Here is a 72,089-nt window from a genome sequence, read left to right on the forward strand (position 1 = left end):
TTGTATTTCGAAAATATAATTATATTGATTTATTGGTAGCATATATATTTACCTTCCTTTTGTTGGAAAAAAATATTACAGGAACTAAAAATGTTTTTCTAGTAAAGACGTTTTCATGGTTTATCTGTTTACGTTACTAAACAAATTGGGTGGTTTTAATACATAAAATGGCACCCGTATATATACACAGGGTGTAACTTAATTAATATAACAAATGTCGGGGGGTGATTCCTGACACCGAGATAAAACGAAAAGTATAGACCAACCCGGGTGTAAAAATGCCTCCTTTCGGTGCTTTAATTACCTGAAAATTTGTCGGAAAATGTAAAAACAACTATAACTCAAGAACAAAACGTCGGATCGAATTCGGGTAAAAGAGAATGTCCATTCATTTTAGTCGTAAATTCAATTAGTGTACAACCGGATATAGTGCAATGGGGGTGCAAGGATGATTTCCAAAAAAAACTGGAGTATTCCTTTGAGTATTTTATCAAACGTTGAATACGAGAAATGAACCTGAAATCAAGATTTCAACAATCAGAAACAATAGTACATCGTTCAAGTTAGAAGAACACTTACGATTCGAAAGAAAGAGAGATACACATGTGTCATTGACCTATTTTGTCTCAGTACAGAATAAACTCTCGGAAGAAGAATTTAAATGGAAAGAAGTCTTTAATCACAGTTATATCTCCTAGGCTAATGGTAACGGATGATCAATGAACGGCTTCCTGTCCAAGTTATGAGTGTGTGAAAATGAAAATAAATAAATAACTTTGATTCAGATTAGGCTTAAAACGACTGTGCATAGGACAATCAAGCAGCATGTAAACAAACAAAACATATAGTATCCAAAAATGCAAAGATCATATGTGACGAACGAGTGTACAATGGCTTCTCCACACGACACAAGGCTTCCCAAATATTTCCTGAATACATATTTGTCATAACTAAGCTGCATTAAAAGGTTTACTCCTCGTAATATGTAATTCCGTAGTATATATGATTTCTGTGCACGGAAGTAACAAAAATAGACAAAAAACGAAATGTTGTGCACGTTGCATAATTATACAAAGAAACGCGCTCGAACAATATACTTGATTTACCCGTTAGGTGAATCTTGTTCCAGAGATACTTTCGAGGGGCTTTTCCCCTCCCTTGGAGTTGGCAAACCACCCCTAAACCCTGAGCTACCAAAAACTACATTGCTATTGTGAATATGCCAAAATCACGTCCTAGTGTAGCTCACATTTTGATTTTGTCACTGCAGGAGAAGATTTCTAGAAGAAAGGTCGTTGGAATTACATCAAAAAAATGTAGGAAAATCTATTTTCGACATTCTAAGGTACCTTCGAGCGTGGCACTTTTACGTACACGTAGGAGTACATACGTAGCTTATAGTACTTTCACTAAAGGCATAATACTTCGGTCGCACACTACGGAACTATCATCCCTTGTGTGTCAATTGGCTCGCATAAGGATTTCTTGCAGTTTTGTTGTGGAATGACGTCAATTAGTGTGGCTGTGTTGTAATAGGCATCTACCAAACTTGTGACTGATATACATAGTCCGATGCTCTGCTGTTACGTATGGAATTGCTGTATTGCAGAGCAGGAAGTGTTATGTTCAACCTTAGAGGATTGTATCTAGGTATTCACGGTCGTGTAAAAGTGTAAACGTTGGTATTGAAGTAAAATTGATTGTGTTAATCTATACATGCCTGCCCAATGGCAGATTACCCTATCCACGAGCTGGCAGATATGCACCTCATTTTTGGAGCGGCAAGGGGAAGTAGCCCAGAAGCGGGGCATTTATATCGTGAGCGTCGCTCTCAAAGGAGACTAATTTTCCCTGTATTTTCGCCACGCCTCAATGTTCGCTCTTCAATTTTCCCTACGTGCAATCGGAGGAAACCGCACGATGTGGGCGGTAGAATTTGAAGACAGCGAACTTGGAATGATTAGAGACCATCCTGAAACTAGCAGTAGTGTAGGGCGGAAAAATCCATATGCAATTCTAGTGAACGATCAGCAGCAGAGATTTAATGTGAGGTAGGATCCAGGTCCGTATCCAGGGGTTGTCTACGGGACCGGGCCGCCCTAAATATTTACTGCCAACCCTAAAGTTTTCATAGTAAGCTTGCAAATGAACTATAATATGGGAGTGAAATATAATATGGTTGGATAGGGCCCCACTAACTTCTACCGCCCCCCCCCCGCTACATTTTTAGGCTGGCTACCAGTGTGTTAGGACCTTATTTATTACCGACCCGCATGTGTGGGAGCACGTATATTTTATTTTTACGTAAAGTTCTCGCGAAATTGTTAGAACATATACCGTTGAACATAAAACAGCAGATATGATCCCAGCATGACAGACCACCTGCACATTCTTACAGAAATATGCAGAACAACCTAAATGAAACATTCCCATGTCTTTGGATTAGGGAGAAGGGCCTGTGTTATGACCACCATATTCACGCTACCTCACGCGCCTGGATTTCTTTTTTAAGGAGGGGTGTATCTTTTGTATGTAACACCTGCCACGACTGCCACGTTTAGTTAACAGATGTAACCTTAAGATTATGAAAAAAAAATATTCCAGCAATTGAATTCTTTTATTTGCTTACGAAGCATCCTCTCTGAAAAGAAAAATTGGGACACGTGGAAATTCGTGGGAACAAACCATGGTTCGAACTAGCAGAGAAGAGAAAACAGATAAAATTACGTTGGCTACAAAATCCGAATGAAATAACTACACAAAATTTCGTAGACATGAGGCTGGAAACTTCTAAAACTTTTAGAACAATGAAACGCGATTTTTTGAAAGCTAAAATTTAGGAACTTGAAGATAATAGTAAAAATAAAAACATCCGGAACATGTAAAAAGGGATCAACGAATTTAAGAAAGGTTATCAACCTAGTGCTTATATTAAAGAAAGCTCATTTAACAGTTATCACTGATACAGATAGCATTTTAAATAGATGGAAAGATTTCTTTGACGATTTGCTTAACACGCAGCCAAAAACTAATTTGTGGGGTGAAAGGGAGATACGTACCGCAGAACAGTATATTCCAAAACCCAACCAAATAGAAATAGAAATCGATATAAAGAAATTAAAGAAACACAAATCTCCGGGTGTAAACGAAATTCCGGCTGAGTTAATTTTACTTGGAGGCGAAAAATTGTGGAACAAGATACACAAACTCATCCTCCTTATCTACAACAAGGAAGAATTGCCACAAGTGTAGAAAGAATCAATCATTGTTCCAATCCACAAGAAAGGCGACACAACTGATTGCAATAATTACCGAGGCATCTCTCTTGTGTTAACATCCTATAAAATCCTTTCAAACATTCTGTTAGCAAGATTGACCCCATACGCAGATGAAATTATTGGAGATTATCAGTGCGGGTTGAGACAAAATCGATCAACTATCGACCAAATATTTACCATTCGACAAATACTCGAAAAGAAGTGGGAATACAGTAGCCCGGTATATCAACTATTTATTGATTTTAAAAAGGCTTACGACTCAGTTAGGAGAGAAATATTGTACAACGTTCTTACAGAATTTGGAATATCGAAAAAGTTAATTAGATTAATTAAGGCATGTTTATGTGAATCTCAAAGTAAAGTCCGGTTAGGAAAATGTTTGGCCACGAGCTTTCACGTCGAGAATAGCCTGAAACAAGGAGATGCGTTGTCGCCATTATTATTCAACTTTGCCCTGGAATACGCTATAAGGAAAATCAAAGATAGCAAACAGGGCCTAGAGTTGAGCGGAGTTCACCAGGTTATGCGTACGCTGATGATGTAAATTTAATAGGGGATGATATGAGAACAATAGAAAGAAATGCGGAGAAAACTAAATACATGGAAGTGCGTCGGGACCTTAACACGGCAAATTATGAATGCGTTAAAATATTAAATAATACTTTTGAAAAAGTGGATACTTTCAAAAATCTAGTATCAATATTAACAGACGAAAATCATATTCACGAAGAAATTAAATATCGACTAAAAACAGGGAATTCGTGTTATTATTCAGTTCCAAATCTCTTGTCGTCGCGAATTCTGTCGAGGAATTTGAAGCATAAAATATACAAAACGATAATCATGCCTGTTGTTCTGTATGGTTTCGAAACATGGTAGCTTACTCTGAGGGAAGAACATAGACTGAAAGTATTTGAGAACAAAATCCTCAGACGAATATTCGGATCCAAGAGGAACGGGAATGGGGAATGGCGAAAACTTCATAACGAGGAACTACATAAATTATACGGCTTACCAAACATTGTTAGGGTCATCAAGTCTAGGAGGCTTAGGTGGGCAGGACATATAGCCAGGATGGAAGAAAGTATGAACACTTTCAAAGTGTCAGCGGTAAGACCAATCGGAAAACGACTATTAGGAAGACGTAGGCGCAGATGGGAAGACAATATTAAGATGCATCTCGCAAAAATAGGAATGCAAAGTAGAAACTTTTTCACCTTCTTTCTTAATATCTTGGGTCTGTTCTAGTCTACTGATTATATCTTCTGGGTGTTTGGATCCAGGCATATATTGTACATCAAAATCATAATTAGCTAAAAATAGCTTATATCTTGTGTACTTCCCGACTTTGTCCGGCTGGGTGTTCATCGTCGCGATACATTTTGTGTCTACATACAGGTTAAATTTTCTATTTAGTAAAAAGTAGCGAAATTTGCGCAATGTGTATATGAAAGCGTACAACTGTTTTTGCCGTTTGCTAGCTTTCTCTTCACTCTTCGTTAGCCTCCGGGAACAATAAGCAACAACCTTGTCAGTGTTAGTTTTGGGGTCATAACAGGCCAATATTCTGGCTACCTGCATAGAACTACTATCGCTATAGACGCGGATTTCTAGCGAATCGTCAAAGTGAGCAAGTGATGGAGCGTTTAGTATATCTTCCTTTAATTGTTCAAATAAAACATCGTGATTTTCCGCCCACTTAAATTTAGATTTGGGTGTTACTAATTGCTGAAAAGGCTCAATTTTTAACGTAAAGTCTTTAATGTGGGCCCTAAGATATGAACATAGATCGATAAAGCTTTTGAGAATCCGCTTTGTAGTCGGTCTCTTAAAATTGCGTACCTTCTTAACTATTTTTGAGATATTGTAATGGATTCCCCTCTAACAAGGTGTCGTAAGACGTTAAGTTCCTGATAGCCAATGTGTGTCTTCTTGGGTGATGCCCGAAAATCGTGTTTCCTAAGCTTCTGGAATAATAATTCTAAATCCTGCAAGTGCTGTGGAAAATTATATGAACTAGTAACCAGATCGTCGGCAAAATTTGTAATTCTATCTGGTAGTTCCTCCAAAATCATTCTCGTGGCCACATTGAGACTTTGGGAACTTCGTCTGGCCCCCATTGTGCATCTCAAAAATTCGTATGATTTCTATTATGATTGAGCTCGAAAGTCATATACTTACGGCTCTTAGGATGCAACAAGATTTGGAAGTACAAATTCGAAAGATCGACAGTTGTTATGACAGTTTTCCCCTTTATAGAGTTTAGACCGTCCTCTGTTGCTTGAAATGGCACCGACAAATATTTGGTATAACTGTTACATTTCTGCAAATTGAGAACTATTCGAAATTCCTTCGTATTAGGCTTCTTGAGCACAAGAAGTGGAGAAGAGAATTCATTATTGTCAGTAGGCCTGATTATGTTTGCCTTGATAAGGTCTTGAATCTGCTATCTACTTGATTCCTAATATTCAATGGGATAGGTGGGGAGCGGTTGTGGAATACGGCAGACTTAGAAATTCTGATTTTATGAACGTATCTCCTGAAATATCCGATATCTTCAGGTGCATATGTAAAAACGTCTCTATGTTTTAAAAATAAGTCATAAACTGCTTGCTTTTTTTTCTGCCCAGGTCGAAATTAACGTCAAAGAGCTCTTTATTGAAAAGTGTTTTTGTGTACTTTAAACGTTCTTCCGTTTCCTCTTTTGTCTTAAATTGATATGTTTTTTCAAAAAAATCTGGTTCTTCTAGGGAGTTAAAAGAGATTTCATGCCATTCCTCAAGAGCCGCCACTGGCGTGTTCTTCTTTATAGTTACACTTTTGCCATTTGGATTAGAAATTAAAATTATCATTTTGCTTTTTTCTATCTTTTGATCGGGGGCATATAACCTATATTTCTCACGTAATCCAGGAAGCAGTGATACATATACACATTCTCTGTCAGCTATTTTTTTCCTGCTACTTGCACATGTATATGCGATTTTGGAGGCAAATGTTTTTGCTTAGTAACGTATAAAAAATTGTGGTCCGTCTGAGATACTATCTGAGTAGTTAACGTTGAAAATGTATTCTCTGTGCTTTGAACTGGTAATTGCGGTTTCCTCGGTCGTTTAAAAAATGAGATTATATTCTTGTTTAAATCTATGGTGGAATGCGAACATTGGAGAAAGTCGATTCCTATAATTATTGGCATTGTCTTGTCAATTACTCTAAAGTAATGAGTGAATGTTGTCTGACCTTTTTTAAATTTTATTAATGCTATTTAGTTGAAATGAATGTTATTGCCTGAAATTCCTTTTATTATTGTCTGAAATGGAATTAGACTTGTCCCAGAGGGAACGGTCTGGGCTGGTCAGAGGGAAACCGTACTTCCTGTATCAATTATCGCATTCTGAGGGCCTAAATTAGTTTTAGTTATTAAATGCGACATGTTATTTTCGTTCTCTAATGCAATATTTTCCCGTCTTTCTGCCAATTGTCCTAATTGTTCGTTTATTACAGGAAATTCGCAGTTTCTTTGCCAGCTTCTCTTAAGTTTCCTCGTTCCGTATGATGGTAACTGTCGGCCGCCTTGTCAAGGGGCTGCCTTATGCGTTTTCTGACGCTTGTAGCAAATAGATGCCCCATGCCCTCGCTTCCGGCATATTGCGCACACCAAAATTTGGTCTTCCGTAGCCTGTTGATTGTTCTTCCTGTCGTTGTTGTTTTTTCTCCTCCTGTTTTCCTGTTTCCTATTTCTCGTCTGGCTTTTGTAATTAGTCTGGGTTATCACCAGCGACAATTCTGCCATTTTATAGGCCAAGGTGGACAGTTCACTTTGTAGAGGATTTTGCTCTTGGTGGGGAACGGTCTTAGGTTCCTGACTTGAGGTTGGAAATTCTTGAAGGTTGGGTTGAGGAATTGCCATGGAAGGATAACTTTGTTGTTGATATACAATTATATCACTTACTGTAACCTGGGTTTTGGGGGTATTTTTTACTTTCAGTCAAGCAGCTACTGCATCGTCACTATTTATTCTAGGACCATGATTCATACCTCATTCTCTTCAGAATGAAACCGGCTTTCAAATGGTACCACTTGTATGCTCATACCATATACCAGGAGAGGGAAAAATGTCAAAGGGAAAATTTCGGAGGGATTTTTTTCACACTTTGGACCCCTCTGGAACGGCCCTCTGTGAACGTAGAGATCTAAAAAAGTCTGATAAATAGTACTTGGTATACTGAATGTGTGTGCCAAATTTCAAGTTTCTATCTTGAATACCAAGGGCGGGAGAAAATTTATCAAGAATCCCCACAATGCCCCAAATTACCACAAAACACCATAATCTCAGGTAAAAAATCCTGAGACATCTCTATTTACCTTAAGACTATAATCCGCCAATCATTCTCTTCAGAATAGAACTGCCTTTCAGGCAGTACCATTCACGTGTCTCTATCGTGTATCTAAGGCGTGAAAATCCCGAAAAAGTTATTTTTTGGTTCTAAATATCCCTTTGTTCAACTTTTAGCCCCCCTGGATCCCCCTGTTTCAACGCAGAGATCTGAAAAAATCTGATAAATACTACTAGGTGGGCTGAATGTTTATGCATAATTCCAATTTTCCAGGTGCAAAAGTAAGCCCGCCAAAAAAATATATACCGACAATGTCCCATATTCCCTATACAGAGGGATAGTTTGTAAACATTCCCTGAGACATCCCTAATTACCCTACGATCATGGTTTGCACATCACTCTCTTCAGAATAGAACTGCCTTTCAGTCGTTACCACTCACATGTCTCCATCATGTATCTAAGGCGGGAAAATCCCGTGAAAGTGATTTTTTGGTAAAATTATCCGTTTTTTCAACTTTTAGCCCTTCTGTACCAGCCTGTTTTAACACTGAAACATGAAAAAAATCTGTTAAATACTACTCGGTGGACTAAATCGTTGTGCAGAATTTCAATCTTCTAGGTGCAAAAGTAAGCCCGCAAAAAAAAAAAAAAAAACAAAAGTGTTCAAAATTCCCCTATACAGAAGTATATTTTGATAAAAATTCCCTGACACTTCCCTAATTACCCTAGGGTCATGTTTCGCCCATCATTCTCTTCAGAATAGAACTGCCTTTCAGGCGGTACCATTCAAATGTCTCCATCATGTATCTAAGGCGGGAAAATTCCGAAGAAAGGGATTTTTTGGTACAAATATCCCTTTTTCAACTTTGTGCTCCTCTGGATTCCCCCTGTGGACTGAATGTTTGTGCAAAATTTCAGTCTTCTACGTGCAAAAATAAGCCCACCAAAAAATAATGAACTTAGGCGAAAAAGAAAACATATAAAAGAAAATATATATTTAAAATTATAACGTCATCACCTCCTATGTCTGGACGCAGGAAGGTGTGAAACCATACGTAACATGTTCTACAATGTCTCTGGACTTGAAAAACAAACAAAAAAACCCGGACGAAAAAGCTCAAATAGGTGAGTTATAACGCAATGTACCACGAAACACCCGCATGGTCAAATTGTACCATGGGATCCCCAAAGGGATATAAGTGCTCATTGGTAGTGTAACAGGTTGCATCTGCACGGGATAGGTATGATTATATAACTGTTGTTTAGGATATATTCCCTTTGGCTCGGTTGGTAAGCCATAGGATATATTCTGCGGGTTAGGTATATTATTCTGGCCGTATAACATGTGATTTTTGTGATAGCTCTGCCTGTTCTCTTTTTCTTACAAGGTCATTAGCGGCTTCCAGTGTGTTTAATTTTATACTGTAGCGCTTGTACTGTTGCAAGCCTTTCTAATGCTATCTTATTAAGGAAATCCCTCTGCAACCCTAAAGATAAATGGTGTATCTTTTGTTCTTCAGTCGAGTCCGGTAACAACTGTCTTATTGCTCGAAGTTTACGTAAAAAGTATTAGTCTATTTTCTCGTCCATTCCCTGTTGTACCTCTAACAATTCCTGTTCTGCTTCATACGATTGGACCTTTGGCCTACATAAAGCTACTAACTTAGATTTTAGATTGTCATAAGTCATTGTATCAAATTGATTTTGATTATTAAGCTGTAATACGAGATATAGTGCCGTGTCTTGTAAACATATTGGTAGAATTTCCTTTTTCTTAGTCGGTGACCATGCCTGCATTGCTGCCATATGGTCGAAAAGCATAAAAAACCTGTCCGGGTCCTTGTGCACGTGTCCCGCATAGTTCGTTAAATGTGGCATATTAAAGGATAAACTCGACGCACCCTATGTCATATTCATATTATTCTCTCCTGATCTGTACGTCCGTTTACCTGACCTAGTTTCCGCATAAATCGCACTCAGGAAATATATGAAGAGGGAGGGAGGGATGGAGGGATATTATCAAATTTAGATGAATTATGATACTATCTCCGTCAGTGTTTAGATAAAAAGTTAAGAAAAAGAACACCTCGTACAAAACTCAGGTGTCTACACCATGTAATGGTTTGATAGAGTCAAATGATAGACCGGGTGTTTTTCCCCTTCACCAAGTTTTATTACAAAATATAATAAATACAAGTGTCTTTAATTCAATGTCTCTTCCTCAATGACTAAGTGAAGGAATACTAAATGTTTTGCTGGGTGCCCCTTCCACTCATGGCAGTTTCCAGAACACTTTGGCATGTTGTTAGTTAGACTTGGATTATAAGTTTAAGATGGATCCCTAGCCCAGTGCGACGTAGGGGAAGGAAGAGATGCTCCTAGTCCGCAGGGACATAGGAAGGTAAAAATTAGGCGATCAGTTGGTCGACTGATGCTGGGTCCCTCGATGGTCCTCCTTTTATTTGTCCTCCTCGGGTCCTTCCGTGAGGTCCGTCTGCTTTCGGTGTTCCTCGGTGTCTTCCGTGTCTTTCTGTTGTCTGCTAGATTGTTTGTAATCATTAGCACGTGATGAGCTTACACTGCGTCTGTTGTGATATGGAGATCCTTGCAATATATATCCCCCTCCCCACGATCTTGATCAAATTTTCAACATAGATGAGGTTTAGGTCTGCAATCGTTTTTATAAATAAAGTTTTACGGAGCAACATGGGAATGAAGAAGGAGGGGGAGATATAAAAATATCAATTTATATAAGATTGAAAATGACTATTTTTGTAAGTTAATAACTCTTGAACTATCAGACCGATCAATAAAATTTTCAAGATATATCAGGTTTGGATCTGGAAACATTTTTGTAATTTCACTTTAACGGTACATCCTAGGAGGGGGGAGGGGAGGGGGACGTATAAATAAAACTAATAAAACCTAATAACTTTTCAACCACCAAACCAATCACGATCAAATTTCCAACATATATGAGGGTCGGGTCTTGGGTGTTCTTTATTGTTTCACTTTGACGAGCCAACGTAGTGGAGAGGGAATTGGAAGATACATGTAAAAAAAAAAAATAAATAAATAAAATAAAAATGACCGCCTTTGTGACTTCATCACTCTTGAACCACCCGACCAATCTAAATCAATTTTTCAACATTCCATGAGTTTACGGGCATGGATTGCTTTAGGCTATTCATTTTGACGATGCAACGGAGGGGAGGGGGAGAAAAAAAATTAAAATGATCAAAAATGACCGATATTAGTTTTGAATCCATAGTTTTCGGGGTCGATGAGAGAAACAGTGATGCTGATGCTTCTGATGCTGTTTGAATCCAAGTTCAGCCCTGATAGTTAGGGATGGAGAGGGCACAACGTTGAGGAGAGGATAAACATTTAAAAATGATCGAAAATGACTAATATTAGTGTCGAATCCTTAGATTTAGGAGTAGCTGAGATTAACAGTGACAATTCTGATGGTTTGTGCAGCAGCAAGGAAGAGGGGGAGCTATATATACCGAAGGGGATGGGGAGAGGAGAGAAATTTTAAAATGGTCAAAAATGACCGATATTAGTGTTGAGTCCATAATTTTCGGGGTCGATGAGAGAAACAGTGACACTTCTGATGCTGTTTCAATCCTAGCTCAGCTGATATTTGTAAGGGGGAGGGTACAACGTAGGGGAGGGGGATAAACATTTAAAAATGATATAAAATGACCAATTTTAGTGTCGAATCCATAGTTTTAGCAGCAGCTGAGATTAACAGTGGCAATTCTGATGCCGTGTGCCGCAGCACGGTGGAAGGGAATATTAGTGTCTAATCCATAGTTTTCGGGATCATTCATGTGAACAGTGACATTTCCGATCCGGTTTAAATCGAAAATCAGCCCCTCCACTTGGGGGAGGGGAAAAAGGGATATATAAAAGTGATCGAAAATGGCCACTATCAGTGTCGAATTTATAGTTTCCTGGGTCGCTTAGATGAACAGTGATACTTTTGATCCCGTTTAAATTCAAATTCAACCCTGCAACTTGGAGGAGGGGGAGGAAAAAGATATTTAAAAATGATCGAAAATGACCTATAATAGTTTTGAATCCACATTTTTTGGGGTCGCTGAGATGAACGGTGACACTTCCGATGCCATGGCCCGCAACATGTGCGAAGGATATATATAAATGATCGAAAATACCCAATATTAGTGTCGAATACATGGTTTTTGGGGTCGCCGAGATGATCAATGATCTTTCCGATACTGCTTAAATCGATGCCATTTAAAACGAAAACAGCATATTTCACGAGTACTATACACATGAGACAGAGTTGTGCATTTGAATTTTCATTTCAACTCAGCGAAGCGGGTAATATATGCTAGTTATAAGTAAAGCAAACCGTACACGTTGCAATTATTACTACATAAACAATACCTTATGCCTCAAAATATGCCTTATACTTGAATCAGCACAGACATTGTACATATTAGAAATGTTATGGAAATAAAGCTTACAAGAAATCGTAGGTTCATAACAATATATATATCCTAGGATAAGTGGATAAATGAGGATTATGCGAGCACAAAGTAGTCAGATTCAGTATAAACGGAATGGTCTGTACTGATATTCATTAAAAATATCAATATTGCAATTTTGGATTGGCCAAATGCTAGTGTCACTTCAAAAGTCTTATGTTATAGGACTTCATATCATTAATAAAACTAATATATTGTGATTAGATGGTAGCAATCTCTCATCGTTAAAACTAAAATAAGTCTATATCAAGGTATTTTATCTTTATTGCAGGTAAGAAGAAAAACTCTGCAACATCCGTACTGAAGTAAAATAAGTTGTGTAGGAAACCAGGACTAGACTTTTCCATATAAGGAAGAAAACTGAATGGACATTCTGGTATCTTTAGCTACTTATATTCAGATGGTAAGTTGTTTTACAAACCTCACCTTACACTTCAGTAGGAAAATACATGGAAAAATATCTATTGAAGCTTTCCTGGTGACGTATTGTGAACAAGTCTTCTCGGGCTAGCAGCCACGTAAATACTGTTATATTTTGCGACGTTTCGAGGGCTGACATCGTCCTCATCTTCAGGCGAATATAATGGGGCAGTAGATTATATGGAATATATATGCTTCAAGAAATGGTAGACGTCCTTCTTGCTCAACTTCCATCGTGAATTTAATATTCGGATGCTAGTTATTGAGATGCTGTAGGAATTCCTGTAAAGAGTTCGTCCATGTGGCCAGATAGTGAAGGTGTCATCAACATATCTATAGAAATGTGTGGGTGCAAGTGGTGGTTTCTTCAGTGCTTCCTGTTCAAAGTGCTCCATATAAAAATAAGCTACTACAGGTTAGAGTGGAGAACCCATAGCGACGCCGTCTGTTTGTTCATAGTACTGAGCACGGTATAGGAAGAAGGTTGAAATAAGAACATGTTGAAAGAGATTTAATATCTCAGGCCGGAAGTGTTTCCCAAGAAGCAGTATTGAGTCCTTGATCGGAACTCTGGACACCAGCAGCATAAGATTTTATTCACAGATACCAAAATAACAGCAAAATGCTCAAGAGTTTGATACAGGAGGATGAACGAAGATGTTGCAATCACAGAAAAAAAACTTTAACAGAGACACAGAATTCCAACTGAGTAAAACATGGACACCAATCATATTCCGCTATTTGAAGCACCAATCAGAAGCCACCATTTCAAGCACCAATCAGAAGCCTCCATTTCAACCACCACACAGAAGAGTCCAATCACACATACATGAAGTATATATATTCCATACAATCTATTGCCCCATCATATTCGCCTGAAGATGAGGACAATGTCAGCCCTCGAAACGTCGCAAAATATAACAGCATTTAACTGGCTGCTAGCTCGAGAAGACTTGTTCACATGGAAAGATTTTTGTCGTATATTGGTTCATTGTCCTTGTTCTAGAAACTGACAATTTTCTCAAAATCATTCAAATTAGTCTCCAACATGTTTCGAACAATAGATAAAGCTATTTTTACAGTATGTAACTTATCGAATCCGAATTGACCATTACTACGACAAGGAAAAAACAACGTACGGCAACGTATAGCATGCTGTACACAATTCTAATAACATTACCTCAGGATACGTTGTTGTTATCCCTAGGAAAACATGTAAATAAAACATGTAGTAGGTAAATTAAATCCTAGCGATATTTTTGCTTCACCTGGTTTAAGTGAACCAAGTTCTTTTTACACATTTCAGCGAGTTATTCTCCAGCTGCCATATGGATTGTTCCATTTACATCTGACAGGGGCGTTAGCGTCTCATTAACGGCATTAACGACTATGTCACACTTAACCGTAGGAATGTTACAATGAAAAATACTGACTTTACTATTAATATCACCATTAAAGTTATATAGCAGCTTCCGAGCTCCATGCTTGGTGGTCAAAGCAGAAACTAAAAGTAAATCCATCACGTCAATCACTTCCATGAGTTGAACAGGCTCATTTAATGGTGTCGTTAGTGTTAAATGTTGAAAGTCGAAGTATTGGTTTTCCTCTACACAAGGATCTTGTTGGTGAATATACGATACGTCTTCTTGTTGTAGATCATCATCGGGAGGTAACTCATGCAAAAGATATGGTTTTATTCTAGTGACAACAATAGATTCAATCTTCTCTCCCCCACTTTTGGAGTTTTATGCTTCACAAAATAAGCAATCACATTATCCTGTCGAACAATTATGCGAGGTTCAAAATTTTGTTCTAGAAAGACTTTCGCATGTCCACATCTAAAAGTATAAAAAATTCACAAACGTTTTCCAACATTGTATGTGACTGCGGTATGATGTTTGTATGATTTTTGAGATGTACGAAAACGGTCATACAATATGCCCTGAACTTTCTCTCGTGCACTGCTGCCAAGCGATCTTCATTAGAGACATGTACACATGAGCTATTGACAATAGACTGATGTTCCAAATACGGATCGAACCCTTTGTGCAACTGGAATGGCGAGTAAGTTAAGCCAAAAATTAACAGTAACGTTATGAGTAAACGTAATAGCAGTAACATGGTCCACCAAACTTCCATGATCAGAGGAGTCAAATTTCTGTTTCAAAAGAGCTTGTAGGTGCCTTACACTACAGCCTATTGGCTGAATACTTATGAACAAAACATAAGATTAACAAACTTTATGTTCACTCCTGAAAGCTCACACAGTTCTTGAAATGACGATCCAATGAAAGTCATCAAAGCTATCAGTCAAAATTTCCTTGCACAGAGCAAATAGTAAGAATATATGGTGATGAAAGTCAAAAGCGTAGCTGCTGTCTGGCCTGCAAAAATAGCCCTCACAATATACTTGGTATTATCAACTGGTATGGCTGAATACTTATGCCGAAAAATATTCATATCCGAATACATCCTAAAACTATCATGCAAAGAACGTTGGTACCGAGGGCATAGTTTGAAAAAATCTTGGTGGTTTTCCTGACACCTTAAAACGTTGACAAACTACCGTGCCGAACAGTACCGTGGGCAACGATTCGAAATAATCTACTTCATGAACTGAGAATAAACAAACCTCAAAACTATCTGATATGTCTTGCCATACCCAGAATACGATTTCCAAAACATAGATTCATGGGCAGAAAGAAATACTTCGTCTCGTAGCGATACTGCAATGACAGATAGAAGTTGCACACCAGATGGAAGTCGATGTTTACTGTGCAAAATGCCGTCCTTAATCTCGAAAAACAGCACTTGCCTTGCAATCTCGTAGTCCTGATCAGTGTTCCCTTGAAGAAAGGGAATGATATGATTAAAGTAAGAATTCTTCTCTTGTTATTCCTTTAATGTGTCGTTAGGCTGCACAAAAGACACTCGTGAATCCTGAAGATTCTTTTCTACATCCACAATGGTTTTTTTTTTTACAATTCACATTATATCTACAAGGGAGTTCATCTTGCAAGGAACGTGCGTAATAGTATACTGATATTGTTTCAACTCCGCAATAACACGAACAAACTTAGCTACGTTCTTAGTCTAAGGTAGACGAGAGAGCGATAATCTGTTTTCAGATAAAAATGGCGACCCATTAAAATACATAAACCGCCTAAGGGTAAAAATAAGGGCGGATAAAATAGATGATAGCGTCTCTCATGGGGCACAACTGCTCTGCTCCAAAAAGTGATGGGAACCAATGCTGCAACCTTCTCATCTGATTGAGGTTGCAGGATTGCTCCGCTCAAGCTGTGCAAGCTGGCATCACAGAAGACGTAGAGGGTGGAATCGCATCAAAGTCGGAGTGGACACAACGGCATCTTTCGTACTGTTGAATGCTTACTGTTGGGCGGCAGACCACATGTTAGGTACATCCTTAAGCAGTTTCTGTAAATGATCGGCGATTGTCGAGTACTCCTTTTGTAGGAACAAGCAAAGGAACCAAAAACCAGAGACGTTTTTCAACTGTTTCTGAGTCTTCGGCCTTCTATAGTTGCGGATAGAATCTGTAATGCGATCAGAAATCGAAATCCCGTGTTGAGATACGGTGTTTCCCAACAATTTCAAAGATAGTGTTCTAACTTGATCTCCAGTGACAGTTTGAGAGCGCGGTCTCTCAACCTCTCAAACAACTTGCGAGTAGTCTCTAGAACTTCCTCCAAGGTGTCTCCTCAAACGCATTATAAAATATCATATACATGAAGAACAAACAAAATTATTAGAGCCATTTTCGACAAAATGACAGTTTTATTAATCCTCAGTAAAGTACCTCTATTGGAAGAAAATTCGAGAAAAAAGTTGGTGAACCTTATAAAAATCTTGAAGTTAAAATTTAGTATAGATTCTTTTAATAGTATGTCCTCTAGGCTCCAGTATAACCGGATAACAGGACAAACAGACAAAAAGTTAGTTTTTCAGTATGTAGAAACAATGAAACGGGTAAATCCATTGATATCAACATTCGATTTTTTTTAATGAACACGTTAATTTCTTCTCTCTTACCGCCACTTGGGAGTATAAATGCAGGAGAATAATAAAAAAAAGTACTCATTGTTTGTAATTAAATAATTTCCAAACGAAAAGATTTGCGCTTACTAATCTAATGCATTGAGTTGATTTTCAGGTTAAGGTCCCGTTCAGCAGCGAGTCTATATGAGACATGGACCAACTAATTAACGTGGAATTCGAACCACTTGAGCTCCCGCCAGGAATCGGACCTGGGTTTCCCGCGTATTAATCTAATGCGTAATATAGTGTGAGGTAGGCGGAGCTGGCTCACATATACGGTTGGTTAGTGGTGGAATGAACCAGTCATATTAGTCAGTATAGCAGAAAGGATAAGTAGCAAAAGTGGGTGAGGTTCGCTCGTCGTTTGTTGAAAGTAAGGCTGTACTAAAATGGATCTGGAAGTGTGAGAACATTCATGAAGAGATTCTGTTGAGAACTTACCTCGGTTTTCTGATCTGAAACTTTTGGACTTCAGGGGAATCGTCAAGAATGACGTATATCGACAAGAATCAACAACAATTGACGGGTGATGTGAAAAAACGTAGTCATGTACTGATATGACGCCAGATGCACTAACAGATATAGTTCGCTACAATGAGCGTTGTATAGAAGCTGCTGGTGGTAATTCCAAACAACTACCATAACCCTCTCTCAGTGTCAAAAATTTTACGTCAAGTCAAATTTGTCACGAGATATGGACTAGCAAACAGAGAGTACAGATTCTGGACCTTTCTGGCTGAATAATGAACAATTGCGATATATAATGTAACTTAGTCATTAGAAATAGTGTATTTACTAGCATTTCTGTCTGCTGCAACATACCCTCTTTCTCATGGTATATGATATTTGGCATATTATAGGATTCTTAATGAAACACTTATTTGTGAAATTTGAATAAGATCGTCTGATTTGTTTCTAAGAAAATTGTTCGAAAAAGCTATCCTTCAAAAGTCAGTTACCCCTTGTTCTTTTTTTAAATGAAAAATTCCTTACGGAATAATATAAATTTGTTAAGTAAACCCTTAAATCTGAAATACTAGCACAAGTGTCTCTTCTTCGCACGGTAGAAGTAACATGTAACAAATAAAAAAATGAATATTTAAATACTGTAGATATTTCCTCCGTTTCTTACTTCAACAACGAAATTTTCGAAAACTTTGCAGCACACATTTCATTATTTTTAATGAAGAGATTATCTACCACGTATATTGGAATAACTAACTAACTAACTCTATGGCCTATGGAACCCGGAGGTTCAGTGCCGCGTTCACAAAAGCTCTCCACTGACTCCTATCCTTAGCTAATTGCATCCAGTTCCTACTTTGTATTCCTATCTCTGCGAGATCAATCTTAATATTATCCTCCCATCTGCGCCTAGGTCTTCCTAATGGTCGTTTTCCTATGGGTCTTCCAGTCAAGACTTTGAAAGCGTTTCTAATTTCTTCCATTCTAGCTACATGACCTGCCCACCTAAGCCTCCTAGACTTGACGACCCTAACAATGTTGGGTAAACCGTATAAACTATGTAGTTCCTCGTTATGGAGTTTCCGCCATTCCCCATTCTCGTTCCTCTTGGGTCCGAATATTCGTCTCAGGATCCTATTTTCAAATACTTTCAGTCTATGTTCTTCCCTTAGAGTAAGAGACCATGTTTCGCAACCATACAGAACAACAGGCATGATTATCGTTTTATATATTTTAAGCTTCAAATTCTTCGACAGGATTCGCGACGACAAGAGATTTTGAATTGAATAGTAACACGAATTCCCTGCTTTTAGTCGACATTTAATTTCTTCGTGAATACGATTTTCGTCTGTTAATATTGATCCTAAATATTTGAAAGTATCCACTTTATCAAAAGTATTATTTAATATTTTAACGCCTCCACGATTTGCCGTATTACGGTCCCGACGCACTTCCAAGTATTTAGTTTTCTCTGCATTTACTTCCAAACCCATGTCCCTGCAAGCGTTTAATAAGATCTCTGCATTTATTTCTACTGTTCTCCTATCATCCCCTATTAAATTTACATCATCAGCATATGCCATAACCTGGTGAATTCCGTTCAACTCTAGGCCCTGGTTGCTATCTTTGATTTTCCTTATGGCATATTCCAGCACAAAGTTAAATAATAATGGCGACAACGCATCTCCTTGTTTCAGACCATTTTGGACGTGAAAGCTCGTGGACAAAAATTTTCCTACCCGGACTTTACTTTGGGATTCACTTAAATATATCTTAATTAATCTAATTAGCTTTCTCGGTATTCCAAGTTCTGTAAGAACGTTGTATAATGTTTCTCTCCTAACCGAGTCGTAAGCCTTTCTAAAATCAATAAATAGTTGATGTACCGGGGTATTGTATTCCCACTTCTTTTCGAGTATTTGGCGAATGGTAAATATTTGGTCGATAGTTGATCGATTTCGTCTAAATCCGCACTGATAATCTCCAATAATTTCATCTGCGTATGGGGTCAATCTTGCTAATAGAATATTTGAAAGGATTTTATAAGATGTTGACAGAAGAGAAATGCTCGATAATTATTACAGTCAGTTTTGTCGCCTTTCTTGTGAATTGGAACAATGATTGATTCTTTCCACTCTTGTGGCAATTCTTCCTTGTTCCAGATAAGAAGAATGAGTTTGTGTATCTTGTTCCACAATTTTTCGCCTCCAGCTAAAATTAACTCAGCCGGAATTTCATCTACACCCGGAGATTTGTGTTTCTTTAATTTCTTTATAGCGGCTTCTACTTCTATTCGATTGGGTTCTGGAATATACGGTTCTGCGGTGTGTATCTCCTGTTCTCCACGCACATTAGTTTTTGGCTGCGTGTTCAGCAAATCGTCAAAGAAGAATATTGGAATAAGGAAAGAGAAATTCAAATATTAAAAAATGTCCCTCAATTTGTCCCTTACGACATGAATTTTCGAAAATGTTCAAAAAGGGTATATTCCTATTTTTTTTAATTGACAGTGTACATATACACCGAATTTCACACCTCCAATTGAAGCAAAATCATATATTCGAATGTACGAAGGGACATTTGAGTCATATAGAAAACTCCTCAAGCTGCCCATTAAGATCAGGATTTATGAAAACGCCGAACACGTATTTCCTTATAGTTCATGAAGAGTTTGTATGTTATATTTAATTTTTTTAATTCCAGAAATTCGTGAGATACTAAATTTTGGCCAAAATTTCAATCCTTATTTAACACTTTAGCATATATCTTTCAGGAAATTCTTCCTTATCTTTTGATATCATAACAAAATACATATTATACTCAAATTAAAATTTGTACCTGGGCGAGATGGTATGCTAGTCACTTCTAGTCTTTTAAGTAATAGTAGATGAATAAAATTGCTTTTGTCACTTCTAATAAAATCGTCCGTAGAAAATTCACTACCAAAAGTAAATTACCCTTTCAAAACTTTTTTCCTAAGAACGACATACTATATAATTGCTATTGAAAGAATAATTTATTGGTGAACATAAACAAAATCGATGGAGGTTTCCGAAAACATAACTTTGTTTTTTTTTTTATTTTCAGCTTCCAATAAATTCCTGTTTATTTGGTGGATAGGAAATCGAAATCATTAACTTGGAGAGTATTATAAAGTACTTAAAGTTCAGATGCGTTGAATGATCTGGCTTCTAGGCGACTGTACATGAAATCTGGACGAATGGACAGGCAGCTATCAAGAAATCACTTTGTCGGTACGTAGGAGCCATTAGATGATTACTGATATAAATTTCTTGAAATCTTGAATACGGCTTTTCTTACATTTACCGTCCTTTCTTTTTCATATCGTCGCTCGGAACTAAAAATGCATATTTATTTTGAATAATGGCATGCTAGCTTAACTAAACCTTTCGTTTCCTTAATGGCTATTTGTGATCTTGTGACTATTGATTTAAGTTAAATGTTAAACGGTAATTTGTATTTCGTTTCAAATGTACTGTATTTTTATTGGAGTATTTATTTATTTGTTTATTTATTGCACAAATCCCAGATACAGCATAATTTTGACATTTTACACAGGGAAATTTTAACAAACAGAAAAAATAACAACAATAAACACTGTCAGCAAATAGTGTAAAAGTAATATCGTTTCGCCAAAACTCGTTTAATTGCTCTTTCAAGCACCGGGTAGCTCGAAAAAATGTCCATATCAATGTTTAGATTATTATAAGAGTTCGATAGTTTCTAAAAAAATAAAAATAAAAACCTCTGTATCATTGCCATCCTAGGGCGGGCAAGATGGAATAGGTGGGTATTCCGGGTTACGCGGGGAGGGACACGCAAGGATAGTTCCTGAAGTAATGTTTCCGATCTTAAGTTTCCATTAACTACTGTATTTTATGAAGAAATTTCAGGTCAGAGTTATTTCTGGGTACTCCCGGAGTCTCGATATTAAGATATCGCAAGACTTTCTGATTATGTAATATTCGAAGTAAGAGAACACGAAAGCGTACTATTGCAATAAAGAAATTAATAATAGAATGAAGTCTAGAGACATGTGTAGGTGCGGCCATGTTCCATATGGGAAAGCAGTATTCGATCTTGAGCGCTATTAGAGTTTTATAAAAAGTTGTTAATGATGAAACAATGCGTAGTAAATCGATAAAGAAGCCCCAACAAGTACATTGGAATTCTTAAGTATTGAGGAGATGTGGTCAGAGAATGTGTTTCGAATCAAAGATGACACCAAGATAACTATGATTAGCAGAATGTGCAGCATTGGAATCGTTCAGATATGGTATGTGTAGGGAACAGGAGACCTTTTTCACTGTAATGGTAACATTGTCACATTTCTTGCTGTTAAGTTTCAAGTGCCACATTTTACACCAGCCCATAAGATAATTTATGTCTTCCTGAAGGGCAATCGTGTCTTGGAGACACGATATTTCTCGATATAACTTACAATCGTCAGCAAATAGTAGAAGGCCACTAGGATGAGCAGATAAGTGAGAGTAGAGGTCATCCATATACAGGACAAATAGCAGGGGCTCACGTACACTCCCCTGTGGCACTTCCAAGATCACAGGTTGGGGTTAGAAGACACCCCTGAAAGAACAACTTTCTGTTTAGGACCCTTCATATAGCTGGTGATTAAAGAGAGAAATTTGTCATGTATATTAAACCTATTGGAAAGCCTGTGGAGAAGATGAATGTGAATGACAGAATCAAAAGCCTTGGAGAGATCAAAGGGCATATAGCATCTAATTGAGTATTGTTATTCATTCATTTAACAGCACAGGAAATAGACTACATAAATTCGTGACTTAAACTTTTTTCGCCGAACTCAGAAGCGTGAATGTAAGGTGAGGTGAATTTAAGTAGCCTGTTTTACACCAGTCTGTGGTACGCTCTGACGATAGATTATGCCATATGGGTAACCATGGCAACTAATATTTTCTGTTGCGGGCATACAATTACATAATATGTCTACTGTTTATTTAGGCCAATAATAATACAATTACCGTATGTTATGTGAAATTGCACATTAGCAATATTACCGGAGAGCATATTCAGAATTCGAAAGGGGACAGAAGGTATGCTAATAATAATAATTCTAAATGAACTCATAAATAAACGTGGAATAAACATCGTTGACGGGGCTACAAACTAAGCAATAGAAACTAAACATGGAAACAATGTAGGTACGTATTCGAATTTTTCTAACGTAGAAGCTAGGAAAAAATATAAGCAGCAGATACTGCTAACATTTTCCTCTTCATCGTTCGATTGATTTTTAGAAGTATAATTAAGAATAAACATGGATCGAAATTAAATTTTCGGTGCACTGCCATGTGCAGTTTGGCTACAAGTTTGGACAATTTACGAACATTCTCTCTCTAATAGCATATTCAATTAATGTCAGTGTTAACCGTCGCTATCTAGCCCCTCATTTTCTATCCACTTTATGTTTCCCTCTCTCCATTCACAAGTTTGGCTCCTAATTCAAAATTTCAGTGTAGAGATCTCAAGCAAACACTGGGCAAAGAAGTAAACATTATGGTATTGCCAACCAGTATCATGGTACAGATGAATTGAGTTTCGACACGGTTTCTAAATTTTAGCATATTGACATGCCAAGATTAGAATTTAGTTTAAATTTCTTCTAATAATAATGCATGTCTATATATGTGAATGAGTTCATGTTTGTGGTTGGTGTGTATAGGGATTTTCTTGTTTTATTAATAATTTTGTACATTCTCATGCCCATCAATGTATTTCACTATCACACACATTATCCTAATGCTTGTTCAATTTGTGTGTATGTGTGGTCTTATGCAAGTTCCCTTCAGAAACTAGCGCCCACTGTCTAAACTGAGAATCAGTGCACATTTTGATAAATTAATATGCTAGATAGTTTGAGACATGAAAGTCTAGAAAAATAAGCATATTGGCAAGATGGTGCATTCCAGTTTATATGCATAGCTCTTAGAGAGAAATTAGGGAGTCCATAAATTGCATAATGGTGAAATGAAAAGTAACCATCTATTTTTCTCTATAAATAGTTGTAAATTAAACTCCCGGAAGCACTTATTACTGTTCTTCTTACGTCAAATGTTTATAAGTTGCATGTGTATGTATAAGTTGCATGTGTATATAATTCATTAATTTAGAGTTTGAGTCAGCTGATTTAAAATGACCAATGGAATTAATTTTGTACTGTGAAGCTGTGCTAAATATTTAATTTAAATGTTATTGACCTAAATTATACAAATCTGTGCCAATCCAAGGTACAGGAAAGTCTCGAGAAAATATTGAAAGACTAGGTGACAGCTTTTTACCTTTCCGTGGACATACGATATCCTATGTAGACGTATGCTAATTGATTCTACGATAATCTTCGACCATTAAAAGCAATCCTATTTTGAAACCAATGTTATTATTATCATTTAATACATTCTAGACTCATTTAGACTGTAATGTTGAAATACAGTAGAATCTATAATCATGCGCTTCGGTGCTACAGTGAATTCATATAAATGGATTGAAGTCTCCGTGGGATGAGATAAGGTTGTCCTTGGCAAGAACCTGGAAGCATGTCCTGAAATCTATTCCAGGATTTTTGGTCTATAATAATAATTCCGGTGCGGGATGTTTTCTTCGTAGTTGGTCATGTTGAGTTGTAGAGTTGTTCAGTGTTGTTCACAGTACACGTTAATTAATCTTTTCCTGTCTCCCCCGTCTGAAGCTGAAGAAAATGAAACGAAATCTTTAAGTTTTACGTCCCAGGCATATGCCGGTTAGGCTACAGAAGACGGAAAGTGGGAGGAAACAGGAGAATCCCGAGAAAACCCACGAGCACTGTGTTTGTCTACCACAATGTCCACACGGCGCGAGTTGGGATCGAACCAGGGACCCCAAGCACCGAAGGTGAACGCTCTATCGCTGAGCCACAGCGCCCCCATAATGGAAAGGTGATACATGGTTTGGCATCTATGTATCTCTCAGCCATGAGTAGGGTTCGACTATACATCTACTCATACTAGATTCTGAATTATTCTAAATGTTAAATATTTTTGTATAAACCAATTTTTGGTAGTAATTAGTTATTTCGAGAATTCGAATAACAACAGTCAATAATAGGGTCTATCTATCTGAAGTGCCCGAAAAATGGCGAAAATTGTTGCTCGATCATCTCCGAAAATTATAGAAATTGGAGTGTGATGATCCTTGTGTATGAGAAGGTCAATAAGATCATTCACGATGTCGTATGTATATACAAATGTTCCTGAATGGCTGTCATCTTTTTTATCAATGGAGTGCCAATTTTTGCCTTTGCAAAAGTTTACGAAAACTATAGTTGCTGAGGACGTACGAATCAGACGAACACCAAACGAAAACGAATGTTTAGAAGAGAAACTGAGGTACACGGAGAACATATACTCTTGCTTCTAAATAAATATGCAGGGTTGCATACCAATACATGAAATCACTAGAAAAAAGTATAGAAAGTTACACTTTTGAAGGGGCTCTAATTTGGAATGGCATAAAGTAGGGGTTCATAAGTTTTGTGCTGAATACTATTGCATATAAAGAGTCTGCAAAAATATCTGCAGCTATGATACTACTCTCACCGTAGATTTATGGGGGTCCGAAAGAAGAAGTTTGTGATTTTGATGCCATGTTTTGGGGCGTAATATCTCATGAAGACAAAGTGCTAAAAATTGCTGCTTAGGCCACAAAGTATGTGAATAAACTATTCAAAAAAATCATGACTGTTGTTACATGGAGAAAAAAGTAAGAACATGGTAAAATGGAGAAGAAAAAGGTGCGTGACGATGGTCATAGGCCGGAAAAATATAAATGTTTCGATATGATTCATGTTAAATCTCAAAATCTATGCAAGGTTCAGCAATTAGGCCCGCTTTTGTTTGTGTTCAATTGGGCAAAATCTTGCGAGTGGTCTTTGTTCTGTCTTTTTAGCTCCATAATCATTGTCGCCTATATATGGTAAGGGGGTTAGCTAATCCTTGCACCTATGACACCTATCATCGGACTGGACCGTGGTATTAACGCACTTAATGTATCAGCAAAGTATCATTGAAATCCATTCCCAGTGACGGAAGTTAATGTGTTCACAAGGTTGTGTTACACCTATTTGTTCTATCCTGCTGAAAATGCCTGTTTGTGGAAAATATTTAAAATGATTTTGTTTCCCGTCCCTTCTATAACATTATAGCAATAGCTTTTAGTAGCAGTAATTACAAGTTCTCGCAATTATACGATTTAAGCAGTGTTACAAATTTCAGCAATATTCATCATATCTACGAACGGTTTGAGATATCGAAATGAAAATGAAATGAAATCTTTCAGTTTTACATCCCACAGTTATGCCGGTTAGACTAAATGAGACGGTGATGATGAGAAATGAATGAACAGTTAAACAAGTATTAGAGGAACTAGTACACTGTCTAAATAACCATGTTTGAGAGTTGGGTTGAACCGGCGTATATGATTTTAGAGAGAGAGAAGAGGAAGAGCGGAACTTATACGGCAGCTTCCTCTATAAAATCCGTTGCGCCGACACCTCCCAGCTCTCAAGCATGGTTGTTTAGATAGACAGTGTGCTAGTTCCTCTAATACTTGTTTAACCACCTTTGATATGTCTCATAGTTTCGAGCTAGACAGCCTCAAAGTTACAATTTTCTCGATTTCGGCATCCCGTAACTTGGAAGCAACGTGTCTTTCGCCCTATGTTCATATGGACATTTATATATATATATATATATATATATATATATATATATATATATATATATATATATATATATATATATATATATATATATATATATATATATATATAGGGTGTTAGTGAACTATACCGACAAACTGTAAGAGGTGATTCCTCACATCAAAATGATAGAAAATGTTCGTATGGACCTTTGGCGAAAAGTGCGTAGTTTCAGAGCTAGGGCTATCCAAAATCGCGAAAAAGCCAAACTTCAACAGGCCCTATTTCGAGTTCCAGAAATTGTGAATGCTGATCCTTATTAGCAGGGCCCGGATCTTGTTGACCTAAAATTTTCTAGAAAGTGACCTATAAAATGACACTAAAATTCCTGTAAAATGGCCCTAAAATTTACAAAAATTGACCTTAAAACTTGCGTTTTTTAAACGTTTATTTCGTTAAACACATTGACATTTTTAAAATATGCATTGTATTTTAATTAACGTTTCTCACTCATATTCAAAAAGTTTTGTTTCAGTTAGTTGCAGTCCATTGATCAGTCCATTGTACGGCCTTGTACGTATTCTACTGAAAGCATCAATTCACTCCCGAGTTGACACTAGGAAGCACTCTTAGACAATAAAAGTTCGCAACTTTAGACTGCACGAGAATAATAGATAAAAACCCTGTTTAAAATCTTTGTACGTCTTCTAATCCATTTTTATTTATTCACGTGATCATATCCTTTGTAGTCAACAACCCAAAAATATCTGTTAAGCCAGCTACCAACCTCCACCTTTCGTCAACCAACTACAGCTTAGTTTTCATTAGTTTGTTAAGAATGCAATTTTTCCATCCCAATAGTCAGAAAGCATGAAGAGAGATTATTTAACTTCGTCTTTTTCACATCCGTAAACAGTGTTCATTTTAAGATTTCCTTATGTAGAAGAAAAAGAAAAGAAAGAAAGATCATAAGTGACCTAAAAGTTACCTCAAAATATTAAAAAATGACCTGAAACTTCAAAACGACAAAAAGTGACCAAAAGTTGACCTTACAAAATGTATTTTTAGAACCTAGAGTTCATGGATAACGTTTTTATTTGAACATGCCTTGTCCTGTGCGTAACAGAAAAAAGTTGACTTGTCAACAAGATCCGGGCCCTGCTTATTAGCGTAAAGGAAGCTACGCATACACAATTCAAAAGTGCATATTACGTTAATTTTCAATAGGTGTACAAGGCATTCATTCAGGGTCAAATGTAGGAAGAAGGTAAACCTTGACAACAATGGACATTCAATGCTTCGGAGGGAAAGTCGGAAGTGTTAGAAACCGGCAGCTCCATGATTTTTGTGTTTGGAATAACGTAAGATGCAATGTATTTCATCACAGTATATTTCACATTTTCTTCATTTATAAGCATAAAAGAAAACATTGCATATATATATCTTACATTCTTTATTTATATATATTTAACTCTTTCCTTTATGGTTATTTTCTTAGTTATTCTTTTATTTTTTATTATTCTTACTAATAATATTATTACAACTGTCATTCATTTCGGAAATAAAGAAAAATCCGACTTGTTTACTTATTGCACAAAATGAAGCTTGGTGACCGAATTAACAAACCATTGATAAATTTTAAAATTTTTACGTGACCACAAGAGAATACTAAGAATATGGTTTGTGTTCGTCTGACTAACATTTCTCACTGGGTATCTTGTCAGCAGAAAACTTGAGTGAATAAAATGTATAATAGCAAAAGAATAAACATTATCTTCAGCTCCTAATTTTCGCGTTTTATATAAATGTTCAATATGATCAATGAAAATAGGTTAATTTTGAGGTTCCTTGTTACTAAGGTTCATTAGCTGTAGTCTTGCGAAACAAATTCAAAACATTTAGAGAATAATAATAATTTAAATAAAGGAAAATAGTACGAGTTCTTAACATTATGTTATATTTTTCATTACTCGTTCCAGACAACTCTTTAAACTAGATTTGGAGAAAATGGAAGATATAAACTGTAGAAGAAGGTTACTCAAGAATATAGGATTCAATACTACATCGTGAAGTGGTAGGCCGTTAATTAACTCTCAAGGGACCACTCATCAACATGGTGTGAAGAACCATAGTATTTTTATATCTGAAGCTGTTGATAAATTAGATAGAATGTAACTTAATAACACCATCTTTAAAAAAATTCAGAAATATTGTACCATGTGATTGTACCTATCTATATTATTAATGTGATAACTTTTTTCTTCGTGCAGTGTTGATAAATTTTTGTAGTGGAAGGTAGTAATTAAATCCTTTAATGTCTGTTTGAGTAAACAGCTGACGTATATTCCAATACTAACCAATGTTTTTATAAATAGAATTGATACACATAATATTATAAATTAGCAATTTTTGTTTGCAGAGGAATGTTCGTTGTATTAACGAAACAGTACTTAGACCAAGAGTTAGTGGAAATACAGCCCTACTTCTTACATTCGAATTCCTGTTTGTTTCAAATTGGCTTCTCTCAAGTTTGTACATATGTTAAACATTTACGTCACTGAATTTTTAAGACTTTTGATCTTTTTAAGACTTCATATATTTGTCATTTATGAATTGTTATGAGCTAAATATTTCATACATTTAAACAGTTTAGAGTTCTCTGTGAACTCATAAAATTAGAGTTGATTTCAATTTCTAACAATTTATGAAGAAAGCTATAATTCGTACTTGAAATTCTACAAAACTGACCAGAAGTTGATTTCTGCTTTGTAAAATAGAAATAGCTTTATTGAAATATCTTTGAAATGAGCAATTTACAAAGCAGAAGCGGATCTGATAGCGACGAAGAGCGATCAAAAAATAGGGAGTTATTTACTGCAATAAGAAACGGTGAAATTGGTAAAGTTAGAGCTCTTCTACAAGATGGAGTAAAGACTGATATTATCGACAGAAACAATAAAGACAATTCTCCTTTACATTACGCTGTTGAAAGAGAGAAGAAATATATAGTTGAAGAGTTACTGCTTCCAAAGTGGAAGACAAACGTCAACTTTAAAAATAATCAGGGTAATACGCCTTTACACATTGCAGTCACTAAATGTTTTGCAGATTTCGTAGAATTGCTTTTAAATAAAGGAGCAGAGGTTAATATAAAAAACTGCAAGAGTGAGACTCCATTAAATATAGCTAAACGACTGGATTGTAAACACATTGTGCATATTTTCGAATTATTTAACCAATTAAGTGTGGAGAACAATGCAGAACAACCTAAAATTGATCCAATCCTCCCTCAAAATTCTCAAACCACAAGTGAAGCAAACCTAGAAGATAATATCGACGCCTGTCAGCAGAAGAAACAAATTTCTTCGAAACTTGATCAGAATAAAAATCAAAAACCGACAAGAGGAGCACTGCAAGGCCTTCATGGGGAAATATACCAAATGAAGTTATTAATGTTGTTTCTTGTGCGTGGTGTGCATAATGGGTATTCTTTTCGCTTAAGCTCAGAAAAGAAGGAAGCAAAGAAGTTCGATGATTTATTTTTTGAAATTACAAATCCAGATGGTACAAAGGAATATCGTCTTATGCAAGCTAAGCATAAGGATGATGAAACAAAGAAGATTACATTAGATCATCTGTTAACTGAAAGTGATGCTGATTACAGCTTAGTGAAATATTTCTTTTCGTATCAAGACTGTAAAAAGGAAGAAATATTCAAGGATGGGGTTATCAAAGATGTCACGATTTGCACCAATATAGACTTGGATTTGCATAACAAGACAGAGGGTGAAAGCATTAAAGATGTAGTGGAGAAAATAGAAGAAAAAGACAATATTCTACATATAGATAGAAAATTTCACAAGAGGGAACCCCTCCGTTATCGTTTTGGAGAGAAAATAATTAAGTTATTAAAACCACAACTCGAAGACTATAACCTAACCAGACTGGCAAGAAAAGTAACTGAGTGTTTATTAAAATGTAAAAAAATGAGTGCGATAGACGAGGTTTTCAGCTTCTACCACATTGTATTAGCACAGGAAGTAATTGATGTTGAAAATGGGAAGTTTTTCAATGAATTTGTTAACGGAACTGCTGTAACGGAAGAAACTGAAAAATTCAGAGAAAAACTGAATAAAGAAATAGAGAGACAATCGAAAGGAGATTTAAATTTAGAAGTTATTAACTCCATGATTATTGGTAGGAATATAGCCTTCTCCTTAAGCAGAGGATTTGGTGGAAGAAAACGAAGTACTGAGCAGCATTGGCCGGAAGATGTTTCTCACTTAGCTAAGTGCTTCGCCCACGACATCTTAAATGGTAAATGTGTTGATCATAATAGTAATGATTACAATGATTGTCATACTTTACTAGCAGAGGAAATAATTGATGTAAGAAAGAGGAAATTTCGTGATAATTTTATAAGTGCTGAGAATATATCTGAAAAAGCTATGTGCTTTCGAAAAACTTTAGAAGAAGAATGTTCAAGAATTGGAATAAGTTTAGGAAATATAAATAAAATAGCTGATTACAATAGAAACAAAAAGAATATCACTTTCATATTGTCAGAAGAATTTGGAAAAGGCGACAATTCTGGTTGGCATATCTGTGATGAAGATGTGAAAGATTTTCTTGACCATTTAGTGTTTGCAGTAAACCAGCCGAATGAAGAAGAATTGGGTCAGGCTATTGAGGACGAAATAGGTAGGGAATTCAATTTTCCTATCAGTGATTATGTATATAATGAACTCTACGTGAAACTGATAAATTGGTTAACTGGGAAAGGGGAAGAATTCATCTCATATGACGATGGAAGAAGTTTCTTTGAAAGTGCAAAGCAAAGATTAAGTGAATTAGAATTAACAGGTCTTATTTTAGATTACAGGTCTAAAGTTGAAGAATTTTGCCTCGAATTTGACGATGACTGTTATAAGGAAATAAAAGATAAATTTTTCACTTCCGAAAACTCAAAGCAGGTTCTCCACGTTATTGCTAATCATTCGCCACTAAGTGTTATTAAACTTAACCAGATAGTACAGTGCATGCCAGAATACAGAGACAAATGTATTTTAATGCACTTAGAAACCGTTCTGCGTCTCCATAATCGAGTAATAAAGGCATTCGAAGGTAACAAAGATTTGTTAATAATTGAATGTGGAGAAATAAACGAAAATATAACACAATTGTTTAACGAACTGGATAAAATAATACATCGTAAAAGTCAAAAGAAAATAATCCTTATCGGCAGACAAAACCAAAATCTAGATAAGAAATTCGAATTTTCTACAAAAGATAAGTGTGTAGATATAGTTGATAACAAACTTACTCTGACCAATTTAACCCCAACATCACAGAGTAAAGTACTAGAAACAGGGAAAGTTGTATTTCAAGGAGTTGAAATAAATTTAGGTACACTAATAGACGACAAATTAAAATATCTAATAGATTCAGAAGTGCTGTGTAAACTTGTTACTAATGAGAAGATACAAATAGGAAAACCACTTTCAAATGCAAAATATGAGGACGTAAAAACCTATTACGTCAATAGAAATGTAAACCGTTGCATAAAACTAAAAGATACAATTAGAAAAAAGGGAAGAAACGGAAATTTGATTGTTACTTACGACGGTAAAATTAATGAATCATATCCAGATCAAGATATTGTGTTAATTTCCAATAGAGACGAAACTTTTAAAGACCTTTGTAACAAATATCAAGAACGTAATATTCATTGGTTCAGAGGGGATAAGGATAAAGTAGCAGTTTGGCAAGAATCCCAAGGAAATTTAGAAAAAATACAAGAATATGTAAATAAGCCTGACGAACATATTTGTTCGTTGCAACCAGACACATTTCATGATATTTCCGAGGATAGAGTAATTATCACAGCGGATCCAGGAATGGGAAAGTCAACCTTTCTGACTCACTTATCAATAGAGAATAAGAAGCGTTTCCCCTGTTTTTGGATTGTAAGATGTAACTTGTTAGATTATTCAAGTGAATTAAAGGAACTAAAACAAAGAAAGAAACTTAGCGAATTAGATTTCGTTAAATTCCTCTATAAAATGGCACACTTTCACGTATTTCTAAAACAACAACAAGAATCAGTAGGAGAAAGGAAAAAGAATGCTTGCGAGGTTAATATAATTCTGGATAGCATAAGAATAAAGGATAAAGAAATACATTTCGATTATTGCGGAGGAAACATTAAAGGCACAGATTTGCTGGAAATTGAAGTCTTCAATAAGTGCTATAACGAGGGTAACATAGTTTTTCTGTTTGATGGATTTGATGAGGTTAGTCCCTATTATAAGAAGGAAGTAATTGGGTTACTGGTATTTCTAAAAAGAGCTAACAAAGGAAGGATATGGGTAACTTCACGCCCTTATAATTTTATAAATGAACTAGAAAATAATTTATGTACATTTGCATATTCACTGGAACCATTTTCGCGAGACAATCAAATCAGAATTTTAGAATCAATTTGGGAAAGGTCCTTATGGCTTAAAGAAAGAGATAAGGAACGACTTACGGAGTTTAGGGAAACACTGTTAAACATCATTTCTCGATCATTATTAGCTAATCGTGCTAAGGAAATAATGAGCATTCCTTTGCATTTGCACATGATTGCTAAAGTTTTCCAGAATACATTGAAAGAGTTTTGTGATTCTGGAAATTATGAACTGTCTCGAAAATGTATAGAGAACTTAAGTAAGGACTTTAATTTAGGTAAACTTTATGAGGAATTTATTAATATCAAATTTTATGAAATTCGCTTTGGAGAAAAGAAACCTGGTATGCAGAATGATGACCCGGAAGTGAATGAAATGATTGAAAACAAGCGCAAACTGTTTCTAGAAAATCATAAAATGTTGGCTGCGTATACAATATTTAAAGAAGATGATCTTCAAAGGTTGTTAGGTGAACATTTTACAGATGATTTGAATAAACTATTAAAAATGGTAAAGAAAGGAGAGGAAAAGACAGGCATTGTTGTACAGATTGTTGATCACAAACCTAAATTCGTTCATCTTACTTTTGCTGAATATTTTGCTTGTGAGCTTTTGACGGATAAGTTAAAATCTTCGTCTTCTACAGATGATATATGGGATTTTTTAGTCAATGGAGTACTTGTTGAAAACTACGAAAACGTGGCATTCTTTTTTAATTGCAAATTGTCAACAGATTGTGCTTTAGCGAAGTTAAGTTCTCATGACTGTTATAAGGAGCGTTTATTTATTTTGCTGTTGAACCAACAGTTTAGATCCGCGGTGCTCGCTGTACACGAAGATTTTGTAGAAACATCAAAATTTTTACTGAAAAGTGTAGAAGGTAATCTAAATAAAACTAATTTGAATGAAATTGTTATGATAATACGCAGTACTTGTTGCTATGGTGTATTATACAGAGATGAGCATAGAGAGAGTGCTAAGATTATATTACACTGTATAAAACTTTTGGATCAAGAACAATTACTTGATTTAATCTGTAATTCGGTTTATGTAGTAAGGGTTTTCTATCGCAGGCAGACTTACAAGAGGTGTACTCGCGACAGTAAAGTTAACAGTCCAATATATGATGCTCTTGTTGAAGATAAGAAGGAAATATTTGATTTTTTGATGAAAACAATTGCAGGAGACAACAATCAAATTGTACGGGTTATGTTATTTCCTTGTAATGAATTTGATGAAACATTAGTTCATGCTGCAGCTGGAAGTGATAAACTGCATCTTTTGTTACCATATATAGAAACATTAGATATGAAACAACGTATGGACATATTTAGAGTAAGAGACGTTTATGATAGAATACCAGCACATCACGCAGGCATTAAAAAAGTACCCAACTTTTTTATTTATTTACGCTCGAGTTTTGAAAAGTTCTATAATGACATTTGCACTACTCGTGATTACAAAGGGATGACACCAAAAGATTATTTACGTGATCGCAGAAATTTGCTAACTGATATAGGTAATCTCTCGAAAGTAAAACACAAGTATTACCAAAAACCTCGCCCTACAAATGCAAAATTTGACAATTGTAATGCAAAATTTTGCAATTTTAAGCCAAGAAGGTAATAGCAAACCAATATCTTTGTAACAAACAAATATACCTGTTTCAGTATCAAGTGTTATCCATCCAATGATTTTCAAAGGAAGGTTCGACTATCTCTACTTATTTTTAAATTTACTTAAGAACTAAGCATAAAGTTTAATACTATCGATTTTATTATATACTTATAATTGTGGTTTAAGTCATATATTCAAACTTAACATATTGCACTAAGGATGAACGCAACTTAATTTTTTTTTCTGAAGGAAGCGAAGGGCCAAACGTATTTTTCAGAGCAATTTCTTTCCTTGTTTCTTATTTTAACCGAAAATGCGCAAATTATATTATTTATCTTTCAATCATCATGACTTGGAGGCCAGGCTTCAGCACCAGGAGGCCAGGTGCTAACCCTAAGTCACCCTCTGGCGTCGTCAATGAACGCATCTGCGTACCTTAACTCGATATGTATACTCCGAAAGTATTTACATCTTTTAATCATGCTTCTACGTATTACAACAAGGAAAGACTAATTTTGTTACACTCCGAGGCAAAGTAACTAACACGTCTAGTCCTGGATTCAATACTTGGTAAAGATAATTAAAACGGTTACGAACATGATTAGTAAGTTGCGAATTCAATACTCAACCTTGAGATAGTACATTCGTAATTACAAGTTGAAATAAAGGAATATGATCAAAGATAGGACCTGTTATTCGGACACTGAATCTATCAAAGAGCCTTTACTCGCTACAGTAGTTCTTACTGTTTTGGCTGTATGAAGCTTTATAGTGAAACCAGAGGTGATAAATTTGTCTATCACACCCAATTGCAATAATGGAATAAAATCAGAGATGAAACAAATTCTAGCGGCACTGAATCTAAGTTAAAAATCTGCTTATTGCAATATATATATATTTACGTTTTATCCATTGTTCGATTAGGGTCAAAATCAAAAATCGTACAATTTTCACCACTTCCGGTTTTATCAGATAAATAAAAGTCGAGACAAAATTCATTCTTGTGACGTTGAATCGGTTCAAGAACCACTTTCCGAAATTTCTTTCCGTTTTCACTCTAAGGGAATAAGTATTAAAACCGGAAATACTCGTTAATTTCAGCCACCTCTGGTATTGGTATAAAGTTGCGGGTGGTGAATGTACGTTCAGTTTTGACCCTGTGAATAGATTGTTAAAAATCACTCGTCGCTATCTATTACCGTTTCTTTTCAATGGTAATGAACATTGAAACTGGAAATGGTTAATTATATCACATCTAGTTTGAATAAAGAGTAAAGGAAGGAAATGGATCCTATTATTAGAACGTTTCTGGAGAATTATGTGTTCTTAACCGATTCTTTGCGTTTATAGAGAATGATGGACTTCATAAACATAATCAAAAATTGGATGAATACTTTCTCTATAAGTGTTAGTGTTTGTCTAGTAATAGTAGTTTGTTTGAGTTGCAGTATTGTGTAGTAGAATTAGTTGCGCTTGCTTTTGCATTTGTGTGGAAAATAGAAAGAGGTTTGCATGTATTTCCAATAATTACTTAAAAAACCAAAATAAAACGAGAAATTAGTGAAAATGTCAAAGTAAAACGTGGGAAAAGCATAGCAAATAAAAGTGAAAAGAGTGTAAATGATAAAAATGAATAAAAGAAAATTATAATAACTATTATAAAACGTGAAACCTAAGTGTAAAATATAGTGATTAATGTTTAACTGAAAAACCAATAGTGCAAATATGTTTTAAAAGCAGTGTAGCTAAGGAGAAACAGGTGAAAACCGAAAAGGAACTGAGGTTTAAAGAATGTGTATGGAAATGCCCATATATAAAGAAAGAAAGCACAGTGAAAAATCATGAAGAGAAACCACTAGGAGAAATATCTGAAAGGTGAGAACCAAAGCGAGAAACAAAAAGGATGATAAGGTAAAACCACAAACGTTACTAGAAAAGGGCAAAACTGAGAAATATCGCTGAAAACAAAAGACTAAAAACAAGGAAACACTTTTATTAAATTTATTTATTTATTGTTTTTGTTTCGCTTGGTTTGTTTTCATATATGTGTTCCTGATTTGGACGGTGGAAAAAATTATATATTATAAATAAAATAAAATAAAAACATAAAAATTCAAATAAAACACAGTTCTGACCAGAGCAGAATGAAATATACTGTATTAAAAACTATACTTACAATGTGTTACAGTTTCAAGGACCTAACGTCCTCTTCATCAGACACAAACACTCTCAGAGTGTTTGTGTCTGATGAAGAGGACGTTAGGTCCTTGAAACTGTAACACATTGTAAGTATAGTTTTTAATACAGTATATTTCATTCTGCTCTGGTCAGAACTGTGTTTTATTTGTTACTCTACTTATCCAGAGCCATGGAGTTTGTTCATTATAAAAATTCAGTAACTAAAAAAGAAATAATTGCGAGTAAAATATTTAAAGTTCATAAAAATAATTGAAACCATAAAAATAATTAATGGGTACGTTTAAATATTTCGAGTGTTCTAAAAAATGGTACCCACTACAAAGCACTATTATGCAAGTCAAAATAAAGCAAAATATATATATATTTGTATGCCTTTTGACCTCTCGTTTGGACACTCGAATTGCACTATGTGGCAACGTCGCAGATAAAGAACCATAGAGTAGATCGGCTAATCCATCAAATAGTCATATCTATTCTTTCCAAATGGTAGTGAAAGTCGGTAGATGTTGACACCAGCACCATCTACTAGCATAAACATCGATGTAGCTGTTTGATGGATTCAGAGACTGCTACTGGTTCCAAGTTAATCTACAACGTTGCCAAATCATGAAAATTTTAAGTCGCCATTGCGACTGAAGAAGCTCCCTGAGGGTATAGCTTTATGTAACATTTTCGCTTTACTTTGACTTGTAGAATAGCGTTGTATAAGGATCAACGTTGAAGCAGGAAATCCGTGATTTCTATCAGTTTCGGTTTGGATAGTGGGTTAGCGAAGGGGACGGAATCTATTCTTGGGACGCTGAATATATTTCAAAAGACGCTTCTCGGTAGGTTTTTCTGTTTTAACTCTTTAAGAATCAACGTCAAGACCGAGAAGCGTTGATATCTACCACTTCTGTTTTGAATAGAGGGTGAAAACTGAGTGAAAAAATGAAATGAAGTGAAATGAAAAAACTGAGTGAAACAAAATGTTCTCTTTAATCACTGAGACGGTTGCAGAAAGAAGCTTGATAGCATATATTAATTACCGTTTCCTTGTAGTGATATATACTCTGACACCGAAAATGTGTAATTTAAACCACTTCCTGTTTGAATAGACCATAAACGGAAAGGATGGATGCTTTTCTTGATGCACTGCATCTATTCCAAGAAAAGGGAATACACTTCTTGATAGCTTTTACGGCTTTGTTCTGATACCTGTAAACAAACGGGCGGACGGACAGAGGCCGGACATAGCCGTTCTATATTTATGTATAGCAGAGTTTGGATTGTAAAAGAGGATCCGGTACTTCAACATAATGACTGTGTTAACCTTTGACTCACGTCTTTTGTATTTCAAGTCTATCCCATTTTGGAGTAAATCGTTGAAATATAAGATATTAAATCAGTTGCGTGATAAAGTTATTTTGTTAGCCCCAAGTTCACACGTAATATCGTATGTAAATTACATGACTTATTTTGTTTTCTCTACAAGCAGTTACTGTATTCTCTGTTGATATCGAGCTCATAAGAAAATGTAAAAAATAAGACACCTGCTGTCAATTGTACAAAACTATTACCTAGTTGGCGAGTGTGGTCAGATACTTACTTTATGTAGTTGCGAGATATAGGAAATATAATTAACTTTGATATTCTGGCCAGGCAATAATCCGGTGATAAAATTTTATGATCTGCAAATAGCATTATTGCAGGTGGTCTCAATAGCTGGCTCCTAAGACCCACTACCCTCTTTTCTAAACTACTAATGAACTATTTCTTATATCACAATGACAAATTGTCGAAGTCATTGTAACTAATAGAACTAAAAATAAGAACCGACACATAATATTTTGTTGGTTTGTTTCAAACCAAAACTACATTGTGGGTTCGAGAAGTCTCGATTAGAGTTCCTAAGGTTAACACAATTCCTTTTGTTATGTACGTTACGTACCCATCAGCGATCGACAGAGAAGTAAAAATCCAACAGATATTAGCTTTCTTTTTCAATGCATTCAATTTCTAATATTTCAATATACCGTTTTGGCTGTTCTTTCTTTTTAAGCAAAAGAAAAAAGTTTGGTAGTTGGAATTCAATTTTCGTAATTACTAATGTCATTTCGTCGTTGTTCTATACTTACAAACATTTGCCGTTTATAAGTAAAAATTTCAAACCATGAACACTAGTCAGTACATATAGATTAATATTATTAAGATTTAAGATTATCATTTTATAAACATATACTAAGGATGTCCAGAACCGGTTCCTCTTGAAACCGGTTTTCGGATCAGAACGGATGCTGTTCTATAAGATCCGGTTCCGGAACCGGGTTTTTCGGAACCAGGTCTGGAACCGGTTTTGAAAACTGGATCTCCAAGAACCGGCTCTTCGCGGAACAGGAGTTTTGGGCCATTCCTAGCATATGTTATATTAATTTAATCTTGAGTGGAAACAAATGAAAGAAACTCAGAAGAGGAAGAGGCGTGAAGAATATCCTAAGAACATTGCAACTAGAATAAATTGTAGTATGCAGTTATGAAACCTATTATGTGTTAAATTGCGCAATGATAATGTCTTAATCCTGTTGAATATTCTGCCCTGGAGCAAAATATGGGCCAAGTGAAATGTTACTGTTATCAATTTCATACATCTTGTCAACAATGTATTTCGTTACAACTCTTAAAAAGTACAAGAGTTATTTTTATGCACGTACATTTAGAGGTGGTAAAAATTTAATTCTGATTGTGAGTTTGAAACTACCTAAGGTTATTGTGGAGATACCTTAAGAATATGTGGAAATAATACATACTATAAATTGATAACTAGTTGGAACTTAATTGGTAACTATTAATACCAAGTTTAAACAGCACCTGTGGTTATGAGTTCTACAGGATCAAGAGAATTTGAGGTAAGATCAGAAAGTGGAATATAGAATTTGAGATTCGCAATACACCCATAAATGACTATTAAAATTTTAAATAAATTCCACTGTAACTAAACCTATACAATGTGAGATACGTAATATACCAATGTATTGATATTAAGATTGTAAATAAAGTGTATTGTAAATAAAATGTGAGATACGCACTATATCAATGTATTGATATTAAGATTGTAAATAAAGTGTATTGTAAATAAACCTATAAAATCTGAGATAGGTAATATACCAATGCATTGATATTAAGATTGTAAATAAAGTGTATTGTAAATAAAATGTGAGACACGTAATATACCAATGTATTGATATTAAGATTGTAAATAAAGTGTACTGTAAATAAACCTATAAAATTTGAGATAGGTAATATACCAATGTATTGATATTAAGATTGTAAATAAAGTGTATTGTAAATAAAATGTGAGATACGTACTATATCAATGTATTGATATTAAGATTGTAAATAAAGTGTATTGTAACTAAAAATATAAAATGTGAGATACGTACTATACCAATATATTGTTATTAAAATTGTAAATAAAGCACGTTTAAATTGAACTTAGTGCAAAGAAATCTATTATGATTATTCCTTTTGCAGATCTTTCCAAACACTTCTTCGAAACTAAGTCGTTTAAAAGAAGTAAAATTTTCAATTCGTTGTAGGTTTGTTTCTACTTGTTTGAAATACGTCATATGATGACCGTAGTATTCGATATTGTGAGACTTTTACAGTGCATGACCACGTCCGTCTCACTTGCGTTATTACTGTTGAAGAACACTGCAAAATTTGGTTCTTCCTTAAATTTTCTGATTGCGTTGTGTACTTCGTTTGCAACACTGAATAACAGTATGATATTTAAAATTTAGTTTTACATGTAGATTTGAAACATGTAATAATGTGATGAAGAGTCATTTGAAAAAAAAATATAACCTTGTGTTGGATTGATAACACTGTTAACCTCGTGGTATTACAGGATATGTCAAACAATATCTCCCTCTGAGTATTTGCAAGGACCCAAGCAAATATATACAGTGTTTAAAATGTTTCGCATTTTACATTTAAATGTTACACTTTTTAACAAATCATAACTGTTAAAAGCGATATTTCCAGCAGTATGGAGCACCTCTCCGCTATTATTGCGAGAGCCTACGTTGATGAACATCTACCGAATAGATGGATTGAAAGAAGAGGCAGTATCGAAAAATGAAATAAAAATTTTGAGTTTTACGTCCCACTTTTATGCCGGCTAGGCTAAAGGAGACGGTGTTGATGAGAAATAAATGAAATGATGAAATGAAGAAAGTGGGAGGAAAGGAGAGAATCCCGAGGAAACCCACGCACATTCTGTGTTCCACCGCAAAGTTCACTTGGCGGGAGCAGGGTTTGAATCCGGGACCCTGTGCGCCAGAGGTGAACGCTGTACTATTGAGCCACCGCGGCCCCAAGAGGCAGTATCAAGTACCCTTCACGCTCATCGGATTTGACCTGTATGGATTTTTTCCTGTGGTGGTACATGAAAAGCACAATGTTGATAGCAGAACACCAGTTACGATAATGAGCTGAAAACCACCATTGAAAACGAGTGTGTATAAATACCAATTGCAACGGTTATGAATATTTTGGATTTTATCCGTCAGCGGTTTGTAACTTTAATTTCTCTTCGTTACCATCCCTGATTCAAATATTCTTTTAACATTTGTAGTCCACGAGAATACAAATGAATCGTACCACAGTTATGCACTTTTAGATTATATATATTTTTCAACATAAACCTTATTTATCATATTAAAATAACATACATCCAATTATAACAATATGGTTCTTCGTTCAATATTATTCTACATTACCATGTCAACCAAATAAATAAGTTGTCATAGCAGCGACAACAAGAAAGATCTCAATATAATACAAAATATTTAAATGATTTTTTTGCAATGTCTTCTTCTTCTTAATAGCTTGTGACTTTTAAATAGCTTCTTTTGCCCGTAAATAAAAATGATACTTAAAAGTACATAAGAAATATACATTATCGTTGTATAATGGCTCCCGAACTCCAGGACATCTTTAAATTGATCAGAAGTAAAGAAAGGATCATGGACCGTTAAACATTTCACATAACATTTGCTTTACTTTTTTAATAGCCTTTCTATGTACAAGAATACAATTCATAAAATAATAAATATTATTTTCATTTTATCTCAATGTCATTCTTACATTTCTTCAATAATAATTTTATTTTAATTCAATAAGAGTATCGACAAGGACTTATTCAAAAAATGTGGAAAATTTATTGGTTATTTTAGGTCCTAAATAGACTCTTTAACTCAATGCCATTTATACATATTAGCAATAAAAATTGGCATAAGCTGAAATACTACATAATCTATTTCATTTATTCCGGCATGGTTAGCATAAATTTGATATAATATTTGTATTGATGCATAGATGTAATTCCATAGAATATGAACAAAGAAAAATTACAATGAAATTATAACAATATTCAAAGTGAAACGAAACAAAAAGTAATTAATATCACTGAAAATTCACACAATAAAGAATTGATTACACTAAGGAGTATTCTAAAACTTCGACATTATCTATATTAATCTTATATAGAACTTCTGTAGTAACTAACGTTTCAACTAATTTCATCCATTTACTTTTGGTATGCTTTGACGGACGCCATAACTTTAGTTCGTCAATATTTTGTAAACCCAAAAATTAACCGTCTTGACATCTTTTAATTCGAAAATCTTAGGGTTAACTTGTATAATACATAAATAAGGTCCAGCATATAAATTGCTGAACTTATAAATTTTATTCAATGACGCATCACTTTGTAGGTGCAACCTCACAAAAACCAGATCATTGATTTGAATTTTGGATCTACCAGTCTTGATGTTCGATCTTTTGGTTTCTCAGGAGAAAGTTTCATGTTCTACAAAGACGTTCCATACTGACAAGGTATGAATAATCCAATTCAATATTCTCATTAAGTTTGACATTAAGATGCTGTTCTATGGTTTTTATTGAATCAGTTCCATTATGAACATTCGCCGGAACCACTCCCAAAGTATCTGAAACTGAATAATTTATAAAGTAGGTAAATTCTTTGACGTACCTAATTCAATCGGCTTGTGACAGACAATCACAGGACAAGTGTTTCTATGTTTAAGAAATTTGGGGAAGGAAGTTTGCGAACAGGGGTCGTACATCCTTGTGATCCAGATCAAAAACTGTACCTGAGTTTTGATTATTGTCACCTCATAAAAAATTTGAGATCACAGTTTTTGGAGGATGATATGGCAGATAAAGAAGGGGTTATTAGCTCAAAATATGTGAAGGAGATCTATCGGCTACAGAAGGATTTGGCTATCAAACCGGTTCGTCATTTAAGCAAAAAACACCTTGATCCAAATTCCTTCTAGAAAATGAATGTACTGCATGCCGTACAACTTTTTTCTTCTTCTGTCACTTCCACAATACAGTACATCATGGATAATAACCTGCTCTTCAACACACAAATCAATTTTTCCGAAGCAGCTTCCACAGTCAAATTCATGAAGAACGTATGTATGTTTTTCACCGTGCATGATGTCAGTGACACAAAGAAACATGTAAGACACAACCATGAAAACGCTATGGAGTTTTATTCAGTTGCCGATCACCGCCTCAAATGGCTAAATGAAGAATTTTGTGCGTATTTAAAGGAAATTCAAGACGAATCTAAGAGAAACAATCTCAAGGGACTAACAAAAGAAACCTTTGAAGCTTTAATCTTCACTACGCAATCCACTGTGTCATGCATCGCTCATCTCTTAGACAACTGCTTTTACGACGTGTTGACGAGAAGGTTTTCTAGTGATCCCATAAAAGCGTTGTTTAGTGCTGTATGAATGGGGGGTGGAAGCAATGACATGACTGATGCCAGAACAGCAAAAAATGCCATAAAAAGAATTGTAAGATCTGGACTTATGCTGGCATCAAAAGATGCAAATATTGCTTCCAAAAAAGACTGTGATTCTACCTCAGAATCCATCAATCTGAATTCGAATAATATAATGTCGCCAATACCTGAATTACCATGTTCGGTTCTGGTAATATTAGAAGAAATTCAGGAGCCAAGAAAGCCCCTTTATGTAAATCTAGAAACTGCAGCGCAGGCGTTGGTTTCAGGATATTTGGTGCGCGTAGTTGAAGAAAAAGTAGGCTGCGGCCTTTCGAGTAAACTGGTAATGAAGATTCAATATACCTGGGCAATTAGACCGCATCGCACATACCAAATAGTCTTCCCCTGCCACCTGCAGGTAAATTTACGAAATGAAACTACCTACATTCTTCTGTGTAAGTCTTGACACAAATTCAATTCTACTGATAACTCAATTTTACTGGACCTGGCGCTAAAACAATATTCGCCGGAGCATTTTAATGAAGCAAAGAGAATAACCGTATCACGTTTTACATTACCTCAAAATCCTGGGAAATTTTCAACCAGGAATCAGGATATAGCCTATGCAGAGGGTGTTAATAATTGGCGCGGTCACCTTCGGCATTAGGACATTCATGGTCACCTTCGTATCAGGGTTGGTAGGTTTCTTTAAGAAAATTTTCCTCGAATGACATAAAATTTTCCTTTTTACTATTAAATTTTTCCCAGTTTGGTGAGTGTTCAATTCTTATGATAGAAGTTGTGTAATAAGATTGATTTAGCTACATTAAATGAACTACCAACCACATTTGTTTTATTCATTTGCTTTTTTCTTCTATTTCTTGGTTTACTTTTCATTCACTTTCTTTCTTTAGAAAAGTATACACACAAATACACCCAGCCAATAAAATGAAACGAAACGAAATCTTTCAGTTTAACGTCCCATGTTTATGCTCTTGAGGCTAAAGGAGACGGTGATTAAAGCAAGCAAATAATGATGGAAGAATAAGAAAGTGGGAAGAAACGGGAGAACCTCGAGAAAATCCACAGAACGATGTTATTTACCACAACCTTACTTAGTTGGGGATGAAACCAACGTCTCCACGCACCAGAGTTAAGCGCTCTACCACTAAGTCACCGTGCCCCCTTCCAGCGAACAATGGGTGCAAGTATTTCTCCTTTCAGTACCCACAACCTATTGCTATTGTGTTGGTTTATTTCTGAAGAGCAAAGAGAAAGTTAAGCATTGGTTTTGATCAGTAGACTTCGGATCGATATACACTTAAAAAACCGGCAAAATATGGATGCAAATATGCGCTAAAATCACGAAAATATGCAAATATGCACTAAAAATTGTAAATATGCAGGAATTCAAAGCTAAATGAGGAATTTTATCTTTAGAGGAAAAAACTGTATTACTTGAATTACATATATTTGTGTATAACTATGATGCATTCATGCTACAATATACAACTATGTAGTTTTCGGTGTTTTCTGATGAAAATTTGCATTTATCAATTAAAACATTACTGTACATCAAAATTGTTCCTCCGTTGCACAGGTCGTTAAGGGACAGTATTTCAAAGAAGCAATGTTATTTGCTGTTAAATCGAAGTTCGTGCGTCGTTGTTCCCAGGAATACTTTATTCACATTAGACAATAATTTTATGCCAGAATTTTTCGCGTCTATTGAATGTGATTGGTCTTGAAGGAGTCTGCTTCGTTAATGAATCAAACAGCTCAAATACGCTGCAAAGTTCCAATCATCGCTCTTCTAATCTCGTTATGAACTGAAATGAATATGATAACGCAAGGTCGCTTTTAATGTTTTTAGCTCCGCAAGCGTCCAAGGCTTCTTAAATAAATTTGGTTTCTTTGGGATCAAACAGCTCACAGTTGGTATGTGAAATTAAAATGCATATACTTATATACACAGACGGGACCCCCTTGACGCTCAGGTATAAACTGGATAAAATGTATCTCAATCCTGCTTTACATTGGATAAAGGTGCAAACTATGGTTTAGCCCCTCCCTTGATCATATCCTGGATCCGCCATTGTTTTACAAATAATGGGCCAAGTATCTGTGAACAAAGAATAAATATACTCAGAGAAGTAAATAAACATTTCTGGCATAAGCACATAATAAAACCTTTTTAGCGAAATTGAACAGGACTCGCAAATATTTCCGTTAAAGTTTTCAAAGTTAACCAAGATAGCTCTAAGCTTAGCAAAATAAATAAAGTACATACATATAGGCTAATGGACATACTGAGATAAAATAGAATAGGCCTAACGTATTCTGTTATATTATGTATTTATGCTACGAATTAATACACATAAAACTTACATTAAACAAAAAAATGGCCTACATACAGTTTCAAAGGCCAAGACAAAAAGTAGATGCTATGCCCTTTTTAGCGTTCCTCCCTCTACGTTTGGCTCCCTTTTGATCGATTGTGTATATTATGCCCCTTGTTCCTGTTTCTAGAGCATTATTCGTATTTGGAGATAACTATGTAAATTGCACTTCGTTCAAAAACTCGCACGGTATCTAGGACCTTACATGGTGGTGGGCTAAAGAGTAAATTTGTAGGGTAACAAGTAAACGAAGCCCTTTATAGACAACGTAGTTCATATACCTAACCTCTCACAGAATGTCTAAAACATTTTTAAACACTGCATTACGGAACTTCAAAATTTCCGCTAAAAAGTGTATCTTAACATTCTAACATCCGCTGTTCGCAACACAAGTTCCGCCTAATCAAGAGAATTTAACACATTTTATTTTACCTTTAAATTCATGGGATCGTGAAATATTTCCGTGTAATAAGGTGCCTGTTGAAGGCACTTTACTGTATTAAAAGCATATATTAAAAACCCTTATGTTCTTGTTTAAAAGAAAATAAATCCACTTGAAATTACTTTTTGTATCCAATTTTCTTCTACCGTAACATTGTCAGTCTCAAACAGCAATAATTTACAATGTATAATATTGATACTTTAAATGGAATAAAGTGATTTGAGCAAGGAATAAATGGGAAGAAGGTAAAGTTATCGAAAACATAACAGAAAACTTAGTAGGGAATTTACGTTTCGAGAGACAGAGGTGTGTATGAAAGCAACACAAGCTTATATTTAAATACTCTCATATTTAGAGCTCATTTCTAAAAAAAAAAGGTTGTTCATTTCTTCTCGAAATACAATTTTCAACGGTTTCTCTGGGATGAACTCTGTCAAGTATGCAAAAAGAAAGCTACATATAGGCTGTTTCATAGTTGCATAAACTTCTTACCAGACTTGAAACTGTTATGAAAATATAAGAAGGCCAAAAAAAAAGTGTTGCTGAAGCTTGATCTTTTGCTGTCGAACAAAATAGAAATACCTTTTCTGAAAACAAGCTTCCTTACTTTGAAAGTATTACTTGTTTAGCATATACTTTCCAAAATATATTTTGATCTTGAATTGTTAACGTCTCTCAACATCAATCCATTGCTTCAGAAGATAATTTCTAGAAGATTTTTCGGGCCCATTTAGTTGTAGTGCGGCACCGTTATCCAATTTTTTTCAATTTTTGTCCACCCAAGAAAAAAATATACCATTCAAATTATTAGAGGAGGGACATTTACAAATTTCGACACTATTTCACTTCTACTGCGATATAATCAAATTTGAATTTTAACTAGCTCAGGAATCTTGTCCACCCAAGAAAATAAATTGTACCATTTAAATTAACAAAGTAAAGTCATTTAAAAGTTTCGACCTCTTCGATCACCTGCAGTGAGATATCTTCAAAATGAATTTTAACTAGCTAACAACGAACATAGGGGATAAGAAATGAGTGTACCAAGTTTTGAATTGATAGATAGGATAGGCATGAGGGAGAAGTGTGTATCGTTGTACCTGTATACTTCGATCACATGTAGTGCGACATTTTCAAATTTAAATTTTAACTAGCTTAGAATTTTGTCCATTTTTGTCCATCCAAGGAAAACATTGTACTATTCAAATAAACGAGGGAGAGCCACTTAAATTTTCGGCCACTTCGATCACCTGTAGTGCGACATCTTCAAATTTGAATTTTAACTAGCTCATAATTTTTTCTATGTTGGTCCACCCAAGAAAAGAAATGGTACCATTCGAACAAACGAGGGAGGGCCATTTCAAAATTTCAGCCACTTCGATCACCTGTAGTGCGACATTTTCAAATTTGAATTTTAACAAGCTCAGAATTTTGCCCAATTTCCTTACATTTTTGTACCATAAAAAATTGTACCATTGACATTAACAAAAGAGGGCCACTTCAAAACTTTGGCCACTTCTATCACCAGCAGTGTGACATCTTAAATTCGAATTCTACCTAATTTAGAACTTTCTTTTTTTTGTAGATTTTTGTACCATCAAGATAGCTGAAATTCGAATTTGAATATGTCTCACTACAGGTAATTTCAGTGGCCAAATTTTAAATGATTGGCCCTGGTTTGTTTCAATGGTACAGAATTTATTCTTGGTGGTACGAAAATGTGTAAAAATTCGACTCAATTCTGAGCTAATTAAAATTCGAATTTTAAGATGTCATTCTACAGGTGATTGAACTGGCCGGAATTTTGAAATGGTCCTCCCCCGTTTATTTCAATGGTACATTTTTTTTCTTGGGTGGACAAAAAAGGACAAAAAATTCGATACAATTCTGAAGTAGTTAAAATTCAAGTTTTAAGATGCCGCACTACAGGCGATCGATGAGGAAAAATTTTGGAATGGCCCTTCCTCGTTTATTTGGATAGTACAAATTTCTTTCTTGGTTGGACAAAAATTGGAGAAAATTCTGAGCTTGTTAAAATTCAAATTTGAACATGTCGCACTACAACTAAATGGACCCAGATTTTTCTTTTGGCATTGTTATACTGCCACAAGACCACACAATTTCAAATCCACATACACACACACACACACACACACATACAACAGTAGCAACTTTAACTTCTGAGATGGATGACGTGGAAATTTTGTTGTAGGTGATTTGACACAGTTATTTATATCTTCTTCCAAAAAGATGACAGTCACGCATCATTGCCGAGAGGTTGAATCACTCACCCTTTTGTTATTCTCCTTTCACATGACCTTGGAAGATATTGTAAACCGATAACAATCAACTATTTTAAGTTCTTGAGTCTAATTTAGATTAGAAATTTGAAATTCCATGTATGAGGAAAGTTGTTGGACGTTAAAAATTATCAACTTAATCGTTCCTTTACATATGCATTTATATGCAGTAACGACATAAACATGCACTAACCTCCGAAATATGCAAATAAATGTATTATAAAACTCTGCTATTTTACCCCAAAAGACCTGAAACGGATTTCTGCTTAAAGAGCATATCAATGTCACATCAGGCAAAAACAAGCAAACATGCAAAAATCCGGAGTCTATTGATCAGTTCGCTAGAAAATTTTTCTGGATTTTTCACGTTTTATCGAAAAATTCCCTTTTTGCTAAATTTACCTACTTCCCTCCCTAGATTAGGGAAATTTCCCTCAAACTACGAACACTGCTTCGTACTAATGCTGTTGCGGTCTCCTGTGTTGTAGATCACTCTGCTACCTGTTGAGCATTTTGTGAAGCTCAAAGGAATTGCCAAATACCAATTCCATCACATAACCTTTCAGCATTTTATAGCATTTTTAAGGTTTTCATTAGAATCATACTCGTATTTAAGGAAACTAAGTAAAAGGAAGATTATTCATAAATTGTTTTTCGCCTAAATGGTTACCTCTCGCCTTATGATCCTGAGCCCAAACTAACAAATTTATGATAAAGTTCTTCTCGGGCAATCAGCCAGGTGAAAACTGGTGGATAGGCCAACGTTTCGAGAACTGTCATCGTTCTCATCATCAGGGCAATTATGTAGAGATCAGCGGATGTAAGTAATATATACTCTGGACTGGCGAAAATGCTGGTTCCTGATTGGCTGAAAATGCTGTTTCCTGATTGGCTGATTCAATCCGTTCGACTGCAGGTGTAGGGTCCCTCTTAAGGCGTCTGTAGGCCGTGTCATTGAGTAGCTCCAACATCTTGTTCTTGTAGACTTCTGTAGGCATAAGTACAGTTGCATTGCCTTTGTCTGCTGGTAATATGGTGGTGTTGGTGTCTTGGCGAAGATTTTTGAGAGTTGTTCTTTATTCTTTGGAAAGTAGCTGCTCTTTTGAAGAAAGCCAGTTTACCAGATGAAACCCGCAAGGAAATCACGCCACACGGTAGTCAGCCACCCCGACTTTATGGCCTGCCAAAAATACATAAGCCTGACATCCCGATGAGACCCATCGTCAGTGCCATTGGGGGTCCAACTTACCGCCTAGCCAAGTATCTCACCTCTCTGCTTCAGCCATTAGTAGGACAGTGTGAGCATCATGTGAAAAATTCATCCGACTTCGTGAATATACTAAAAACAATACGCACAGCTCCAGGAGACCTTCTAGTCAGCTTCGATGTGGTTTCATTGTTCACCAAGGTTCCACTTCAAGATACGTTACTTCTACTTAGCGAACACTTCACACCGGAAATTGTGGAATTATTCAGAATCACCCTAACTTCAACATACTTTCTATGTGATGGACAGTACTATGAACAGACGGATGGAGTCGCTATGGGATCACCACTTTCACCAGCAGTTGCGAATTTCTTTATGGAAGATTTTTAACAAAAGGCATTAGAACTGACACCTTTCAAGCCGTCATGTTTTTATAGATTCGTAGATGATACGTTTGCCATCTGGCCTTACGGGGAGAAGACACTGCATTTGTTCCTAGAATGTCTTAATAAACAACATAGTAACATCAAGTTCACAATGGAGATTGAAAAGGACGGATGCTTGCCATTCCTGGACATTCTCATCCGCCGGAAGCCCAATGCTAGTCTCGGCCATAGCGTCTACAGGAAACCTACTCACACTGACCTCTATCTCAATGGCAACAGTTTTCATCATAAGTCTCAGCGAAACACCGTCATTAGCACACTAGCACATAGAGCGAAAGACATCTCAGACGAAGAATCCCTCCCTCGGGAACTGGATCATCTCAAGAAGACGCTACTCCAGAATAATTACAAGAAGCATGACATCAGTTTGGCCCTGAAAAAGGACCTTTTCTGAACAGAGGAAATCCAAAGAAGAAACTGAAGAACCATTGAGTATAGCAGTTTTACCATACACTGGACAAGATCTCCCGGATTTTGAGAAAACACAACATTAAGACCATACACAACCCGCCACCAAAAATCAGATACTTACTTCGCCCGATCAAAGATGACTTGGGCTTGAAGACAACAGGCGTGTATCGTATACCCTGTGAATGCGGAAAGGCTTATATAGGACAAACAGGACGCACCATTGAACAACGTTGCAGAGAACATGAAAATTACATTAGATTATTCCATCCAGAAAAATCAGGTTTAGCTGAACACAGTTTAACAGAAGGCCATAAAGTTTTATTTAAGGACACATCCATCATTACCAAGAGCACCAATTACTGGACCAGGATAGTAGCTGAATCTCTTGCCATAGTTCATGAACCGAACAACGTTAATAGAGACACTGGATTTCAACTCAGCCCCCTGTGGAACCCGGTCATCAGTACCACAGCAAAGAAAACGACACACAAACATTCAGATAACCCTAAGCCATTCAGTACCACGGACTAGGGAACTTAGCCAGCCAATCACAGCTCAAGTTTTTCAGATTGAATCAGCCAATCAGGAAACAGCATTTTCAGCCAATCAGGAACCAGCATTTTCGCCAGTCCAGAGTATATATTACTTACATCCGCTTATCTCTACATAATTGCCCTGATGATGAGAACGATGACAGTTCTCGAAACGTTGGCCTATCCACCAGTTTTCACCTGGCTGATTGCCCGAGAAGAACTTTATCATATACGCCGCCAGGAAAGCTTCAAATCTTACTTCTAACAAATTTATGTCCTTCTACTGAAGATATAAGTCACTCTGAAGTTGCATTTCCGAAATTCAATGTCACATTTCATTACTTGAATAATTATTTAACCCTTTATTTGGCACTGTTGCTCCCAAACAACATCGTATTCTGTTGCATTATCTGCACGAATTATAACTTCAGTGATCATTTAATTGGCATTATTGCATTCATGCAATATTCATATACATGATTTGTGTATCGTTTGTTAAGATATTTCTAATTTTCGTCAACAGAAGACAGTCAAATTTAGTATTCTAGAAGCTATATCTTCTAAGTTCCGCGAAAGTTCTTTTATTCTTTCTATTTGTTGTTTCTTACTCTGTAGGAAAAATATTTCAACGAAACTGCTGCTAATTACTGCCAGTATTCTTATGATATTTGACCATAATAGGGCAATGCTGCTCAGTAGCTACACATAAAACCTATTTTATGACAATTTTGCTTTGATATAAACATCCTATATATTGTAACTAAAGCACAAAAGTACTTTAAAAATTACGAAATTACGATCAGGAAGGAATGGTTCAATCATAAAAGCAAACTAAATATTTTAATGGTAATGCTATCAGTGTTTGCTCATTAAAGGGTTAAATACGTAAAAATACATTCTGACGAAAGCAACCACTTATATTAAAAATTTTGATTTAGTTTTTACTTACAAATATGTACCTTTACTGAGGAAAGATACCAGTCAACCTATACGTAATGCTTCTAGCAGTTCGAAATAGTGGGGTAGAACACTTGGGGAAAGCGAAAAAAATATTTCAGGAGTGGCTACCAATATTCTATTTGGCATGCAGTTAGTATATGAATGTTTGAATCTAAAACTTTCGGGACACAAACTTTTCCCGCCCTCTATCATCAAGAGATAACGTCATCAAAATTACATAACAAAACTGTAAATAATAAATAAAGTGGTAACTAAAGACGCGAAAATCAACATCTTTGTTTTGAAATAAGCAAATAATAAAGTATAAATAAAGTGTAAAGATAAAGCTTACTCTTAGGATTCAGGAATGAGGCGCGGGAGGCGCCCTCAAGGAAAAATATTTTATTCTTTTACAATATTATTTACCTCAGCTGAAATTTCGATTTGTTTCCTTACAAATTTAATTTATCTCCAATTGTCGAAGTTTTATGTTAAAGGTTTCATATTCCATAGTAAAATTTCGCAATGAGTGATAAATATGATAAATTGGTTCTCAAAATGATATCTGCATTTAGTGAGGAAATATAAAAACAAATTCGTAATCTTTTTCTCAGACCTATATCTCTCATAGAAATCTTGGATTCGCCCCTTCTCAAAAATCTTTCTTCACATCAATGTGCCGCATTAATATTGAAATTGAATGGATATATATATACAGTATATATATATATATACTATGAAATCAATGGAACCTGGAAAAAATATGATTAGGTGACCATGTTGTATCAAAAATTTGCTACTACTGCACATGAGACTTTAATCAACCGAAGTATACACAATAATATATTATAACTACAAATTTAAAAAGTAAATTTTAAATTTCTTCTGAAGTACTGAAATATTGTCAGTTAGCTTCAGTTTTATAAAGCATAATCCTCAATTCTATTATCTAACATGTAAGTATTTATAACATTTAAATATATATTGAAATTAAAATAATATATATCAGGAACATGAATAATTTACATTTTTGACACCTGTGTTAAAGTTTTCATACATAAATTATGGAAATGGCGGGCTAGTAAATGTAAGAGATATTTGAAAAGTGACAGTTCGTCTGATTGTTTTTCCAAGCACTTCAAAGTAGAAATTTATATTTATAACAATGTTCCCATATATTTAAAAAAAGGAAGAAATAGAAACGAACTTTCCACACGGAGGCTCGAACCGTCTCCCTTCGTTTCAGAAATTTCAATCAGCCTTACTAACCCGCTTGGCTACGGAAGCACTTAGAAGGAAATGCGTTATAATATTGATAATTGTATCGCTCCAAGCGCAGGTTGACACTTGAAGTTTTAAATAGTCATTTTCGGTCTTTTTCAGTAATTTCTACTTAAGATACTGATTGTGTTTGCATATTGGAACTGTGCATGAAGTGTGCAATCAATATTAATCTCAGAAATAAGTAGTTTGATTTTATTTTTACATTTTCACATCGCTTGGATGACAGTACGGTTTGCACCCAATGTCTATATAAAGAACGGAGGGAAAATGCAATTCCCTGTGTATAGATCTGCGGGAATTTTGGCGGATCTAGGGTCACTTTTTCGGACTTAGTTTCTGAACGAGTTTCAAGCTTTTTGTGAACAGGTGTGTGCATATGATGGAAATGGATGTGTCGTGAAATAGGGAGTCTATTGTTGAACTAGAAACATTAAAAGTGGAACAATTTCTGATGGTGATGAACGAGCGTTATGAGGTCTGCTTAAGACAGAAGTTAGAAAAAAATGTATGTGGCTAGACGGCAGATACTGCTGACATTTTCCTCTTCAGTGTTCGATAGATTTTTAGAAGTGTAATTAAGAATAAATATAGCTCGTAATTAAATTTTCAGTGCCCTAGCATGTACAGTTTGAATACTAGTTTGGGCAATTTACGTAGTTTCTCTCTCTAATATGATATTCAATTAATGTCAGTGTTAATCGCCATGATCTAGTCTCTCATTTTCTATTCAGTTTATAAGCCTCAATGTCTCCACTCACAAATTTGGCGGCTAATTCAAAATTACAATATAGAGATTTCAAATAAACACTCGGCAAACAAGTCAATATTATGCTACAAATTTCTTTAGTTTCGGCACATACAGTTTTAGCATATTGGCATGCCAAGATTAGAATTTAGTTTAAATTTCTTCAGATAGCAATGCATGCTTGTACATGTGAGTGAGTATATGTTTGTGGTTGGTGCGTATAGGGAGTTCTTTGTGTTTTATTAATAATTTTGTACATTCTCATGCCAATCAGGGTATTTTACTCTTATATACATTATCCTAATGCTTGTTCAATTTGTATGTACGTGTGGCCTTCAGGAACTACCGCCCACTGTCTAAAAGGTGAATCAGTGCACATTTTGATAAATTAAGTAATATGCTAGATAGTTTGAGACATGAATGTCTACAAAAATAAACATATTGGCAAGATGATGCATTCCAGCTTATATGCATAGCTCTTAGAGAGACTTTAGGGAGTACATGAACTACATAATGGTGAATTACAAGTAACCATCTATTTTTCTCTATAAGTAGTTGTAAGTGAAACTCGCCACAAGTACTAATTACTGTTCATCTTACGTCAAGTTGCACGTGTATGTATTACTTGCATGGGTATACAATTCTGTAACTTAGATTTTTGGTCAGATTATTTAAAATGACCAAAGGAATTAATTTTGTAGTGAGAAGCTCTGCGTAATATTTAATTCAAATTGTTATTGATCTGAATTATATAAAGCTGTACCAATATAAAGTACAGGAAAATCTTGAGAAGACATTGAAAGACTAGGCGACAGTTTGTTTCTTTCCGTGTACATACGATATCATACGTACACACATGTTAATTGATTGTACGATAATCTTCGACCTTTAAAAGCAATCTAATTTTGAAACCAGTATGACTGTTATCATTTAATACATTCTTGACTAATTTAGACTGCAATGTTGAAATACAGTGGAATCTATATGTATGCGCTTCGATGCTACAGTGAGTTCATATAAATGGATTCAAGTCTCTGTGGGATGGGGGAAGGTTCTCTTTGACAAGAACCTGGAAGCATTTCTAAAATTTATTCCAGGATTTTTGGTCTATAATAATAATTCCGTTGCGCAATGTTTCCTTTCTATTTGGTCATGTTGAGGGGTAGAGTGTTTAGTGTTTTTCACAGTGCTCGTTAATTATTCTTTTCCTGTCACCCGCAGTCTTATGGACTACTACGCCTGTTCGTTGTGTGGCAGATATGCAGATATGACCTACATATAGAGTCAACATAACGGATAGCTGATACATGGTTGTCATCCATGTGTGTCTCTCAGCCATGGGTAGGGTTCAATCCTAGATTCGGAATTATTCTAAATATTAAATAATTCGGTATAAACCAATGTTCGGTAGTAATTAGTTATTTCGAGAATACCCGCGACAAGAATCAATAATAGTAATAATATAATTGTAAAGTAAGAACCCAAAGTCACGACTTGTTTGCATGGTGATGGGGAATAGAGTTATCTCTCATTAGAATTTTAAATATATAAGCGAAGGGGCAAACATGTATATTTGAGATCAACTTTTTTCTGATTCTTACTTTAACCGAAAATGCTCAATTTATATTATTTGACTTTCCTTACACTCATCATGACCTGGGAGCCAGATTTCAACACTGTCAGGCGTTTACCCCAAGTCATCCTCTGGCGTCGTCACTGAACGCATCTGCGTAACTTAACTCGACATGTTTACTCCGAAAGTATTTCCATCTTTTAACCTTACTTATACTTATAACAAAAAGGAAATATTAGTTTCGTTACTCCTCGTGCAAAGTAACTAACACGCCTAGTCCTGGACTCAATACTTGGTAAGGATTCTTGTGTCGGGTACGAACATGAGTAGTAAGTACATAGTAAGACAAATGAGTTTCGTTTCAGAGTTTGAAACTAAGGTAGATTTCCAAGCTATCCGAATTCAATACTGGAACTAGTACATTCATAGCTACAGGTTACAATACAGGAATATGATCAAAGACAGGACCTGTTCCTTGGGCGCTGGATCTATCAAAGAGCCTTTACTCGCTAGCTGTTACTGTTTTGGCTGTATGAAGCTTTATGTTAAAATCAGAGATGATAATTGATGTCTATCACATCCGGGTGCAATAAAGGAATAAAATCAGAAATGAAACATATTCTAGCGGTACTGGATCTAAATAAAAAATTCGTAGAGCTTTCACCACTTCTGGTTTTATGAGATAAATAAAAGTCGAGACGAGATTCATTCATTTGACGCTGAATGGATTCAAGAATCATTTTTTTCGAAATTTCATTTCCGTTTTCTCTCTAAGGAAACAAGTATCGTAACTGGAAATACTAGTAAATTTCAACCACTTCTGGTATTGATAGACAGTTATGGGTAGTGATTTTATGTTCCCTTGAGACGATGAATCAATTTTTAAAAATCCCTTGTCGCTATGTATTATTGTTCAATTTTAATGGTAATCAACATTGAAATCCAAAATGTTTAATTTTATCACATGCGGTTTGAATAAAACGTAAACGATGGAAATGAAACCTGTTCTTGGAACGTTTATTATACCCCTATGCACATTGATGCGTACCTATGCGATGTAATGTAAGTTCATGAAGAATGATGGAGTCGTTACTCCATAAACAAAATAATCAAGAACTGGATGAATACTTTCGCTATAAGGCTTAGAGTTTATCTACTAATTGTACTTTGTTTGAGTTACAGTACTATATAGTACAACCGATAGTGTTTGGTTTTGCGATTATGAGTGGAAAATAGAAAACAAAATAAGAAATTAGTGAAAATGTGTAATTAAAACGTGGAAAAATTATAGCAAATAAAAGTGAGATCCGTGTAAATGGTGAAAATGAATAAATAAAATAATAATGATGTAACAGATGAAAATCTAAGTATAGAATATAGTGATTAATCTTTAAGTGCAGAGACGTACGCAGGGGATAGGTCCTGGGGGTCCGGACACCCCCAAAATTTCGAATTTGTGTAAATTTAGCCTAAGTTTAGGGGCAATTTTAGGAATTTTAATATAAAATATCCTCACATTGAGTTTGAACCTCTCCCGAAATAAATCCCTGTATACGCTACTGTTTAAGTGAACAATTAATATAATATAGTGATTAATCTTTAAGTGAACACTGACAAAAAGTGTATAAAACAGACATATCTGCCGCCAATAGTACAAAACTATTACCTGGTTGGCCAGCGTGGAGAGATAGATACCTTATTTAGTTCGGAAACATGGAAATTATAATTACCTTTGATATTCTGGCCAGATAATGTCTGATACTAAAATAAAATCGCTTATGATCTTCAAATAAAATTCTTGAAGGTAGTTCCTCGAGACGACTCCTCGGACTAAGTGCCCTATTTCTAACTAACCTACTAATGAACTAATTTTTTAATGTCATTATGGCAAATTGTCTAAATAGCGATAACTAGCATATAACTAAAAACAAGAACTGACGTATAACATTTTATTGGATTTTTTCAAACAAACTCTCTATTTTTGGGTCGAGGAACAACCATTTGAATTTCTAAGGTTAACCTAATTCCTTTTCCTTTTGTAGCTTCCGTACCTATCAGCGATCAAAACAGAAGTAAAAATCCAACAGATATTAGCTTTCTTTTTCAAATGCGTACAATTTCTAAAATATCAATATATCGTTTTTGGCTGTTGCTTTTTAAGGAAAAGAAATACAGTTTGGTAGTTGAAATTCAATTATCATAATTACTCATGTTATTTCAACGTTGTTCTATGCTTACAAACATTTGCTGTTTATGAATAAAAATTTCAAACCATGATCACTAGTCAGTACATATTGATTAAATGTATTAAGATATAGAAATTCATTTAATATATAACACATTAATTTAATATTGGTTGGAAACAAATGAAAGAAGCTCAGAAAAGAAAGAGGCGAGTGCGATATTCCTAAGAACTCTGTAACATGAATAAATTGTAATGTGCAATTATAGAAACTGTTGTGTGTGAAATTAATAATGATCATGTTTTAACCCTGAATAATATTCTGCCCTGTTGGAAGGTATAGGCCCCGTGTAGTGTTAATGTTATTAATTTTATACAGTACATCTTGTCAAACAATGTAGTTCGTTATAACTCTTCCAGAATACTATTGTAAATTTAATACATATACTTTTAGAAGTGGTGAAAATTGAGTTCTGACTGCAGTTTGAAACTAAACTTATTGTGGATCTACCTTTAGAAGATGAAATAATACATATTATATATTGTAACCTAATTGGTAAGTAGTTGGTAACCTAATTGGTAACTATTAATACCAAGTTTAAACAGCACATGTGATTATGAGTACCTCACGATCAAGAGAATTTGAGGTAAGATCAGAAAGTGGAATATACAATTTGATTCGTAACATACCAAAAAATGGCTATTAAGATTGTAAATAAATTCCATTGTAACTAAACCTATACACTGAGATACGTTCTATGTCAATGTATTGATATGAAGATTGTAAATGAAGTTAATTTTAAGTAAACTTATACAATGTGAGATACGTACTATACCAATGTAATGATAGTGAGATTGTAAATAAAGTTTACTGGAACTAAACCTATAAAATGTGAAATATATTCTATACCAATGTATTGATATGAAGATTGTAAGTAAATTCCATTGTAAACTGAACCTCTACACTGTGAGATGCGTTCTACCAAGGTTTTGACATGAATATTGTAAATAAATTCCTTTGTAACTAAACCTATACAGTGTGAGATACGTTTTATATCAATGTATTGATATGAAGATTGTAAATAAATTTCATTTTAAGTAAACCTATACAATGTGAGATACGTACTATATCAATGTAATGATAGTGAGATTGTAAATAAAGTTTATTATAACTAAACCTTTAAAATGTGAGATACGTTCCATACCAATGTATTGATATGAAAATTGTAAATAAATTTCATTATAACTAAACCTATACAGTGTGAGAGACGTTTTATATCAATGTATGGATATGAAGATTGTAAATAAATTTCATTTTAAGTAAACCTATACAATGTGAGATACGTACTATATCAATGTGATGATAGTGAGATTGTAAATAAAGTTTATTATAACTAAACCTTTAAAATGTGAGATACGTTCCATACCAATGTATTGATATGAAAATTGTAAATAAATTTCATTATAACTAAACCTATACAGTGTGAGAGACGTTTTATATCAATGTATGGATATGAAGATTGTAAATAAAGTTCATTTTAAATAAACCTATACAATATGAGATACGTACTATACCAATGTAATAATAGTAAGATTGCAAATAAAATGTATTGTAGTTAAATGTATAAAATGTGTGATACGTTTTATACCAACGTATTAACATGAAGGTTGTAAATAAATTCCATTGTAACTAAAGCTATACCGTGTGAGATACGTTCTATATCAATGTATTGATATGAAGATTGTAAATAAGCATGTTGAAATTAAACTTAATTCAAAGAAATATATTAAGATTATTCCTTTTCTACATGTTTCCACATACTTCTTCGAAATAAAGTCGTTTGAGAAAGTCAAATCTTCAATTTCTTGTAGCTTTGTTTCTACTTGATAGGAACATGTTATTTGATGACCGTAGTATCTGACATTAAGGTGCCTTGGGTGTGCATTACAGAACATTGCAAAATATGGTTCTTGTATGTTTTCTGTATTTTAGCGTCCTTCGTTTGCAACACTCAATGACAAGTGTAGTATTAAATTTTAGTTTTACATGTAGATTTGAAATATGTAATAAGATGATGTAGAGTCATTTTGCAAGAACATAACTTTACGTTGGGTTGGTAACAATACATCAATCTCAGTACATGCACATGGTGGTATGAAGATAAATATGAGCGCTGTATATATATAAGCGTTTCGAGGGAAGACAATGGTATGTCATAATTTCCAACTTTCGAGTATGGAATTGAACATTCATTATTCCTGGGATATTCAGTGCAGTGACCCATACTAAATAAGCTTTCCCTCCCATCTGCAGGTAAATTTGCGAAAATAAACTACATACACTCTTCTGTATAACTCTCGACACCAACTCATTTCAACTAATAACTCTTTACTAGAACTGGCGCTTGAATTATGCTCGCGTGAGCATTTAAATGGAGCAAGGAGACAATTGTATCCCATTTCACATTACATAGAAGGAGTTTATGAACTATACACACAAACTGTGAAGGATAATTTTTTACATCAAAATAAGAGAAAATGTTCATATGGACCTGTGGGGAGAAGTGAATAGTTTCAGAGCTAGGGATCTGCAAGAGTATTAAAAAGTTAAATGTTAACATGTGCTATTTTGAGTTCAACAAACAGTGCAGTAACAGTCTGTATCAGCGTAGAGGAAGCCACCAATACTTAATCCAAAACTATTTATTTTTTGTGTATTTTTGCTTAAGGCCATTTGCAGCACTATAATAATAATAATAATAATAATAATAATAATAATAATAATAATAATAATAATAATAATAATAACAATGGTGATGATAATTTGAGAATTCATTGGTGCACATTCAAATCACATAATAAGTCAGACTAAAAATATGTCTGACCAAAGAGCGGAAAAAATAATGTGTGAAATATTCAAAGTTTATGAACAATACGTCACTTTAAAGAAGGTTGGAAACCATTTCTCTATGGCAAATCAATGATAATGGAATATGTGAAGCGAGAATTAGCATTAGTAACTATTACATGATAACATAATTTAACATGAGTTCAGTAACAACAATAGGCATTCAGTTTATAGTTAAATAAGCTAAGAAAAAGGAAGATTATTCTAAATATTTTTCTTCACTTAAATAGTTACCTATGGCTTTATGATCCTGAGCCAACATTTAAATATGTGCCTTTACTGAGTATACAAACTGAATCATCTACTCAGAAGTTGCATTTCCGAAATTCTTTGTCACATTTTCTTTCTTGAATAATTACTTAAATAATTACCTTATATTTAATTACACATAAAGATAAAATATTAAATATTACCTTATACTTAATTATCTTATATTTAATTACACATAACAAGATACTTTTAGGAATGATCCCCAAAAAATAGATCAAAAGATTGCAATCTTGACCAAAAATTTTAGGAATGATCAAAAAATGCGTGAAGAGATTGCGATCGTGGCCACAATCGCGGATCGTGGATCAGGGACCACGGAATTTTTGAACGGTCCCTGTATAGAGTTTTTGAATTTTCTACGGAATAAGTACATCAATCTGAGTTAAGTGATAGTTTGGGTTTGGTTACACTGTATGTAATTCTTCAGATATAAGGCATACAACAAAATTTTTGATTGAAATATATTGGATCTTTGTTCAGGGGCCACAAAATTTTTGAACAGCCTTTAAATCGAGTTTTCGTAAACACAAACAAACTCTTTGCTGAGCAAAACAATATATTCTTACACATAAAAAACTACATACGTGTTACAGTTTCGCCAACTAACATTTTGGCTTCATCAGACACTATGATATACATGAGAAACGTGCAGTCTTATATACAAACAAGAGCTGAGACATCTTGCTTCGAGTTTTCGTATTTTCTACGGAATAAGCATATTATACTGAGTTAACTGATAGGTGGGTTTGGTTACACTATATGCAGTTCTTACTTAATCACTGTTCACATGATGTATAGCCATTTATAATTTTTTGCAAAAATATTAGATCTGAAAATTTGTTTCTCGCTAGGGGAGGTTTGATATTGAGGGATTTTAGAACGTCATTTTCTGGAAGTTTTAAGAGGTAGGAGAACAGTACTCAATAGTGGGAGTAGCGTATGACTTATAGAAAAAACTTAAGGAATTAGGATTTTTTATGTCAGTGATGCGATAAAAGAGTTCCAGTTTTTTCACAGCAGTAGAAGATATTGTGTTTATATGATCCGCAAAAGTAAGCTTACTGTCAATGAAAGAACCAAGATCTCTGAAAGAGGAGACAGGATTTATGTTCTAATAACCAATTTTGTAAATGTGGTTTATATGTTCCTTTTTTAGAGAAATCGTAAGAGAAGCACATTTTTTTATGTTTAAGCTAAGTTTCTAAGTGGTATACCAGTTGAGAAGAATTGAAGCATCATGTTGAAGAGCAAGACATCCTACTCGGATTGAACTTGTCTGTTTGTGTTTGCAATCATCAGCGAATAGAAGAATGTTCTAGAGCTGTTTGTGAACAAAGAAGGCAGACCGTCCATGTATAATATGAATAGAAGTGGACCCAGAACACTACCTTAAGAAATTCTCGAATCTGCGGGAATAAAATCAGAAAAATAATTTGATACTGAAACTCATTGTGTCCTATTGCTAAGGTAGGTATCCAGACGACTAAGTAATTTGTCATGTATATGGAATCTAGCACTGAGTTTGTATATAAGAAGATGGTGTGGAAGAGAATCGAAAGCCTTAGCTTCGAGGGATGTGGAAGTAGGTCCAAATACAAAATGTCGAATTGAGAATTTTCTGAGATGCTGTCCACAGCATAGGACAGAAGAACAGATAAATTTGTAAAACAAGATTTTCCCGGCTAAAAGCCATGTTGTGAGGAGCTTATAAATGGAGGAACAAATTTAAAGATTCTGTTTTCGATTATCTTTACACAAACAAGTGAGAGAGGTGATAATAAAGAAAAAGGTCGACAGGAGAACGTACATTGTTATTTTTACCAGACTTATGAATTTGAATGATATTAACTCTCTTCCAACCGGTGGGAAAGGCACCTTCTGCAAAACAGCGATTTAAGAAATCCGAAAGGGGTTGAAAATCGAACTGGCAACACTGCGTAGGAAGCATGTGTAGATATTATCTCGCACTAAGGCGCGCTGCTGGGGCTATGTCAAGTCTAGGGAAAGTACTTCGGTCGGTGTGGTACTGATAGAAGACACAGACTCAGAACAAACAGGTTGAAGATTGTAGGGGAAGGAAGGGAGGTGTGGGTTGAAGCAAAGCTACTAGCAAAATATTCATTAAACACCTTTGCCCTGTCTTTTTCATTTACACAATAATTTTTATAGATCAGTTCTGTCAGAATACGAGAACTATTTCTTCGATTGTTTATTAGGAGCACGAGGAACTGACGCGTTATACTGCAGACAGAATTCGATCGCCTGAAGAGAGGATATCCTACCATTCCCTTCTCCATGTGTGACGTTTGCAACACCATTGTATTCACAGATACCTATTCTGTTCAGCAATTGACACCGTGCAAATATGACCCATACTGCCAGACGACGTAAAACCGTTCATGGGGACACCAGGTACTGTGTAGCAAGCTTCATCCCTTCCGGCAGTGTGAGGGATGTGGATATCGTATCTGCCAATTCCATGAACGGAGGCCGGGATCTCTCGGAACACGTGGTATAGCGAAGTTGTTAGATTCCAGCGAATCATTGTGTAATACTTTGGTGGAGCAATCGAGCCCATATGCGCTGCAATGTGGCCACATTCTGTCCAATAAGGGTACTAATGTCGCAAAAGTATTAGCTATACTCATTTATACATCTCTATTTGTTTGTAATCAAAGGCCGAAAGCTCGTGGAGTACTTTTTAGGTTTGATGACAAGAAATTGTTTGACCATATGAACACATTTACCCTATAACAATCTTTGTCTAACACTGAACTGTAACTCTCTTGCCGAACTAAGCTTGCTGTCACTAGATGATGTACCTATCGCCTATGCTGATTCACAGTGGTGTCGTGCTAATCAATTAGTGTCTTACATATTCTACAAATTTCGAATTCTTACGCACTCCTTGATGGTGTTGCAATTTTTAATGGCGAGCTATGTATTAAAAGTTGCCCATGAAATATAAAAACTACAAGTACTCGGTGAAATATAAAAACTAACAGCACTGAAGCAAAATGTTGAAATAAATAGTCTATTTCTCATAAACATGTTTTCGTTAATATTGGAACTTCAAATTAATGGAAAAGTAACGTTCATTACTTTGCTTTCCATTTTTATTGATATTTATGTTCCATGGTTTTAAAGTATAACTAATGTAATTTGTGACTATTATTGACATAAAATTGTTTTCCACATAACGAGTAAATTGTGTAGAAAGTCATATATCTTGTTTCGTGGCCTATCAAAACAAGGGAATAAAAAGAAAAAATAAACAAATACAAAATGATTGATATTAGTATATGTGAAATGATGAAATAACAATTGACGTGAAGTTACCTAGGAAACCTGTCAAATTGCACGTGCTTGTCAGCCTTAGATAATATACTTTTCAATATATGAAAATATAGTAGAAGAAGTTTACCTTTTTGAAGTAAGGAAGTTTCTTCGCTCAAACTAGGTAAGATGGCAATATACATTGCGATCATTATCTTTTGCAGCCTTCATTGTTGCTACAGTGCGTGCCTTTCATGCACTGGTTCATGGATCAATTCATCGTCGAAGAAACTTAACGCATTACAGTAGTTCGGATTCCACCTTCAATTGTAGGTCCATGTATCAGGTACGAGTAACTACTGTACTCAAAACGACGTCAACTAACTAAGAAACTAAATTTCAGCCAACCAACGTCTTCTTTCCACACCTACCTGTAAGTACGGCATCCCTGCATTGACCGGTATGTAGAATATCAGATAAGTTAAATCTGTAGCTTGGTGGGAAAAGGAAATAAAAAAGTCTTCTAAAGCACAGTCAAGAGAGAGTCAAGTTGTAAATATAAATTATATATAATGGAGATAAGTCTCAACAACATGAAAGAAATACGAAAGACTGTACGAAACAAATAGAGACAGAGTAAAAGATCAGAAGTGGTGACAAAATACTCGTTCGTGGTGTAACGATCCATTAACTTTCAGTTCTCATGGTGAAAGAAAGCAATTAAGCGAACTCCATGCTAGCATAAACTCTGCTTTCATTTGTTTTGCTATTTGTGTTCCTGTGTGTGTGAGATTATTTAGTTGCGACCATGTTTTGAAACCATACAGCACAACAGGCGTGATTATCGTTTTATATACAGCGTGTATCAAAAAGAATCACCCGGTTTTAAACAATAATATCTATTCTGTCTTTTCAAAGATGTGAGTGAACAACGTACTGCTGGAAAGAGGAACATCTCTAGTTGTACGTGGTTTCCGCTAGGTAGCAGCAGTGTGCTTGAGTGAACGCCCACTACGGTTTTGGTTAAAATGGCATCTGGACAACAGAAAACGTTTTGTGTACTACGTTTTGCGGAGTGCAAGTTAGTGATAACTGTTGAGCGTGACTTTTGTATTAAGTATGGTGTGGATCCTCCTACTGCACAGAGCATTAGACGATGGCATGATCATCTCCGAACAACAGGTTGTTTGTGTAAGGGAAAATCACCGGGACGTCCTCGAGTGTCCGAAACAGACGTGGAGCGCGTCCGTCAATGTTTTACACGCAGTCCACAGAAATCCGTTCGTCGTGCAACTCGACAGTTCAACATGCCCTCGATGTCCGTCTGGCGTGTGTTGCGTCGTCGTTTACACATGAAAACATACAGAATTTAGCTACTGCAAGCTCTTTGTGAAGGTGACAAAGAACGACGTATGGAGTTTTGTAATTTCATTCTTGGCAAGATTGCAGAGGACGACAGTTTTGTTCAACACTTAGTGTTTAGTGACGAGGCAACATGACATTTGAATGGAAATGTGAACCGCCATAATGTGCGAATATGGGGAACGGAACACTCACATGAAGTTGTACAACATTAGAGGGACTCAACAAAAGTTAATGTGTTTTGTGCAGTTTCCCGAAAAAAGGTGTACGGTCCATTTTTGTTTACCCAGAACACTGTGACGGGGATAACCTACCTTGATATGCTTGAGTACTACCTTTTCCCACAGTTGGAGACTGATTCGATGATTTCATCTACCAACAGGACGGGGCACCGCCACACTGGCATTGGAAAGTGCGGGGATTTTTAAATCGAACTATTCCACAACGATGGATCGGTCGCACTGTACCAAATGATGCAGCGTTACTTCACTGGCCTCCAAGGTCACCTGACCTTACTGTATGTGATTATTTCTTCTGGGGGTTTATAAAAGACTCCGTTTATCTGCCTCCGTTACCAAGCACATTGAATGAACTGCGACATCGCATAACAGCAGCTGTGGAAGCTGTAACTGAAGACATACTAGCTGCAGTTTGGGACGAATTTGAATACCTTATGGACACATGCCGTGCATCTCACGGGGGGGGGGGGCACATTGAACACCTATGAACACGTGCAATAAAAACTTTTTTGAGTTTCACTGTCATGCAAAACAAAAAACTATTTGTATATGTTTATTAGTTTCAGAAATACAGACTTGCCAAAGTGGATGAATCTTTTTGATACACCCTGTACGGTATTTTAAGCTTCAAATTCCTCGACAGAATTCGCGACAACAAGAGATTTTGAACTAAATAAATACACGAATTCCCTGCTTTTAGTCGGCATTTAATTTCTTCGTGGATATGGCTTGGTCTATTAATGGGGACACCAATGATCTAGTATGATCCTAGATATTTGAAAGTATTTAGTTTGACACAAGACCTTCTTCAAAGTTTCCCCCGTGGTTTGATGAAGAACTAAAGTGCATACTTCGCAACAAAAAAGTGCATGGAAGCTATGGAAGGATTTTCCCAGTGAGTATACTTACAGATATTAGAAGACGTAGTAAATATCTTATGAAAAGAAAGTATGAGGAGTACATTGATCACCTCACAATTGATACACATAAAAACCCTAAGCGTTTCTGGATCCTAATAAACAATCAAACAAATAGTTCTCGCATTCCGACAGAACTGATCTACAAAAATGCTTGTGTCAATGAAGAAGACAGGGCAAAGGTATTTATTGAATATTTTTTTAGCAGCTTTGCTTCATCCCCTCCCAACTCTCCTTCCTTCCCCTAACCTCTTCAACCTGTTTGTTCTGAGTCTTTGTCTTCTATCAGTACCACACCGAATGAAGTACTCTCTCTTCTCTTGTCATTGCCCCAACAGCGCGCCTTAGGGCCAGATATCTATACTTGCTTCCTACGCAGTGTTGCCAGTTCTTTTTCTCAACCCCTTTCGGTTTTACTGAGGGTGTCTTTCCCACCAGTTGGAAGGGAGCTAATATCACTCCTGTTCATAAGTCTGGTAAAAATAAAAATGATGTGTCCTCCTATCGACCTATTTCCTTGTTATCTCCACTCTCACTTGTTTGTGAAAAGATAATCAAAAATAGGCTTTTTCAATTTGTTCTTCCATTTATAAACTCCTCTCAACACGGCTTTTTGCCAGGAAGATCTTGTCTTACTAATTTATCAGTTCTTCTGTCCGATGCTGTGGACAGCATCTCAGAAAATTCGGAACTCGACATTTTGTATTTGGACCTGTCTAAGGCTTTCAATTCTCTTCCACACTATATTCTTCTATACAAACTAAGTTCTAGATTCAATATACATGGTAAATTACATAGTCTTCTAAAAACATATCTCAGTAATAGGACACAACGACTTTCAGTTTCAGGTTACTTTTCTGACTTTATTCCCGTAACTTCAGGAGCTCCTCAAGGCAGTGTTCTGGGTCCACTTCTATTTTTATTATACATGAACGATTTGCCTTCTTTGTTCACAAACAGCTCTACCAAAATGCTTCTATTTGCTGATGATTGCAAACTCTACAGACAAGTTAAATCAGAGTACGATACTCTTGCTCTTCAGGATGATGCCTCTATTCTTCTCAACTGGTGTAACGCTTGGAAACTTAATTTAAACATCAAAAAATTTGCTTCTCTTACAATTTCTCTAAAAAAAAAAAAAAAAAGAACCCTATAAACCACATCTACAAAATTGGTCATCAGAACATAAATCCTGTCACCTCTTTCAGAGATCCTGGTGTTATCATTGACAGTAAGCTTACTTGTGCTTATCATATAAGCACAATATCTTATACTGCTATGAGAAAACTAGGACTCCTTTATCGCTTCACTGACATAAAAAAACATAGTTCCTTAAGCTTATTCTATAAGTCATATGTTGCTCCCACTATTGAGTACTGTTCTATCTGGTCTATGGCCTGCCCTACTCATCTGAAAAAATTAAATTCTGTAATTGATTTCTTTTTAGCCATTGTATCCTACCGATTACCTCACCTTCGAACACTTCCAAAAAATGATATTTTAATATTTCTCAATATCAAACCTCCCCTAGTGAGAAACAAAATTTCTGACCTAATATTTTTACATAAAATTGTAAATGGCCATATATTATGTGAACAGTTATTAAGTCAGATCAATTTTTGCGTACCCGCTAGAACAACACGAGCTGCGAGAGTTAATATTGTCCAAAGGTCCCTTCTAAACCGAATTGTTAGCACGTATAATAAGTTACCAGAAAGTGTAGACGTTTTGTCAAATGAGCATACCTTCAGATCATCTATAGATAAACTTTCTTTGTAATGTTGCCATTGTACTGTACTATCTTGATTTCAAATTGTTATTCTATTGTTATGTTACATAATTGTTAAAATATTTCAGTGTAAAATGGCCTAGTGCTATATCTCAAAACCTATTTTTTTGAAGTGCTAGCCATACGCTAACTCCCTTTTAGAGAGCTACACCCTCTCTTAGGTGGGAGAAGTGAATGTATTATGGTAAAGAAGTAATTCATGGGGGGACTAAGAGTAATTTATTTATTTATTTATTCCTAGAACTAGGATATTATGATCTTTTCGATCATAATCATACTTGAATGGTAGGTGTAGTTTTAATAACATAAGAGCAGTAACATAATAACCAGTATAATTGAACACAACATAAATATAAACATGATAATTATAGAAATATATATATAAATATAAGTGAGAAAACAAAGCAAATAAATAAATAAATAAATAAATTTGCATTATTACGTTCCCAGCGAGCTTCCATGTATTTTGTTTTTTCTGCATTTACTTCAAATATCCCTGCAAGCGTTTAGTGAAACCTCTGCATTTCTTTCTATTGTTCTTCTATAATGTTCTATTAAATTTATAATATACGCATACGCCATAACCGTGCCAATACTCTTCAACACTAGGCACTGTTGTTTATTTGATTTTCCCTCTAGCCTATATCACAAGGGAAGAGAGCGAGATTATATATCGAAGTGGAAAAGGGTTTGTATACCACTCGACAGCACTAATGACACCTATTACGAAACTGTAATAAAAATCTTCCGAATGCATATAGTGTGTGAGTTTTATGATATACAGGGTGTCCAGAAAGTCCGGTGCCACCCCTAGAAATCGCAAACGGTCAGACAGATGCCGGAACAGGGAAACACGTCTTTGATCATTTTAAAAGTACAACGTATTAAAGCAAAAAGTGTTGTCCCAGTGCCACCTGCAGGGTTCCAGGCCGGGTCCAACTGAAAAATTGCAAATGGTAAGGAGTCAAGTAGCATATCGTTGGAAATCTGTTGGGAAATGAAAGAAGATGGAACAGGTCTCGACTATCTAAAATTACCCTGTGCAAAATGGCGGCTGGTCAAAATTTCAGCAAAAACGTCATTGTATAATTTATGGCCATCCCGCAAAAAACTGAAACGATTAGACAGAGGTCAAAACAGGAAAACACGTGTCTCATCATTTCAAAAGTACAATGATTGAAAGTAAAAATATTTGTCGCAAGGTCCTCCACAGAGTCCGAGACGGGGTCCTACTCAAAATGTTCAATTGGCAAGTGAGGTCAAGTAGCATATCGTGGGAAAGCTGTTAGGAAATGAAAGAAGACGGAACAAGTCTCGAATCTCTGAAACCGCCCTACGCAAAATGGCGGTCCGTCAAAATGGGCTTCCTCATTTCGATTCTCCGAGCGCATTCGCTTTCCATTTTGAAATCGGCACTTGTTGACATGGTGAGGCATTTGCATGTATTCGCTGTTCCTGGTTAAAGACAATGTTTTGCTTGAATCCTTTTATAATTGATATTCCAGACAACGAACATAAATACCAGTATTGTAAATTATATGTTAACTAGCCAGTTCTATACTAAAAATGTCAAATGTTATTTCTTTCCTTTTCTTTATTTCTTAATTATCTTTTCTTTTATTATATTTATTTATTTATTTATTTAGATATTACTGGGCCCAAAGAGCAGAATCAGACAGTAGGAGCATTTCTATTCTTTCCGTTTAGTACAAGTGAAAACAAACTAAAACCCAACTACAGAAAGAAGAACTAAAACGCAAGATGTTCCCACAGTGTTGTCGTAGAGTGTCCAGACTTGTTCCATCTGCTTTCATTTAACAACAGCTTTCCAGAGATATGCTGCTTGACCTCCATTACCATTAGAAAACTTTGAGTAGAACCCCGCCTGGGACTCTGTAGCGTACCCTTGAATCATTGTACTTTTGAAATGATGACACACCAGCTTTCCTGTTTTGACATCTCAAAGTTTGTTTGTTTCTTTTTTTTTTTTTTTTTTTTTTTTGAGGTGGTCATAAACCTTACAATGATGTTTTTGCTGACATTTTAACCAGCCGCCATTTTGCACAGGGTAATTTTAGAGAGTCGAGACCTGTTCTGTCTTCTTTCATTTCCCAACTGATTTCCAACGATATGCTACTTGAAATCCTTTCCATTTGCAATTTTTGAGTTGGACCCAGCCTGGAACCCTACTGGGGGCCCTGGGACACACTTTTTGCTTTGATACGTTGTACTCTTAAAACGATCAAAGACGTGTTTCCCTGTTTTGGCATCTGTCTCACTGTTTGCGATTTCTAGGTGTGAAAACGGACTTTCTGGACACTTTGTATATTCATATAACTCTCACAGGATATGCATTCGGAAAATTTTTATTACAGTTTCGTAATAGATGTCATATTAGTACTTTCGATTGGCTTATAAGTCACCTTCCACTTCGATATATAATCTCCCTCTCTTTCCTTGTCAGAACGAAGTTGAATAACAATGGCGTCAACGCATCTCATTGTTTCAGACCATTCTGAACGTGGAAGATTGTGACAACAATTTTCCTATGCGGACTTTACTTTGAGATTCATTTAAACATATCTTAATTAATTTAACTACCTTTTTTGAGTATTCCAAATTCTGTAAGAATGTTGTACACTGTTTCTCTCCTAATCGAGTTGTAAGCCTTTCAAAAACCAATAAATAATTGAAGAAGCGGAGTATTGTATTCCCATTTCTTTTCGAGTATTAATCAAATGGTAAATAGCTGTTCAATAGTTGTCCTATTTTGCATAAATCCGCACTGATAATCTCCAATAATTTCATCTGCGTATGGAGTCATCTTGCTAATGGAATGTTTGAATGGATTTTATAGCATGTTGACAGAAGAGAAATGCTTTTATAATTGAATCGGTGAGTAGAAAAAGAAGAACATTCCAAAAATAAAGGATATCATTCCACGATAACACTTTCTCTATAACTAAATATCCAATCCTATTACGTTTTTGGAATTTTGGGAAATGAAAGGTCTTAACATACGCTACAAATCTCCCATACAAATATTTTTACGTAAGCAATGGTATTTCCGGTAAGCAGTTTTACTTTTCGTTTTTCAAAAGTAAAGTGTTGGGGAATATTCTCCTTTTTCTACTCACTGATTCAATTATTAAAGTCAGTTTTGTCGCCTTTCTTCTGAATTGGAACAATGATTGATTTCTTCCAATCTTGTGGCAATTCTTCCCTTTTCCAGATAAGGAGAACGAGTATGTCTGTCTTTTTCCACAATATTTTCCTTCCAGCTAAAATTAATTCAGTCGCAATGTCGTCTACACCTGAAGATTTGTGTTTCCATAATTTCTTTATAGCGATTTCTACTTCAGTTTGGCTAGGCTCTGGAATATACATTTCTGCTCTGCACATTACTCTTTTTCCACAACTTTGGCGTGGGAGACCCGGGTTCGATTCCCGGCGGGAGCTCATGTGGTTTGGATTCCTGTCTCATATAGCTTAATCAGTCGGTCCCGTCTCATATAGCTGCGCTGCTGTAAAGGACGTTAAGCTCAAAATCAACTCAACTCAACTTTTTTTCACGAATATTAGTTTTGGCTGCCTGTTAAGCATATCGTCAAAGCAATCTTACAATTTATTTAAGATGCTATCTCTATCAGTGAGAATTGTTCTGTCGTCTTTTTTATTATATAATAGCAGGGTTGATAAACTTTCTTAAATTCGTTGATGACCTTGTACATGTCCCGAACGTTTTTCGTTTTTCCTATTATCTTCAAGATCATTAATTTTAGTTTTCAAAAAATTATGTTTCTTTGTTCTAAACATTTTGGAAGTTTCCTGTGTGATGTCAACGGAATTTTGTGTACTTGTATTGTTCGGGTTTTGTAGCCAACGCAGTTTCGCGTGTTTTCTCTTCTCCGCTAGTCTAGTGCATTTCCGGTTGAACCATGGCTTAATCCTAGGTTTCCCGATTGCCAGAATTGTTCCTTTCCTGAAATTGTAATT

This window comes from Thermobia domestica, chromosome 1, assembly GCF_964235325.1.
Source record: "Thermobia domestica chromosome 1, izTheDome1.hap1.1, whole genome shotgun sequence".
Lineage (NCBI taxonomy): Eukaryota > Metazoa > Arthropoda > Insecta > Zygentoma > Lepismatidae > Thermobia > Thermobia domestica.